This window comes from Coffea arabica, chromosome 2c, assembly GCF_036785885.1.
Source record: "Coffea arabica cultivar ET-39 chromosome 2c, Coffea Arabica ET-39 HiFi, whole genome shotgun sequence".
In the NCBI taxonomy this organism is placed as follows: domain Eukaryota; kingdom Viridiplantae; phylum Streptophyta; class Magnoliopsida; order Gentianales; family Rubiaceae; genus Coffea; species Coffea arabica.
Genome location: NC_092312.1, coordinates 22,916,756 through 22,971,472, shown reverse-complemented (window position 1 = coordinate 22,971,472; position 54,717 = coordinate 22,916,756). Strand labels below are relative to the sequence as shown.

Here is a 54,717-nt window from a genome sequence, read left to right as displayed (position 1 = left end):
AGCTTTGATTGGTGATGCGTGTCTGAATGATAAATCACGCGCATGGGTATTCGGGCTTAATATATCTTTTTTCGATCTAGGGTTACTGTTTTCATATCTTCAGTATCGAAACCTATAAAAATTTTGACCAGAGTTGTTGAGTTGTTGACCTCACTATTGTTGCGAGGCTAAATTTGACCAGAGTCACATTTGAATATTTTATTTGAGCACAGCAAACCAATTATTTTCCAGTAAAGTGTGAAATTTAAGCAAATCGAATTTGCAGTAAGATGTAACTCAAATATATTCAGTAAAAATTATGAAATAACATGATTTTATGCGCTTTTCCTTTCAGGCTTTAAATGCATTACCATCAAATCCACTATGCTTTATCGATGTGGAGGACCACAGTCTAAAAAGACTAAAATAAAACACTAACGATTGTATTAAATTGCACATTATTATTTTTTTTAAAATTTTGTCAGTTAGATTCTCTTAACATCATCCCTTATTTTGATAAAAGAATTTTGATAAAAGAATATATTCCTTTGTATTGTACAAGATATTGTAATTTTTTTTATGGCTTATTTATTTTTCTTGTCTCGCCTGTGCGGCACCATGTCAGTCAGATTGTGAAGCAGACAAAGAATTGCGCAAAAGAACAAAAAATAAATAGTGATATAATAATAATAAAACATGTGCTAAAAAGATTCTGGTAAACAAAAAGACATAATACTTTGTAAAAGTCAGAGAAGCCAAGGCCTTTCCTTTGTTCTTTAACAGTGCACAGTCTGATTTTGACATTTACACTCTGTGGTGCGTTTTAAGTTTAAAGGGTTAAAATCACTAAACCTCCTAATGTTTGGTACCACTTACACTTTTTCTTCTAACGTAATTTTTGTTGCACTTTCACCCTTTGTCTAACTGTTTAGCAAAAACTATTAGTCAAAATAACAATTGGTAAAGAAATACTTGAAAAAATGATCCGATTTTTTTTGGTTTCTACGTAATGTCCTTAAAAATAGGATCCAACCACTTATAAAAGTCACACGTCCTTCAAATTTATTGTAGAGTTTAAAATAAAACCATCTCATAAGTATGAAAAAAATCAAAAAATAATTACCAAAAAAGAATAGAACGGTTAAAATTGAAACTTTAGATATTTTTTTGATGGTAAGAGTTGAGGGGTTTGAACGCCTTGGTGGGGAATCGGCAGTTTTTGCCGTATCTGGTTGCTCGAGGGTGCCCGCGTTGACACACCTAGCTTATAGTGATGACATCATTATATTTTGCAATGGGAGTGCACGCTCGCTGACATGGGTGATGGATGTACTAGATAAATACCAGAGGACTTCAGGGCAACTGGTGAACGCTTCTAAGAGCTGTTTTTTGGTGGGCAAGAAAGTGTCTCTTGCACGTGGCAGGGTGATCTCGCGAGTTACGGAATTCTCCGCCAAGGATTTGCCAGTCACCTACTTGGGTTGCCCTTTGTATGTTGGGAGACGGGTGAAAGGGTTGTTCAATGGCTTACTGGATAAAGTCTCACAGCGATTGACGGCTTGGCGAGATCGGTGGTTATCTATGAGTGCTCGGGCTCTACTCATTAAGCATGTGTTGACCTCAATCCCGGTTCATCTCTTGGCAGTACTGGTGCCTCCGAGGGGGGTAATTGCTGATTTGGAGCGGATGTTAGCTAGGTTCTTTTGGGGGAGTCAGAATTCGGTCTTAAAAAGCATTGGTCGGCATGGTCGAAGTTATGCCAACCTGTGGAGGAAGGAGGGGTAGGCTTCCGGTCTCTACAAGCGATCAGTGATGCTTTTTCCTGTAAGCTTTGGTGGTTGTTTAGGGGTGGACAGTCACTCTAGGCTAAGTTTATGCGGGGCAGGTATGTCAGTGGTTTACATCCTAATTAGGTGGTTTTTTCGCCTAAGTTCTCTGGTAGTTGTGTTCGGATGTTTGGGGTTCGGCGTTCCATAGAGATGTGTTTGCAGTGGGACTTGTCTGGGAGGGGAGTCTTCGTTCTGGTGGGATAATTGGAGTGGGCTTGGTCCGCTGGCATGGAGATTCCCAGAGTTAGCGTCTGATGCGAAGATTAATGTGTTTTGGAGGGAGAACCAATGGGATCTCTTGGCCATGGCAGCCCTTCCTTCGGAGATTACAGCGGCGGCGGTTGAATCCTTCTTTTGCTTTGGTACAGGTCCGGACAGTCCTGTTTGGACGTTAGAACCCTCGGGAGCTTTCTCCATAAAGTCGGCCTATCGGTTAGTTCGGACAACTGGAGTCCGGGTGTGGACCTTAGCCTACATCTGGCACTCTGCAATTCTGTCAAAATTGTCTTTCTTCATGTGGCAATTGCTGCAGAGGCGACTGCCCGTGGATGCAGTGTTGACGAAGTTTCAGGTTCATGGCCCTTCTAAGTGCCATTGCTGCTCGCAGTCTCAGTCGGAAACATTGCAACATGTTTTCTCTACTAGTGACTTGGCGAATGCACTTTGGAGTTTTTTTGAACGGTCGCTCGGCATTTCTTCATCCCCGATTGTTAATGATAGGTCACGGTGCTTTAGATGGTGGGGTACCCCTGTCAGAGGAAGGGCACTGTGATGGCTATACAGAACGCTGCCCTTACTTATTATATGGGCTCTATGGTGGGCCAGGAACACGGCTTGTTTTGAGGGTCAGAGTACCTCTGCTGGACAGGTTCGGGGATGGGTCATTCATGAGATGCAGTTGCTGGTCGAGGTGCATTTCCCAGCCATGTAGCGATGATCTCTTCCATGACGGAGCTCCTTGACTCTATGTCGACAGTGCGAAGACCACTAACTTCTACTTTGATGCGTTGGGTGTGTCTGGGGGATGGTTTTATAAGTTAAATACGGATGGCTGTGCCACATCTCATGGGGGGAGCGGCGGTAGGGTGATTAGGGACTCTTGCGGTAGGTTTATTCTGGCGTTTGCTAATTATTTTGGTCCTGTAAATGCCTTGCAAGCGGAGACGCACGCTCTTCTACTAGGTCTTCAGTTGGGGCACCAAAGGGGGATATCGCACTTAATTGTTGAGTCTGATTGCCTTGTATTGATCTGTTGTTTACGGAGGGTGTGAGGTGTTCTCGCTGTCATTCAACCTGTCGTTCAAGCTATTCCGGGAATTGCCCCTGAGGGTTATTGGTTCTCTCACTGTTATAGGGAGGGGAACTCTGTGGCGGACTCCCTAGCATTTTATGCCAACGCGCGTGGCTTCTTTGAGGTGTTCTCTACGGTAGCTCATCTACCGGGCCATACTAGAGGGTTACTAGCTCTAGACATGTAGAATTTTTGTGTAACTTCCGCTTTTCATTCCGAAGGTAAGGTGGTGGCCCTCCTCTGTGCTTTTTGTCCTCAGATTTTACCTCAATTTTAATAAAGTCTCATTTCAATTAAAAAAGAAAAAAGAGGTTACTTAATAGAGTGGGCAAAGTGCAACAAATATAATGTTAGGGGGAAAAGTGCAAATGACATCAAACTTTTGGGAGCTTATTGCCTTTAACCCTAATTGTACAACTTTCAACATTTACGTTATCAGCCATTGAAATCAGCAACCAAAACAGATCCACAGACAGAATGGCACAAGGCCCCAAGATCCTGAACTGTTCTTCCCAGCCGCTTGTGGAACTATCGGATTCCGACAAGTATTCAGGGACTAGAGGCTCATGTGAAGGGTGAGACGGAGTTTTATACATGAATGCCAAGCAAAAGAGCGCAGCAAAGGAAATTTGTCCTGCCGGCCTGCAATTTACCACCTATAGTAGTCTATTGTAACTATAACAAATGGATAGATAGTTAGGACAAGTTGACTAAATATTGTCCGGTGTACTATCCATGAAGGAAATTGCTTATGCCTATTAAGCCATCTTAGAATTGTCAGCCCAACAAATATTATTGTGCTGTATATGTTTGTCTATCTAAGAGACTGTTGGCAGCAAACCCGAATCCTGAATCCACTAACTCGGTACTCAACCACACGGTGTTGTAGGCTTGAGACTAGCTAGTTACTTCTCATCATTCGATATTTAAATAGATCATAGGGTTGCCACTTCTGCAAAACATCTTGATATGGTGCTTTAATTAGCTGAATTCCCTCTCATCCGTCAGCCTGAACAGGGTGGACGATTTTCAGGGTTGAGGATCTTTGACACGAAGAACCCAAGTACAATATCCAACTGTTCAAGATCGAGAGAGGGTTGACAAGGTAATTAAAAGAACACCAATCAATGATTTTATCTGGATGGAGTCGAGCAATTTTCGAATCTGTGTAATAAGACTACATCAGTTGATAATGTGGTGCAAGTATTGCAGAACGTCAAATTCTTACTCTAATAGATAGATGGATTCCAAGAGAAATTTCCAAAATGATGATGAAATTTAAAAAATTTCTGCAAAGGAGGCATTTTGAGTATAGAATTCTGTCCAAGGGGTCTTCGCATTCAACAAATGTGAACTTCTGAGCTCGCATTTGTTGAATGCGAAATCACCTAAAATTTTTGACCCACAAAATCCAAAAAAAAAAAAGAGAGAGAAGAGCCCGACCTCGCATTTGACAAATGCGAGGTCACATTTCTCAGTTTCTGCACTACTAGTTATGCTTACTTTTCTGCACTACCGGTTATGCTATTGTAATCTTTTCTGTGCTACTAGGTCATTTTTTGAACTAGTTTTTCCCGGTGTCTGAAGCAATATTTTAAAAAGCTACTACTTAGCTAGCTACACTAACTTTCACTGGTCATTTTCTTTTTTCTAGCTTTCTGCTGTTGAAACAGCAGATGCAATTCCTAGTGATGCAGCAGGGCTGATGCATTTCCAGTAGACAACGGAAGGAACAATAACAAATTAGAGAAACACACAGTTATGACAGCAAATCATGAACAACACCTATCTCAAGCACGTCGACGTTTTCAAGCTTTCCAGCGACTACTTTTCCGGAGATGGAGTGAGTTTTTGCAGCTATTGGGAAAAAATCTGGAACTTCTTCAAATGTTTGAAAGCTGATGCTAAAATGCTATGTTTGTAGCGGTTTGACTCTTGGTATTGGCCTCAATTTCGTCTTCGTTTTGGTGTTCCCAAATCGAAATTGCGTTAGGGATTTAGAATGTTAGAGCTACTCTGTTTTGAACATTCACCGACTATTTGGGAAGATAGCTCACAAAGCTCGCATTGAGCTTTGTGGTTTTTTTTTTCTGGCCAAAGACATTTCTGAAAGCACTAACCTCTGTCAAATGCGAAGTCCTTGAACTCGCATTTCACAAATGCGAAGATTCTAGTCTTAGAATTAGCTTCAAAAATAACCCCTCTTGCAGAACAATTTTTTTTTTTTCATAATAACCTAAGAATTTACTCTGGATTCCAAACCTTTCGTTTACCCGTAGAGGAAAGCCCACGGTTTGTTTTTCATTTGGAGAGAGGAGCCGCCTTCATTTTTGTAGATGGGGGAAACAAAAGACAAAGTAAAAGATTAGAAAATCGGTCCAAATATGATCCAAACCCCACTCTGCAAACTCCCCATAATCCCAATCCTGGCAAAGGATATCCATTAACTAATATGGCAACATTCAGGTTCAGCTTTTGCTGCATCAAGTTTGCGAATTCTCAGCCATGGCGCTATTACCTTTTTCTTCCCCCTTTGTCAGCTACCTAGCATTGGCGAACACATATGATGCACATTGAGTCAGTATTTCATTTTTTGTCTTAATTTCCGGTATAATTAGTAATTTTATTCTTCTGGCTTCCCCTATAACCATAGGGCTGTCTGTATAATGCTCAATTTTGGTTACCGGGAGAATTTCCTTTCGAACTAAAAATTCTTCATATTAGCACGAGTAAACAGTGGAAAGAGATTAGCAAGGTTGGAATTTTTTTAATCCCCAGGAATTATACCCCAGCCGAATGGAAATCGCTAATAGATTATGGATAAAAACCTACAAAAAAAAAAAAAAAAAAAGAGGAAAGACTGAATCTTTACATGCCGCCCCCAACCCCATCACACATGAGTGAATTTCTGGATATTATACAAAAAGGAAAAAACGAATGGTTTGGCTAATGGACACTTGATAAAAGAGGGATTTCAAGTGTTAATTAACTTTTTGAAAATTTGTATATATAGTATAGATAGTAGTTTATATAGACTTGTGAACGGATCAAGATAGGAAGCTAACCAACTGACTTAAACCAGAAAAATTTCCCACCTTAGTTAGGGTAAATTACTAATAACTCCCCTATAGTTTCATCTATTATCACATAACCCCCATAACGTTTCATAATATTCATTTCACCCCTTATGGTTTCATGTAAACTGAAAATTTAATTGAAAATAGTTTATGTAACATCGTTATTTAAAATACTAGTACTGCCCTTACTCAGATGTTAAACCAAATAACAACTTAACCATCTTGTATAAAATCATAGGGGGATTATGTGGATAGATGCAAAAATCACATCGGGGTAAAGTAGATATTTATGCAAATCATAGGGAGTTAAGTGAATATTATGAATTCATCACACACACTTTTAGAGTACATGTGGTCTAATTGATGTAACTGATTATGCATTTCATCTATTTTCATTTTGCACAAAATTGTAAGGGGTTATGTGACTATTTTAAAACTACATGAGGGTTATGTGGCTATTTTGAAACCTTCCTAAAGTAATCTGACATTAAATAAAATCACAAGAAGATTATATGAAATTTACCCTAGTAGTTATTAAATCTGATTGGGTCATCAATCTAGCAAGAGGACTGATTGAGTGCAATTTAACTGTGGGTCGACAGGTTAGTTGACCTAATGAATTACATAATAGACTAAAAAAAATTGTACTTATATTATTGAACATACTATAAAACAACTAAAATGATCCACTAAACACAAACACATACACCAAAAACACAGACACACACACACACACAAAGCCCTGTGACCTAGCAGTTGCTACTAACCTTTACTTTGTAAGTTTTAGACCACTAGTGAAGCCATGAGTAGCCTATTTGAATCTCATCAACGCAATATTTTTAAAAACTCAGCCAAGTTTCAGCTTTTATCGATCAAACCAAAGAGCCGTCAATTAATTTTACCGCCTGGAACTAAGGAGATAATGGTTGCGCCAAGCCAAAATAGTCAATGAGTTCTTAAATATTCTCCAAAATCTCTACCTTAACCACCTACATACAATTTTTTTGTTTTCTCTTTACATTTTGCTTACTCCTTTCTTTCCTTAACTAGTACTTGCAATCAATAGAATTCCTAATCTTTTTCAAAGGATAATCATTGCCATACTTTAATCAACCAAATAAATGAATTCAATTGTGACATTGATAACATAGATGATGTCATTTCAAGGAATATTGAAGAAACAGTGAGAAAGCAGCACTGGAAAAATACCGTCTTTACAACAAATTCTTCTTCTGAGGTAATCGTACTTGACAAAAAAGGGGATACAATCAAAATATGATACCTCAGGGGAAAAAAACCAAAAAAAAAAAAAAAAGGAACCATCTAAGTTTTCTGATGTACTCCACAGTACCCAGTAAAGCATCTACTCAAATCATCATGGAGGAAACCACAAATTTCCCCTTCTTTGAGACATCTATTTCTGTTGAACAACATAAAACAGAAGGCTCCAACGAACGCTTTCTTGGGTTCACTCTCACTGGCTGTAGTGTATTAGAACCAAACAAATTGGGAAAATTCAGCCTAGCTTTTGCGCCACGCATTTCAAAAGCAGCTTGGTCGTAAGCCAACGCTGCATCCTCGGGCGTCTCGTATGTCCCAAGCCAAATTTTTGATCCTTTCTTCTTGGGGTCTCTTATTTCTGCCGCAAACTTGCCCCATGCCCGCCTCCTAACGCCTCGATACCGTGTCCAATCTACCGCAGCTTGTCTTCCACGCGCGGTACTGGCTTTTGGTTGACCTCCTCGTACAGCTGATCCAACTCCTGCTGTTTCTGATGAGTTGTTACTCGTACTAGTATTTGAAATCATTTCTATCCCACTTCCGCATGAATGGAAGCTGCCAAAACTGGTGCTGGGATTGCAAATGAGTGGATCGTAACAATTAATTTCAGATATAATATCTTGGAAATCAGGATCATTTAGCAGATGGTTTTCAAAGAATGAAAGGAGGGCTAGGTCAGAATCCATACGGGTTGCTTCGTATATCATATTTCTTAGCAAAGATCTTCTGTGGGTTTTGTGGGTTTTCAGTTGATATTACTTTGGATGGTGACGCAAATGGTGCCAGTGATAAATATACAGGGATTGCTGCAAAATTCAAACTTACTTTAATGATCAATTACGTTTTGAAAAATTGGATATTAATTTTCTATATCTTGTATTAGTTAATGGCTTAATTGCTTATGTTTCTTTTCCAGTACACGACATTGTTTTTTCTGCTTTAGAGACTTCTAAGAAGGTCAAATTAATCACGTGTTTGTAAAATATAATTTACTGCCATTATTTCTTTTGTTTTGAATCAAGCTTTTACACTATTTTATATTGGATGCTACAATTCAACTAGCTTCTTCGAAAGAGATGATAACACAGCTAGCAATGGTAACAACAATGCAAACGCTTGATATATTACTGATGGAAACCAGCAGATGACCAACACAGACTTTGTTCAATAGGTTAAAATATTGTGCTATCCTTAATGGCCTGTCCCCTGTATGGTTTTATCTATATTTTTTAGTCCTCTATTATAATACCTTTTCTTTGAAGGACAGCATCTCCATATATATGCCCTCTGTTGGACAGATCAACATTTGTTTTCTTTTTCTTTTTTTTTTTTTGGAAAGAAAAGTTTGGGTAAGGTTCGACTCTGATCACTACCATATATCAAGATATTTACTCTTGGGAATCACCTACTAATGCAAGCATTTACATCGATTAGCCAGAATTCGACGCATGATCGTTTGAACAATAATAATTCATCCTAATCAATTGAACTAATTTATGCTAGGAATAAATCTACATGTGTCAAACTACTATTGTAATAATGCTTAGGTCATGCAAGTAGCAATTATTTCCCTTCCTTAGGTCATGCTTAGGTTATGCAACTAATTGGTCAGTTAAGTTTCATTATAAAATTACTACGACCGCTTAGCTCCAATTATGGAAATATCAAGAATAACGGATGGAGATTGACTAATTACAGTCGAAAGAAATGCATGTGGATATGAACGTAATAATTTTCTGGAATTTGTATTTCACTGCTTATTGTTGCAATATATTGAAATTAGAAAATAAAAATTAGCGGATCCTGAGAAAATGAAACTATTCATACCTATAGTTAGTCTACGTACTTTTCTTTCCTTTTGAATTAGTAACTTTTGCATTATCAAAATTTACAAGCTAAATAAATTTTTGTCCCCAAAACTAATCAAAGGATTGGTCCATGGTACGAGGAATTAAAAGTGCAATTAGACAATTATTTGTGTTACAGACGTGTTATTGGGGTTAATATAAATTTCCAGTTGGATGCTGCCTTCCGTGGTCGAATTATTATCTGCTGATAGTATATATGAAGAGATAATAGATGTCCAAGAAGTTAAATTTTCCAAAACCGCTCGACAATCCTCTGATGTACTTCTCTATCTCATTAGGACATCAATTGTTCCTGAGGGAACTTTACAAGGAAATAGTAACAAAAACAATTTGAAAACTTAGATTATTTTGATTAGCAGATAAAGACGAAAAGGATACGTCCCAAATAGTAGGCAGATGGCATATATGAATGTGGAACATACAAAAACTTCCATGTGCAAATACGACCACGCCCCTATTGTCATCAACTATTGGAGAAAAACAAAAGGGTAACGTACGGCTACTACCCTAAATAAAGCAAAAGCGAGTTGGAAGTCTCTGAAACTTCCCCAGTAGTGATGTTCAACATTGGCCAAGGAAACTAAATAAGTTTGATCATCGAGAAGTCAATGGCGCTGAAATTTGCACTTCTTTTGAGGTGTTGACGATGATGGAATAATTGAAGGCTCTAAAACACGCCTTCTTGGATTCACTCTCGCCGGCTCCACATTATTAGAGCCGATTAGGTGCGGAAAATTAACCCTAGCTCGTGCACCACGCATTTTGAAAGCAGCTTGGTCAAAAGCCAATGCTGCATCTTCAGGTGTTTCATACGTCCCAAGCCAAATTCTTGACCCTTTCTTCTTGGGATCTCTTATTTCAGCTGCATACGTCCCCCACGGCCGCCTCCTGACGCCCCGGTATCGTCTCCAGTCCTTGGACACATTTTCCGCAGGTGCAGCAACTTCTGCTGCTGTGATATTCTGTTCCACCTCGTCTTGACCCAACAGTCCAAACTTGAACGGGATATCTTCTGATGCACTATTCATTTCGCAATTATTTAAGGCTACTTCTCCCGAATCTCGGGAGCCGCCATGACTCGGGCTAGAGTTGAAAACCTCTGCATCATTAAAAGAATACAATTCTGGAAAAATGTCTGAGAGATCGGTGTCATTGAGAAGATGGTGCTCTATTGAAGCTAGAAGGGCTAGCTCAGAATCGGGGGTTGTAGTTCCAAACATTTCTGAACTCTATTATTTGTGGGTTTTCTGTAGCTTCTGAATTTTCTTTGATCTACAGCGATTGATGAAGAATCTGATGTCCAATATATATACGTGTATATGTTTGGGCCCGGCCGCATGCGAGAATAAACATGTCGAGCACGTCGGATGAATGGCCTATTTGTTTATTTATTCTCTAAAGTACCATAAGATAATCCATTGTGTGGTCAATTTCTTGAATGTTTTCTTATATATTACGTATTATTTTCCAGCTAGAAAGATTTCTTTTTTTTTTTTTCAGTCTTAATCTTAGGGCACTTCTAGGAAGCTTTGATTAGTGATGCGTGTCTGAATAATAAATCACATGTGCATTCGGGGCTTAATATATCTTTTTTGAACGGTGGAGTACTACTTTCATGTCTTCATTCAGTAACCTTTCTAGTTTGGTTCCAGAAATAAAGTTCCTAGAAGGTGGACTAATTTGGGATGAATGATGCAGACAACGATCATGGCAAGATTCAAGAACACAAGTACAGAAGGAAAGAACCCACACAGAAAGTGGAGGGCACCGTTATTTTATTTAAAATTTTTTTTTTGGTGGTGGCAGAATGCGTAATGAAGAATGAAATTTATGAAATGATACAGAACTAATTAACTACTGTCAAATTCCTGAGTGCTCGATTACTTGCCTGCTATACGTGAATTGAAGAGGAAATTTGCAATGTAAATAACTTTTGTTCCGAAATCAATAGGGCCTTAAATTCATCTGTTCAATGGGAAAACCTCTTTTCTTCTAGTACTACGAAATACAAGGTACAAAGTATATGGTTTGCCTGAGCAACAAACTTTTCTTTTCCTCTCTACATCTTCTCTTATCAAACTTCTCTCTATTTTTTTTCCCTCTTCTCAAAGGCATACCTCTTAAAGAGGGAGATCATGGTCCCTCACCGTGATCTCCCTCCCATGAATTTCATTTTATTTTATTTTTCTAATAAAATTTCTCCTAAATTTTCTTAGTGTGTTTTTTTAATTTTTTCTGGAAATTTCTAATAAGACTCAAATGTTCTTCTTCTAGGGGATCCAATGGAGATTTTTGTGTTTTTCTAAATTTTGTTATTAGGTTTGAATTTGTTTCAGATCTGGTCGTCAGATCTAAACTTTTTGAAATTTTGGATCTATTTCGACAGATCTCATCATTATTATTGGAGATTAAAGCCGTTTATTAATAAATCTAACGATTGTGACATGCATGTAAAAAAGCCATAGCGATTTATCAATTTTAAAACTTTTTTGTATTTTTCAAATCTATTATATTTGTTGAATTATAAATTTATAATTTGGAGTGCATGTTTAATTTCCCATTAAAACAATAATGTAAATCAAATTATACTATAATAGTAATAGAATTAGAAATCAAATTGTATTGGATGATATTTGTTAATGAAATCTGCTTTTTATATAAAAAAGAAAGGGTACAAAATATTTGTTTTGACCACTGCCATGTTTTGGTGTTGGGGAACGGGTTGTCGGGTTGATTTACCACTGTTAACAACAAAGGTCAATGTTTTCGCGTGAGGTCAATTTGAATAACTAACCAGCATGTTGACCTCACTATCGGTGTGAGGCTAATTTTGACCAGAGTCAGATTTGAATATTTTATTTGGGCAAACCAAATTATATCTCCAAAAATTGAATTTTCAGTAAGACGTAACTCGAATAAATTAGACTCAAAAGCTAAGTAGAAATAACATGATTTTATACGCTTCTCCTTTCAGGTTTTAAATACATTACCATTAATTAAATCCTATATGCTTATCTATGTGGAGGATCATAGTCTAAAATAAACTGTCGGTCTCTTAGTTCTTTGAAACAACAATGATTGTATTGAATTGCACTTTTTTTTAAAAAAAAAATATATATTTTTTTTTGTCAGTTAGGTTCTCTTAACATCATCCCTTATTTTGACGAAAGAATATATTCCTTTGTCTTGTGTAAAATATTGTAAAATTTTTATGGCTTATTTATTTTTCTTGTCACCCCTGTCAAGCAGACAAAGAATCGCACAAAAGAACAAAAAATAAATGGTGAAATAATCGTTACACATGTGCTAAATTCATCCAAAGAGATTCTAGTAAACAGGAAGGAAAAAAAAAAAAACTTTGTAAAAGTAAGAGATGCCTTGGCCTTTCTTGGTTCTTTTACCGAGTTACAGAATTGTAGTATGAACGCAACATAAACAAATGCAAAATATCGATTTGAATTCCAAATATTTGTTCTGAATATTTCAACCCACGTGCAGGTGTACTGTCTCAGCACTGTAGCTAGCTCAAATTTCTTAGATGCATTTGTAATTTACAATTTTTTTTAAAATTAAAACAGTGCTAATTCAGGGTTGAGGCTGAAAATCTGCTAGACAGTTCAGCAATATTAATTGTTCGGGCAATTCCCACTTCAGTACTCCTTGCTATGGATTAGCTTTTAAGTAACTGAAGTCAATATAAGTAGGTTCAATTAATAAGAGAACGGATTATTTCTTTAAAGAAAAAGGTCGCACATTCGATTTCTGTTATCGATATGAGAATTGTGCTGGTGAATAATTTATAAGTATAGTACGAGCCATCTATAATTCTAAGAACGTGTCTTAATCTGTAGTCGTGATTGAAGGCAAAACTATCTAAATATTACACCAACCACTGACATCAGTAACCAAAACATAAGGACAAAATGGCATGCACAAGGGCTAAGGGTTCGTGTTAAGGGTAAGCCGGAAATCTATATGTGAATGCCAATTACGCTAAAGTCGCAAAGAAAATTCATGCCTGCAGCCTGCAACGTTACTCCTATACAAGTCTTAACATATTGGTATATAATTAGTACAAGATGACTAATTATTGTCTAATATATACATGAATGAAGTTGCTTATTCCAATTAAGCCATCTAATTAGGATTCTTAATTAACCAAACAAATATTATTGTGCTATATATGTTTGTTTATTAGAGACACCTTTGGTCGAGCTTGAGACTAGCTAATTAGTGCTCATCATTCAATATTAATGACGGAATCGGTTAAAAAGATTGTCAAGGATAAGATCAGCACAAATCAGCTTGTTATGAGTTTTGTTTAAGTAGATCAAAGGGTTGCCACTTCTGCTACAAATCTTGATAAGGTGCTTTGATTAGCTGAACTCCCTTTCACCTGTCGGCCTAGCTAAACCGGTCAATGACAATTTTCACAGTTGAGGAATCTTTGACAAGAAGAACCAAGTGCCATATCAAACTATGGAGGACCGAGAGGAGGTTGATAAGGCAATTAAAAGATCACCAATCAATCAATTTTTGAATTGAATAATAAGCCTACATCAACCGACAATGATGGTGCAAGTAGAGTCTGTTAAGTCCGATCCAATATCTCTAGTCTCCTTCATGCACTCTACTGTAACTCGATACAGGATCTCGAATGGACAATAATTTTTATACGAGAAGAAATTAAAGGCAATGCAACTGATACATGAACATGAAGATGAAGCGGATTTATCTGGGGCACGCAGTCGCTTCCAATATTTGCAAATATTTCACTTTTGGTTAAGATTTAGACCTGGAATTTCATACATGGCTAGCTTATAGAATTGGTTCGCCCGTAACAAAAACTTGAGTAGCTTATAGAATTTCGGTGATTTAGAAAGGAGACATAAATACTTAATTAAATGTCTAGCTTCTTCTTCAATAGGCAGCTAATGTTTGCATCAGCAAATAAAAAGTTGATGTAGCTCCACGCTTTCTCCTGCAGTGAAGAAGTGAAACTAAGTGCTAACTATATGCCAATTTATTACTATGATTTATTCTTCTGTATATGCTAACTTGCTATATGGAGCCATTGTCAAGTTTCCTCTTCTTCGGTGAGGAAGAAGTGGAAGTCTCTGATGGGCGGCTCCTCGGGCTCACCCTTTGAGGTGTCGAATACATGTTAGAGCCAACCAAGTGTGGAAAATTAAGCAGAGCCCTGGCGCCCCGTATTTCAAAAGCTGCCAGGTCATAAGCCATTGCAGCATCCTCAGCTGTCTCGTATGTTCCGAGCCAAATTCTTGACCCTTTCTTCTTGGGGTTCCTTATCTCCGCGGCGAACTTCCCCCACGGCCTCCGCCTTACACCTCTATACCTCGGCCACTCTACTGATGCGGGCTTTCCACGCGGCAGCTCGAACTCCATTCTCTGCTCCACCTGATCAATTTTGACCAAGTTATCGGTTGTGGTAGAGGGTGGATTATCGAATATTTCTCCGCAACTTTGTGCTAGAAGAGAGGCTTCACAGCTAGAGTTGGGATTATAGCCGTAAATTGTTCCATCAAAAAAGCTGGATGCTGGAAAAATATCAGAAAATAGAGAATCATCCAAAAGTTGCTGATGTACGGAGTCAAGTAGGGCAAGATCAGAATTTGAGATGGTTTCTGGGTGCATGATTTTTAGGTTGAAGATGATTTCTGAGATGGGTTCTGCTCCCTGTTGTCAACTAATCAAAGAGCTGTGGAGGTTGGAAGCTTTGTACATTGGCGTTCTTATATACGGGAAAATTAAGCATGCAAAAGAGAGTTCTTTATCTATTCAACCACGTTTTGGATATGGCTTTATTATTTAATCCAAAGCAGTTATTTACTAACTTTTGTGGAATTTCCAGTGAAGGTTCGGTAGCTATTTAACAGCCCGAGAATAATTCTTCATAAAAATTTAATAGTTTTTTATTCCAAAGATCATGAGTTAGTTTTGATAGAATGAGAGTTTTTAATTAATTGAGTAATTCCTTCTTTTTTAGTGCATTAAGGATGATATGGATATTTGGTTTGGTTAGAATATTGGAGTTCAAGTACAATTAAACAGCATAAATGGCCATTATATCATATCATGGATTAATCTTTCCTATATTGACAGTATATGTATCAGCATTTGATGAATGATAATTATATAAAATTTAAATTTAAAATTCAACTTTTACATATATATCATGAATCTAACAGTGATAGTGTATACACTGTCGGCGTATGTAAGATTTACTCATGTATCATTATGCTAGATGTTTTTTACCGGTAAATTTTTTTTTTTTTTTTTTTAGCAGGCATGGGTTCTAGGATTTGTATATTCTCAGAATACTTACTACAAGCTCATCAAATGTATGAAATTTTGCCTTATGCACTCCAATCTCTGCGGTGGCTAACTATTTAGGTGGAAACTGGAAATAGCTAGAATTGTAACTGAGGGTCAAATATGAGTGAAAACACAATCAGAATTGGTTGATTTAGAAATTCTTAAAGAGTTGATACGATTAATAGTTTAATGAACACATTGATGCTGATGCTGCTAATAATAGCATGATACTATTTGCGGAATAACAAAATTGTCTATAGTACATTCCTTTTATTTAGTATTTCTTCTTTTCCAGTATGACTAGGGATTTTCTGGATAGCATTATTGGCCAAGTCCACTGTAGCTGTACGGTATTGATCAGGTTGTGAAAGGAATATCACCACATTGGGAGCAATAACAATACAAAATATCGTCCCCAAAATTCAACAACCAGTACTGTTACTTGGGATCTATGTTTAAAAAGATTTAGATGTCTAGTATTGAGATCTAGGGAAGGCCTCCCCAAAGATTTTGAATTTTAGTATTGTCACGTTAAATATGAACACACACACACACAGTCACACACGTGTATTATATGTATATATATATATATATATATCATTTTTTACAGGAAAAATCAATGAGCTGTGTTTGGATAATAAATTATTTGAGATAATTTTGTGAAAAAATACAATAGCACTATTTTGATGTGATATATGTGAGATAAAAAGGTGATTAAAAAATGTATTGATGATGCAAGTAAATCAGTGAGTGTAAATAAGGTGGAAACAATATATAATCCAAATACACTCAATATTATTTTGTAAAAATTTATTTGATTACATCATCAACATATTTTTTAACCATCTTTTTATCTCACGTACATAACATAAAAGAAGTGCTATAGTATTTTTTTTTTCAAAAAATTATCTCTAATAATTTACTATCCAAACTGTAGAATCCAAAAATCTATATAGGAGATAAATTTGACAGAACCAATATCATAGGAAGGTAATTCACACACATAAAAATATGTTTGGGAGAAGACGAATAGTACCAATAATAATTTATTAATGACATCAGAAGAATAAGACTCTCAATTCTTCACTCTTCTCAACTAAATACAATAATATAACTCCCTATTTATAGACTAGATGATTTAATAAATAAGTCTTACAACTATAAAATTTTTTTAATAAGATACCAATGTCTAAACAATCAAACTGCTATAACTTGACTCCAATAAAATTACTAAAACCCTAACTTAACTAAAACACTACTAAACAATAATATAAAAATTTTTAATTTGAAGCCTTGATTAAATATGCTGACACAAACACACTCCTAGCAATAAAATATATTTGGTAAAATGATGAATGATGAGAAATTATTCCGAATCCCTGTGTTTCGCATGTAAGGTCAACAAGAATGAGACATATTGATTAACAAAGTATAATTAAGTAGAAAGAAAAAAAGATAAAGAACAAAAGTCTCCATGGTTACAATTTTATATGCAGAACCAAATCTTGTGAGAGATTTGAAAACGTTTTCAAAGGGAAGAAACATAGGACCTTCGTGGCACTCTTTTACAACAGGCATGAATGCCCTTGGTCCTATGATTGTATAGACTAGTCAAATAAAACAAAGGAAAAAGATGTCGCAAGGATGAATAGTATAGACTAGTATGAAAGAATTTGTATCTTATGCTTGGAAACCATTGGCTCGAATTCTTAATTGGAGGAAAGGTTATTTCATGAATGATCTTCCTTTCACTTTCATTATGGACACCTACTAATGAAGAATGTACCACGGTCAATGTTTTCACCCCAACTCTTAGGTGTCATGACAAGAATCAAGAACACATGCATGGAGAGAAGTCTCTTTTGCATGGCCAAGAGCAAGAGCCAGACTTGATACCTGTTGGCCGATGATTTCTGAGGTCATAACACTTGCAAACAGTAAATTCTATGTCATGAATGGGTTATTCTATGGGGTGCATTAATACATCTAAATCACACTCAGTCTATTATGATTTATAGAGGTGCATATACTAATAATTATTATTTCTTTTGTATTTATATTATTTTTCTAATGAAATTTATATAAAAAAAATTTAACACTTGAGTTACATAGTTATAGTTTAACGAGTATCCAATAAAGACCTATCATGAATTACTTTCATGTTTTGAATTCATTCTCTTTCCAAAATAAAGTTTTCGGGTTCATCCTTCTCATAAAATGTGTATATCACAATACAGCGACATCAAATTTTAATTAATTGAGAGAAGAGCATTATCCGGGGACACTAAGACTGGTTTGAAGCAAAAAAAAAAAAAAAAAAAAAAATTTTTTTTGATTCCAAATACTAGTTATTGGTTGGTGGATCTCCTGCACATTTTGTTCATGTTTTCCCCTATTATTTTCTGTTTTTCTTACAAGATCCCTAATAATTCCTTAATTATATCCTTTGAATGGTTAGAACTTATATGTGCAAACACGGGACTTTGGTTGACCAAGAGTCAACTTCAAAATGGCCATTACACCAAATAATGGCTCTGCGGTTTTGCTAAACATTTTTTTTTATTTCTAGATATTCTTTTTGTATTTTTTGTTGTTAGTGCTGGATCAATAATTGCTTAGTCATTCATAACTTGTTTCTAATGTATGGAAATAGGGTTGAAAAATAAACCAAATTACTCAATACTCAAATCGAGTTCGGCTGTGAAACAGTTTATCCAAGTTTGATTCGCCAGTTAATCAAACTAAACTTGAACAGTAATTTATGTTTGATAAAATTTCAAACTCAACTTGAGATCGGCTTAATTAGCATATAAATGAAATTTATATATAAAAAGTTCAAACTACTTGACCTCGACTTAGTTTGACTCGAATCGAGTTTATTCGAGAAATAAACGAGTTAAATTTGAACAAAATTTCAAATTTATCAAAATAACCAAACAAATTTAAATATTAAAGTGTTGGACTTCTTTTGACTCATTTATACCCCTACGGGTGAACTGCTTATTAAGTTCTACGGCTTTCGACATAAGTGAGTTAAGTACCACTCCTCTATAACAAGTGTTTTAATTTAGTGAAGGATTACATGCAATAAATCTTCTTGAAGAAACAACGAGTTATAGGCTATTCAGGGTAGACCTTAATTTTTGGATATTTTTCTTTTTTCTTTTTTTTTTTTAAATTGTACTTTTCTCTTTCAACAAATTTAAGGTGTTATTTAGCTTCAGGATTTAAGTGGATAGGATTTCTGATTGTTTATGTCACCAAGAAACCAACTCAAACACAAAATGCATCATCAAGCCTGCAAGCGCAAGAATCGACAAAATGAAGGGAAATAGAATCGAGAAAACTTCTCCAGAAAATAGCAAAAACTTAATGACAGGTGAAGAAGAAAGAAACATCCAAAATAATATAACAAACCTTACCTATGCTATGCTATCAGTACTAAGTAACAGTCTCGAGCCCAACTGTAAAAAGCTTCATTGTCAAGTGAAAACACACAAGATATCAGACAAACAAAATTTATCGAAGTAAAATTCCAGTATCATCATCAATAGCTTTTAAAAAAAAAAATGAAGGGCTACATTGTTGTAGTTTTAGCCTTGGTTCAGCTGATGATTGAGCCAGGGCAGGCAATCAAGTGCCAGAAGTGGATGGATATTTGACCAGGTGCGTTCCCTATCTTAATGCAGGTGGCGAGCCAGGGCCAGCATGTTGCAGTGGTGTCAAAAGCTTGATAGCGGCTGTGAAAACGCCAGCAGACAAAAGGGACGCATGCAATTGCGTTAAAGAAGCTGCAAATCACTTCCCCAGTCTCAAGGATGATGCTGCCCAAGCCCTTCCTAGAAAATGTGGTGTTACCCTCGATATCCCTATCTCCAAAAGTGTCAATTGCGACAAGTAAGTAACTTTATTGTAGAAATGATTAAATTAGATTAATTAGTGCTAAATCTTATGGATTCTGCTAATACTAATGCTTGCATAATGCTTATACTGACAGCTTAAGCTAAGATCACTGGAGGAGTCCACATTGAGCAAGAATAAAGAGAGGGAGAGTTTGTGGAATGGGACATCTGGTTCCCATTCTCCTTTTTTTTTTTTTTTGGGTCAAAACATCTGGTTCCAATTCTCGGGCAACATATAGTAGTACAATAAGTTTTTGTTTCTTTGTACGAATAAAATAAGCCGTATCCAGATTCTTAATCATATTGCTTCTGAATTTTCTCTGATTTAGTGACTTACGAAGAAGTTGGGCATGTCCACATGTGAAAATACACAGGCACGTTGGTCGAGTGGCCTATTTGTCTATTACATATATAGTATCGTTCAACATTGAAGATTGTTCCTTGCTTTCACTCCTAGGAAGCTTTGACTGGTCATGCCCGTCTGAACTATGAATCACATGCGTGTACGGGATTAATAGGTTTTTTTTTTTTTTCCTTTAAACAAAAGGGGTACTGTTTATATGTCTTTGGCACAGAAACCTATAACATTTCTTATTTCAATTCCAGAAATAGGAATCCTAGAAAGTGGACTGATTTGGGATAGGTAACGTGGAGAATGATCATGGCAACGGCAGAACTACTAGAGTAAAGAACCCCCCAGAGAGCAGGAAAATCTCGCCACTGGCCATTTGGTACAGTAGTCATCACCATCACCATAATTGTGATGCTGGAGGTTAGGGATTAACCTACCTCCCACAATTTGGCCATAATATGTGGCTGATTTTAGTTGATCATTCCCCTGTCTCTTCTCTTAGATTAGGCTAGAATAGGTTATACAACATCTATCGTTGTCGAAAAAAAAAAAAAAGAGTAGGAAAATCTCTTTTTTGAATAGTTTGTCTGTGTATTTGTCTTGGTCGGTGGCAGTTCAGTTTCTTTAAGTTTTTTTTTGAATCTCTTTAAGTCTTCCTCTCTTTTTAGTATAGAGTAGAAATATGTGTAAAATAAAATTTATTGTATATAAAAAAAAGAGTAGGAAATACCAGTATGGGAGGGAACCCACGATTTGACTTGAACTATAGCTTATATAACAAAGACAATATTTATGAAATCATAAATGTCATAAACAGTTATACTTTTAACACGGCACCATTAATTGAGAAATGAATTCACTATGTTATATTAATTAATATATATTTTTCATTTTATCGTTATGAAAGTTTCACAATTTTGAATTTAATTCAGAAAGATTTTGCCCATGCTTCCCAGGAAAGGTATGCATTTGCTACTAAAGTCATTGGGAGTTCAGCAGGTAAAGGAATATTTCTCAAAGATGCTCTAATTTCGACAATAAGATGAGACAAATTATCCAGGCATACGATTGATTTTTTTTTTTCACCACATTTCACAATAATATGACATCATCGGGACAAACATTTGAATTTTGAGAAAAGACAAAATTGTATGAATTTAATCTGTGTTCTCTATATCATAACTTAAATGGATTTTATTTTTTTTAATTTGGTTTGAAATATTTTTATTGCTCTAGCAATAATAGAGATTCTCATAATAATGAAAAGGGCAAAAAAAAAAACTAAGAAAGCATCAAATTCACGTGAATATCACGTGTTTTATTACTAGTAGTAATAAAGAACTACTGAAATTTAATATTAACAATCTTGTAATATACTAATTTGTTCCAGATTGCTAAAAAAAAAAAAAAAAAAAAATTGTTCCGGCTAGCTAGAATCTAGATGGAGGCATTGGCAAGTTTCCTCTTCTTCGGAGAGGAAGAAGTGGAAGGCTCTGGTGAACGTCTCTTCGGGCTCACCGTTTGAGGAGTCGAACACATGTTAGAGCCAATCAAGTGTGGAAAATTGAGCACAGCCCGGGCACCCCTTATTTCAAAAGCTGCCCGGTCGTAAGCCATGGCAGCTTCCTCAGGTGTCCCGTATGTTCCGAGCCAAATTCTTGACCCTTTCTTCCTGGGGTCCCTTATCTCCGCCGCGAACTTCCCCCACGGCCTCCGCCTTACGCCTCTATACCTTGTCCACTCAGCCGATGCGTTCTTCCCACGCGCCGCCGCTGACCCGTTTCTGTCCTCTTCCTGCTCGTCAATGTTGACCAAGCCGTCGGTGGTGGTTCGGTGCGAATTATCCATGTTTGGCAGTGTTTGACCGCAACTTTCTGCCAAAGGACAGTTGTTGAAGCTAGTGTTTGACTTAAAATCGTCAATAGTTGCATCATGAGAAAAGCTAGGAAAAATATCAGAAAATAGAGAATCATTCAAAAGCTGCTGGTGTATGGAATCAAGTAGGGCAAGATCAGTGTTTGACATGGCTTCTGAGTGCATGAATTTCCAGTTGAAGTTGAAAACAGAGATGATTTCTGAGATGGGTTCTGGTTCTTTTGGTCAGCTGATCAAAGAGTTATTGGAAGTTAAAAGCTTTGTACATCGTTCTTATATATATACAAGAGAAATTAGGCATGCAGGAAAGTTCGTTATTCTATTCGTGAATCACGTTCCGGAAATGGCTTTATTAATTCAATTCAAAGACGTTAATGTATTACTATTTGTGGAACCTGTAGCGAAGGTTCACTAGCCATTTAAGACCCAACAGGATAGCTTAACATATAACTTTATACTCATTTTTTCTGATTCAAAGAATCACTTTGAGGTTTCTCACTCAAGATGAGCATGACATCATAGTGATGATGAATTGGTTTTGCAAGAATGATTTTTTTTTTTTTTTAAATAATCGTGAGCACTTCCTTCCTTTCTGTCGATTGAGGGTATGGAATTTTGGTTTGGTTGGGACAATGGACTTCAAGTATAATTAAACAGCTTGAACAGACATTATACTATCCATTTTTTTTTTTTTTTTTACAATCCCTCTCACCTTACCATCAGACTTATAATTAACCCTTCTCGGACATTATATTACACTCATCTGTCTCATTGTTCGCTAAGGTAGAAATGCAATTAGAGATCGAGTAGAGAGTCAAGCAAACACAATCAGAATTACTGGATTTAGAATTCTTAAACAATTGATACCATCCCTAGTTTATTGAACAACTGTACTGCTAATTTTGGTGATAGTACTATTTGCTAACTAATTAACAACATTGTCTATGACACATTTTTTTCCCTTTAGCATTTTTTTTTTATGAGTTTAGCTAATGGATGTCCGCTGGGTACTCATTAAAAAGTCTAAAAAATTGAAATTAATTCAGAAAATTTTTTCAAAAAATTGTCAAAGAGTAAGGGAGATATTCAATGTAAATCAGTGCATATATATGTGCATCTACGTGATTAGTTAGGTATACTAATGAGTGCTTTTCTAGTTTAACACTACATTTACAGGTCAATATTAGCGGCCAATTCTACGGTTCTCAGGTTGATTGATTTTTTTTTTATTGCTCTCCATGTTTTAACTCATTCTTGATTAAATCCCCAAGAGAAAGCAACGATATCTAAGAAGACGTCACCTAAATAAGTACAAAGTGAGAAAATAGATTAAGTTACTCCTGCAAGTTTATAAAAGAAAATAGGCTTTTGCCACTGAATCTTCAAATTCTTGGCCTGTTTATTTAAGCAGTGTAGGCCTAACTTGCAACCAAACCCGCACCTTTTGTTTCATCAAGTGGTCAACTCACGTTTTGCACAAGGGGTTGATTTGTTGAGAGGATCTTTAGAGTTACCAATACTTAGTAACATGAAAAAGGATGAGAGATAAACCTTCTTCTTCCTCGTGGTGGCATGCAAAGTCAACTAGCATGTTAGCCAACAGAGGATTTGTTTGGATTGTGAATTATTAGAGATATTTTTACTGTAGCACTTTTTGTGATGTGATGTATGTGAGATAAAAAGATAATTGGAAAGATAAAAAGCTGTATTGAAAATTGTAATGATGACGTAAGCAAATATATTTTGACAAATAAACCGCAATCCAAACAAACTTAGAGAATAATTAAGTAAAAGAATGCAAAGGACAAAGGCCACAATGCTAGCATATTTTCTGAAAGATTTGACAACGTTTTGAAAAGGAAGAAGCATAGGGCCTTCGTCGCACTTTTTTTATATGATGATGATGATGATGATGATGATATAAACTATTTACAAACAGAAGACGCAAAGGCAGCTACCACTAACCATTGGTCCAAATTCTTAATTAAAGGAAAAATTAATTCACGACTCGTCTTAAGAATGCAGCACGTTCAATTATTCTAACCCGAACCTGTGAGCGACATGACAAGAACAGCAGCGCAGAGAGAATACCCAGAGTTCCCTTTTGGATAACTGGCCCAAGAGGAAGAGCTAAAGTTTGATGCTCGTTAGCCTATGATTTTCCGACGGTTTAATTCCACTTTATACCCTTTAACTATACTTAAATTTTCACTTTAGTCCTTAAACTTAAAAATGAGACACTCTAATCACTAAATCATAAAATTTATTTCACTTAAGTAACATCATTAAAGAAATGAGACAGATTTTATTATTAAGTGGGTATACTTTAGGGACTAAATTGGGGCAAATTTTATACTTTAAGAAATCAAATGGACAAATTCTATATTTTAGGGACTTAAGTATAATAAACTTTATACTTTAGGGACTAAAGTACTCCATTTTAAAGTTTAGATACCAAAGTGAGAACTAACCCTTTGACCCATAAAACTTGCTTAACATAAACTTTCTATCATGAATTTCTTCAATTCCAAGTTTTGAATCCTTCTAATAAAAACATGTACACCATAGTTCACCCAAACTAAAGTTGAATTAATTAATCAAGAGATGAGTATGCAGGTACTAATTTTGGTTTAAAATAAATAAAAATAAGGTTTCAAATACCAGTTATGATATGCCTTTGCTCACATCAGCCCACATTCAATACCTTCTCATTTAGGGGTGGCAATGGGGCGGGGGATTCTTATCAAATAACTCCCCCTACCCCCGCCCCAACCCCTGCCCCTTGCCCCCTACCCCCGCCCCATTTCCCCCGTGGCCCTCCACGGGGGAAGAAATTAACTTATCATAAATGTTTACTTATAATAATACAATTGTAAACAATGTTCAATAAGATTAAAAAGTTGTCAAGATGGAAATAAAACACAACAAGTCAAGTTACATTCAATGCGGAGGAAGGGAACCGATCGAAATAAAAATGGGTTTGGAGCAAAATAGGTTGGAATTGGATAGTTTAGTCTTTTGGGGGGGGGGGGCGTTGGAAACAAATCAACAATAGTCCAAAAAATTTCTTCAATTGTTGCGGCGGCGGCTATTTATTTATTTATTGTATCCAGGGGACAGGGCAGGGGATGGGGCAGGTGTATATTGCCCCACCTCGGTCCCGTTTTAAGGCGGGGGGAAATATTTTGCCCCTGCCCCGCCCCATCCCCCTTCTCATTTCTACCCCTACAGTGCGGGCACCCGCCTCCATTGCCATCCTTATTCTCGTTGATTTTGAGCATTCCCCTAGACAGTTAATTCAATTCTTTTCCCAAGCACCCAAAAATTATCAACATTTTCTCCTAATATTTCCTTAGGTAATTGTTTTGAGTGGTTCTATATATCAAATACTTGTGTGGACTTAGTCAAAGGGGCTACATGTAACGTTGTGGTCACCAAGCAACTAAATCATCATAGTGATACCATATGGATATAGGCTCATATCATATGAGGTCAAATTAATTACTTGAAAACTTGATGGTGTTAGGATTCAAGTGCGAAACAAACAACTATTGAGATATTAAGTACACAATAATTTAATAATACACAAGCCACAAGTATGAAAGATAAACGACACATAATATTTAATGTGTTTCGGCTCCACCATTGAACTTACGCCCACGGAAAGAAACCCATTCTTTATTATAAGAGAAAAATGCTATATAAGAAGACAACTTGAACCCAAATCTAATCTTTGTATATCATATTTCATCTTCCAATAACTCTCTCTTACATCCCATGTATAAGGCTACATGTTGTCTTTGTGTGCCCTTGTGTGTCCTTTGTGTAGTATGTCAACTCATCTATTTATAGGGAATAAACCCAAATAACAAAAAGAAATCAGTGCTAATTCTTAGATTTATACAAAATTGGAAATAACTTTTAAATCCTAAATAAAATAGAAAATTCTTTGACTACTATTTCAAGTAACTAAAATCAATTAGGAAACTCGTTACTTCCACACAAAACAAAAAATCTACCTAAAAGAAATTAAACCAATTTCCTAACAAATCTCTACCTAGACGAATATTTCTTTTAACAATCATTTACCTTCAACTACCAAATAATATGATACAGAACTACACACCCGAATTAATACAATCCTGACACCAAATTGATTCAATCGACAAATGAACATGTATAGTTATCCCGATTCCAATTTTCAGTTGACTCGTGAGAAGGTGTCTCAATTCACCATATTCTTTTACAGGATTTCTTCTCACCACCACTTGCAATCTGAGATCCCCTTTAATGAGCTTTAAGCCTAATCATTGAGGTAACCAAGTGATAAAATCACCATATTTCTTTCCATCTTCAGAATTATCTCGCCACGTGTGATTTTCAAGATTCCACCCAAAAAGAAAAACTTGTAACTGTTAGGGTCTTCTGATGTATGGAAATTAGATCTCTTTTTTTTTTTGGAACACATGCCACACCACTCAGAGAATATAATCAAAATCTAAAATTCACCGGGATGAAGTATTGGAGGTGTGAGAAAGTCTTTACCGATTCACCGTCAAGTATTTTCATGTTTTTTGACTTCCCATTCTTCACCATCAATACTTTTTGCCAAACCATTGAAATAAGGATACCACTCATTAAATTGTTCAATTGGTAACAGCCACAATCCACTTGATCTCAGTAGTCAACCAGGATCCAACCATAAACAACCAAACTCTTGATCCAACCATTCAGTTTGTTGGGATCCAAATATTTGTGAGCAACCCAATTTCGCAACCAAATTCTGATACCATTTGTTAGGATTTAAGTGTGGAACAAACAACTATTGATATATCAAGTACACAATAATTTAATGATAAACAATAAACAAGTCACAAGCATGAAAAATAAACGACATACAGTATTTAACGTGATTCGACTCCACCATTGAGCTTACGTCTATGGAGAGAAACTCATTCTTTATTATGAGAGAAATATGCTATACAAGAATACAATTTGAATCCAAGTCTAACTCTTGTATACCATCTCCTATCTCTCATCTTCCAAGAACTCTCTCACACACCCCATGTATAAGGTTACATGTTGCTTTTTGTGTGCCCTTGTGTGTTCCTTATATTGTATGTCAACTCACCTATTTATAAGAAATATTATTTGACCAAAATCTAAATAACAACAGAAAATGAGTACTAATTCCTAAACTTATACAGAATAGGACATAAATTCTAAATGTTAAACAAAATAAGAAATCCCTTGACTACTATTTTAAGTAACTAAAACTAATTAAAAAATTAGTTACTTCCATACAAAACAAGAAACTTACCTAAAATAAATTAAGTCAATTTCCTGACTGATGGATCTAAGGTCTGCAAGTGGTGTCATAAATCTCATCTATGTAAATATTTTCCTGCGAAAAAAATGTGCTTTAATTGACAAAGGGTCAACTCTAAATTGGCTCCGTTATTTCTCTGTTTAGTGAAATTAAACAGTAAATGCTAATAATGGCTCTGTTATTTCTTTGTACTGACACTTTTTTTGACAATTTTTTTTTACCTTTTTTCTTTTAATGCTGGCTCGATAATGGCTTACTCATTTGCAAGCAATCTCTGCAAAGAGCTGAAGTTCTGTCAGCTTTTCTCATGAACGATTTATACTGAAGCCCCTTTCTCCTATTGAACTGTTTTAATTGAATGAAGAATTATTTATGGGACGAACCTTATTACAGGAACATCGAGGTATACGTAACGATTCAGGGTAGATGTTAAAGTGTGACTTTTTTTTTATTTTTTGGAAACTTTTCTTTTCTTTTCTTTTTCAACAAAATTAAGGTACTGTTACTCAGCTCCCGAGTTAAGTGGATAGGATTTCTGATTGCTTTTGTCACGAGAAACAAACTTAAACACCGAAGATGCATCATAAAGCCTGCAAATGCTAGAATTGGAAAAATGGAGAGAGTTAGGATCAAGAAAACTTTTCCAAGAAATAGAAGAACTGAATGACATATGATAAGAAAGAAACATCCAAAATAATATAACAAACCTTACCCATGCAATCAGAAGTGACAGTCTTGAGGCACCTATAAAAGGCCTCAATACTAATACACAAAATCCTATAGAAGCAACAATTTATCAAAAGTATCAAATCCCAGTATAATCATCAATAGCTTGAAAAAAAAAATGAAGGGCTATATTGTATCAGCACTTGTAGTTTTAGCCTTGGTTCAGCTGATGATTGAGCCAGGGCAGGCAATCAAGTGCCCAGAAGTGGATGGATATTTGACCAAGTGCGTTCCCTATCTTAATGCAGGAGGCGAGCCAGAAGCAGCATGTTGCAATGGTGTCAAAAGCTTGGTCGCAGCTCTGAAAACACCCGCAGACAAAAGGGACGCATGCAATTGTGTTAAAGATGCCGCAAATCAACTCTCAAGGATGATGCAGCCTGAGCCCTTGCAGCTGGCAAATGCGGTGTTACCTTGGATATCCCCATCTCCAAAAACGTCAATTGCGACAAGTGAGACAAATTAAAAACCGAATTAGATTGTTACTACTAGTACGTACTCTTGTTAGGCAGCATAAATTGGCTGCTACGTAAACTAGTTTTACTGACAAATTGGATGGTTTCACTGCGATTTCTTCTTTGCAGCGTTAGCTAAGATGGAGGTGATCATGCATCAAGGAAGAATAGACACTAGCGCAGGGCATTTCAGGCTTGTGCTGTTCGATCATTTGCTGTTTCATTTTAGTTGTGGGATGTTAATTACGTGGAAATTTCTAGCTTTATTCTTACTAAACTTTGCACTCCAAAAGGATGAAAGGCTTGTTTCTTTCAGCTTTGCATGCCAAAAGTTCCACCACAAAAAAAAAAAAAGGAGAGAAAGAGGAATAAATGCTCTATGGAGCTTCTTATTTGGTATTGCTTTAATGTGTACTTCTTCTTTCATTTTTTTCCCCCACAAACATAATATCAGGGTGACAAAATGAGTCTTTATGCAACACCTAGTGTCTGAATTCATAGCTGAACTACAACTAGGTCAAGAACCGTAGCTCACAAAATGGAATTAGTGTATCACTCGATCTGAAATGCCAACGTGAGAAAGATCTATTAATCTTCCATTTTGGTTTATTATCAAGGAAAAGAATGCTAACACACATGTTCATGTCTTTGGAAACAGTTCAAGCATCCATTACTCATTACTCATTCACCTTGCAGAGATATATTGACAGATCAAACTCTTTGTTTTTTGGCATTTCCAACTCTAAATTTTTTTTTTTTTTTACCATGACTATAAAGTGGTTAAATCAGACACAAAAAATAGCGCAACATTATAAAATCAAGAATAGCTTAACCCAGAAATCAAGAAACAAGCAAGTGTACTACTATCTTGTCAAAAAAAAAAAAGAAAAAAAAAAGGAGAAAAGCACTAGTATCTTTAATTACAAATTTCTCACTTTAGTTTTTGGACGTTCAAGTTTTCCTTTTTTCTAGAGAATCCAAATTCCAAAGTACCCCTAAGTGAGCACTTATGTTTAGCTTTTGGGCCGTTATATTATGGGCTTATCTTAACAAATTAGACCGTATGCATGGATCGACCCGTGTGAGGATCCAACTCACATCATGGGTCCGATCTTACGAAATCAACTCACTTTCCAGTTTCCACTTTAGCTCCCTCCAGAAACCTTACCTCTTTTCACTCCCCAGTTGGCGCATCAGTCAAATCTTCTGTTTAACTACTCCAGTTCAATAAGGTCGGTTGGATTTTCCTCTGTCTTTTTATTTTGGGTTATTGCATATGCTTTATTGTAGAATTTCAGGGTTGTCAAATAAGTGATGTTAAACCATTTTGTAATAATTTTGATCTAGTGCATGTTGATTTTGTTGCATTATGTGTTTCTGATCAGAAATTAGTGATTAATGGTAAGGATTAAATCTCTGGAAGCCAATGTTATTGCTTGACAATTGAGGTGGTTTTTAGTTCTTATTCTTTCTTGAAACTGAGCTGAAAAGTGGAAATGTTAATAGTGGTTTAACAGCGTTTGAATTTTCCCTACATTATGATAATATTGTTGGCAGTTAATTTGGATGGATCGGTGGACTGGAATTCTGAAGGTGCCGTTGCATCCGAATAGCAGCAGTTTCTATAGAGTTGCTGCGTCTCTGTGCATCTTTTCTTCCACTAAGACTCTTGCTGTGAGTTTTTGTTTCGCAATCATTTTGGTGAAAATCCCTATTAAGGGTAGTGTAAGTTTTGTATTAATGAATAAACAGGGCTTAATTTTTGCATAATTTCTATGAAAATGTGCCTACATGATGTACAATCGATTGATGCCTTTCATAGAAGTCATGCCAAAGTTTTGCCCTTATCTGCCATAAAACCTTCACCTCCATGATGGGTAACTTTTCACTGATCACAGGTTTGATTTCTTTGAGCTGTATTTTCGGTTATGTTACATAGTTCTTTAATGCGAATTCTCCTTAGGTGTAAGATTTATTATAATCTGTAAGTATAGGGATTAATTATTTGCAAATCCGAGCGATATTTCAAATTGTAAAAGCTTTGATAATTGAAGGCAGTTTTGAGAAAGCAAATGTATAGTATACGTGCTTTTGGAGATCAAGGTTGAAGAAATATTGAAGGTAACAAACAGAATTTGTGGTATAAGCAGGTGCCTTCTGCGAATGCCATCTTCTTCAATGGGGATCAAGTTGAAGGCACAGGAAATTTTGTGATCGAGAGGTTATCTGATGTCCAGAAAATTGCTGAAATTTTGGTTTCAAAATTTGGGTCTACCATCAATGCTTGGGTTATTGAGGCCAACACTTTTAATGGTCCTTTTGCTGTGTACAAGGATTTTATTCCGACTGTCAACCTTGATGGCGAACCACAATCTTACAATGCAACAGGACTTCCTGCTTCATCATCAATTGTCTTGCTGTTGTCTAATTGTTTAAAAGAGGTAAAACTTGGTGCTTTAATTATGATTTATTCTTCCCTCTGTTGTTCTCGTATATTTAGTGATCATATTACTCTATGCTCATTCTCAATGGTTACAACTCACAGAGCTGTAATTTTGAGCTGTAAAACATTTCTTGGAAAATATTGTTATGTCTCATTTCAATTATTTCTTCACAGAGGACACGAGATTTAGATGCATCCAAGCAATGTCCTTTTATTCTGTCACCTTCAAAACATTTGTTTTTAGGCTTGTCTAGAATGCACAAATAATTAGACCATTGGGTGTGAATGGTCTAGCATATCCTCTTCTTTGTATTGCTTGCTTGATGGTTAACATGCTGTTTACGTTAAATCTTTGGTCGGAACATGATGGCACTTTGTTGATTTCTTTTAAGTGGAATATAGGTCAATACGTATGTCTTTAAGATGAAATCATGATTCAGGAGTCTGGAAGCTATAGATTACCTAGCTGTGGAGCTTTCTTGGTTAGCAGCAAAAGGCGATTTGATTTGGAGCATAATTTGGCTGATATAACACAAGTTCAAAGAATAGGAGGTATTGTTTGAGGTCTGCAGCAGAAGAACTATGAAACAAAAGAGACTTTATATTAGCGAAAAACAAACAGGCAATAACTGATGAATCATTGGGTATACTAGGTGGATGAACAGAAAATGCTAGATTTTAATTGAGCAATAAGATCTTCATTCAGAGCAGTTCCTCTTCCAAAGAAGCAAATAAAATCTACTCTTGATTTGGGTGTGTCTTCTTCAGCTGAATGAGCAGTCTGGGATTCTCTTCTTAATGACGCAGAAAAATTGAACAAGAAGGTGCTCAAATAAAAAGAGCCAATGGAAAAATCAAACTACTCTTATCATTTATCTTGCTTCCATGCTACCCCCAGGGATAGACCAGAGGGATTATGCTGCCACATCAGAACATAAGTTCCAAGGCTATGTTTGATTCGTCAACTGAAGATATTCTATTCTTACATTCAAATCCATTTATCTGCATAACCATGTTTGAATTGGTAGCATCAACATTGCCAATAAAGTTGTGGTTTATGAAATTGTTGATGATTGTCTGGAAGTGTACTTGAGGAGAGAGGGTAGGTAAAATTGTGATTGGGCAAAGCTTGCCAAATCTGCAAGAATACTTTATGCTATAGAACTTGCTATAATTTCATATTTGCTCCAAGTTTGTGATCTTCAGATTATTTCTGTGGTTCTAGCAGGCAAAAAGTTCCATGTTAGGGGGACAGCCATATCAGGCTGCACCGTCCGCATCATGTTCCTTTAAACCAAAAACTCTGTTTCTTGGGTTTAGTAAGGGTGGTACTGTACTGAACCAGCTACTTACTGAGCTTGGCTCAATGGAAGTCCAACCAACCAGTAGCGATAGCCGAGCGAAGAAAACTATGATGGATGAAGGAAGTGGTATGTGGGAGGAGCATCAGATCATTCCCACTTCAAAAGAAGAACTCTTAAACAGCATAGCTGAGATTCATTATGTAGATGTTGGCTTGAATTCTGAAGGGGCATATCTTACTAACCAGGATGTGATTGAGGGTATTTCAGATCGTATTACGCGAAGAGCTTTTGGGATGCGGATCATCCTTCATGGAACTCCAAGACAGTGGTCCGATCGTTGGCGAACTTGGATATGCAAAGAAAAAAATGAATTTTTTCGTCTGCTTAAATTAGCAGCTCGGAAGAATATGGGGAAATTAATGCTTCGTGAGAGATTTTATTTTGCTGATAGGCCTCCTAGTTTGCAGATGCATTTTGAAATCATTGAGAATTTGGATGTTAGTTGAGAATTGGTGCTGCGGCAAGTGCAGCTTCCTTAGTGTCCTAATTTGGCGGTGAACTACATTAGAAAAGTACCATGTTGTCTAATGTCTATACGTTGATGTAAATGTGTACGTAATTCATGTAAATTTTTGTTTATGCAACTACAGCCTTCCTTGTGAATCGCAGCTTTTGCTTAAACAAGCTTTCGCTGTACTGGACAAAAGTTAAGCCAATTTTACTCTCTCTCTCTCTCTCTCTCTCTCTCTCTCTCTCTCTCTCTCTCTCTCTCTCTCTCTCGTCTTACTTAATGGAAGTCCACTTTTAGTTATTAATGTTATTATGACAAAAAAACTAACTAATTACACTTTCAGTTTCTAGCACTTTTACCACTTGTCAATAATGTCCATCAAGTTGTGCGAAAAGTACTTTCACCTCCAAGGTGTTGGAGGAAGATTGAACGTGTAGATTATTCTTTCGGTCTCTATCTCTTTTACCACTTCTCTTGAGTTGGACTAATCAAGGGCAATAAATATTAACAGTGGAGTAATTTGTCATGAGGGGAAGCTTTTTGAACCTCGATTTGACGTTTTGCCGAAGATGTTGGAGGACATTTGAACCTGTAGATATGTAACCTCGTAGTTGATATCCTCATTCTTCATTTCCCTTTCACACATGTAAGAATGAGGTAAAGGGGTAAATACAGAGCATTGAATGGAATATGGCCTAACAAGAAAGAGTTATTGCAAACGAGTTCAATCGAATCGAGTTTTAATCTAATCGAACATAGCTCAACTCAATTTTACTATGTTCGAACTCGACAAACTTATAATATAAAGTTTGAGTTCGACCTTAAATTCAAGTCTAATCGAACTCGAATTTAAGTCTACCATAATTCAAAATTTTTTTTTAAAATAAATAAAATAGACAATTTTCTTAATAAATAATAGAAATATTTAGAATATATATGTAATTTCACTATCTCACTCACAAATTAACCAATGGAGCTTCTCTATGCTCAAATCGATGTTAATCGAGTTCGAATCGAACTTTAACCGAATGAACTCGTGAGCGATTTGATTCGTATGCAACTTTAGCCGAAACTAATCTTTTACCTGCTTTCCACATGATTTCCCGTCATTAATAGTCAAGTAATTCAAAACAAATCATCATCCAAGACTTGGCCCGGTACAAATTTGAGAAGCAAATGATGCTGCTTATGCAATTTTAATATTATGGAATTAAAAGCCGTACACTTTTGCAATTGCTATCAACACATAGGAATGTAAAGCCCGGCGTCTTGTTCATTTCGCCGCACAACGACTCTCACTTCCACGCAAATTTAAGGTTTTTAACAGTGCAACGAAGCTGAGACTTTAACTAAAACCAATTATTTGAAGCTGCAACTTTCTTTATTTATTTCTTTTTTTTTTTGTTTTCTTTGAAGAGTTTCTTAATCAATATAACAATCAATAGGCCCGCACCATATGGCACGAAAACAACTGATAAGCTGTTGCAGACCCCGAACTTGCTTTGGCAGCCCGCAGCTAAGACTGTCAATGGGGCTTGGCCAGCCCGAGCTCGGCTCATTCGGCCCGACAGAAAGGTCGATGAGCCCGATCATTTAGTGAGCTGGTCTGACCTTGAACCTAAAAATTAGGCCCGAATTAAATGTGAGCTGAGCTTGGGGCTTATTAGGCTCAAACCCGATATAGGCTTGGCTCTTTAATTACTTATATATATAATATTTATATTTTGATATTATGTATAATTATATATCCAAATATATTTTTACTAAATACTAAATATATAAATAAATTACAAAACACAAAAATACATCTAAAGACTCTTTCATGAGCTTTCTTGAGAGCCAATATTAGTAATGCATAACTAAATCTCTAATTTTTCTTATTGGTTGAGTAAATTTTTGTATTAGCATATTATTGGTTGATTTTTTTTTGGTCTACAAACACAAAAATCATCAAGCATATTTGGATTTAAATCACAAGATTATAAAAAAAAGTTTCAACTTTTAAAGATGTATTGGCTTATGATCGCATGTTTTATTACTATTTTTCATGCATTTTAAATGGATTAAATATAAATATTGCTGAAAAAAATTTTGGTTTATATACTTTTTAAGAACTATTATTTATTCATGTTTAGTTTTAATATTATAGTCTTGTAAATGTTAAATTAGTTTTACAACTTAATAGTTATAGTAATTATATTAAGAAAATTAAGGAGTAATAAGTGAGTTTGGGCTAAGCCCGATTAAGGCTCACAACCCGAATATTATGTGAGCTGAGTATGAGTTTCACATTTACGAACTCGAAACTCATAGCCCGAAACCCGAAAATGTTTCAAATCAAATGAGTTGAGTTTGAACTCATCAAAGCCCGACTCATTAGGCCCGATTGACAGGCCTACCGCAGCCAAGTTAACGATGAGAAATAAAATTGAAGACGGCTTACACATGACAGAACTAGTTCCAGATTTAGTGACTCTGCCCATTTTGTAGTTGGGCACAATCAAAACACAAATTAATGAAAATTTTGCAGTTGGGAACAACTTAGAAAGAAAGTACATTTCAAGCTTTTTTTTCCTGTAATTCTTTCTTTCTTATTTGGGTCAAGCGAAACATGCTTCAGATATGGTTCATCTGTTGTTGAGTACCAAGTCGTACCCAATGTTTTGAAAACCGGACCGGACCGGCCGGTTGAACCGCGAACCGGCCATGGCACCGGTCCGGTTCAATGACATTGTTGACTTTGCTAGAAACCCGGTCAAAGACCGGTTGAACCGTGAAAACCGCCGAACCGGATTGAACCGGCGGTTTTCCGGTTTTCAGCTTTCCTTTTTTTTTTTTTTTTTTTAAGTTTTGCAAAATGCAACAATCAAGATTCGAACCCAAGACCTTTGTAATAAAAGACCAATGTATTAACCGTTGCACCATCATATTTTATTAGTTTTTTTGATAACTTATTTATATAAAGCAAATACTCATATTTCTTTTTTCCATTTTTCTTACAAAATCTCATCCCCTCATGGCTCTTTCTTTTTAATTTTCAACTCTCTCTCTCTCTCTCTCTATCATCTTTTCTTTTGTCACTCCCTTTTTAATCAAACCTCTTTATTTTTAATTTATTAATGTTTTCTTCCATCTTTTAATTTTGTTTTTGTCCATTAAATTGAAAAAAGTTAAAAAAGAATTTTTTTTAACCCAAATTATTTAATGCCACAACCACTCACTTTTATCTTATTTTTTGTTTCTTATCAAGTTTACAATTCTATTTTCGATTTTCTTGATTTCCTTCGAATTCCAAATTTTCTTTTTTAAATTGCAATATCTAAATCTCAAAACGTAAATTAAAATTTAAATTCATAATATCTAAATTCTCAGATACATGAATTTTGTATAATTTCAAAATATTGTGATATTTTGGGGTTGGATTTAGATATAATTGAAATTGAGATGAAATTTATTTGTTTTAACTTATAATTTAAAAAATTTATTTTTAAAAATCCAAGTTATTAAAAAATAGTAAACTTTTCATCATATAAAATATTAAATTAGTCCATTACATGTCTTATTTTGTACATATATATATTTATATAAATTATTTTTTAAAAAATTCATTGAACCGAGGTTGAACCGGTCCGACCGGTTGAACCTCGACCCTTTCACTTCACCGGTTCAATTAACGGTCCGATTTTTAAAACATTGCTTCATCCCTGTCCTCTTGTTTCTCCTTCCCTCTAGACCTTTTCTTGGCTGGACGAGCTTGTTCCTCATCAAGCTCTTGTTTCTCCTTCCTTTTCATCTCTTTTTTGTTAGGGTCAGTTTGATAATATAAAAAAGTGCTGAAATTGAATCTTTTCAAACATTCGGATGTTTTTAGTGTTTGATAAATGAAAATTCATCTGCTAAACTTGTTAAGCAGTGTTAAACCTGTATGTATTTTTTTCAGCACAAGAATCTTAACTGAATGTTTAATTCTGATAAGAATCAATAGAATTACTTCAACTACCTTATCTTATCTACCAAATCTACTCTTGTTTGTTAATTATATTCAAAATTCTTATTTAATTAAACAATCTAATATTCTCTATCTAATGGTTTTCTATTTCTCTTTTCTCTCTTTTTAAAGACTTTTACATATTTTTCATACTTCTCATATAATATATTTCATCTTTTATATTAATATGAATTAAAAATAAATATTATCATTTTCATACTCAACAATTTTAAACTAATTAAATCATAGGTTCTACTTCTTTTTTGAATAAAAACATATAAGGGCAAAATTATCAAATTAAATTTATTAAGCATTCAGTTATAAATATTTATCAAACAGTAGAAATAAGTTTAGTATTAAAATTCAGACATTTATATATTTCTTTTCAGTGGTTAAAATTCAGTAAATTAATTGTTTCAGTATTCAGATTTCAAAATTCAGAGTTCAGAATTCAGATTCAATTTTATCAAATGGAACTTTAGCCTCTTTCTTCTTTTTCTTGGTTGGACTACCATCCGAAAGGTCATACCTCTTATGCACCTCATCAATGAACTCTTGTTTTGACAAAGAGACGCCCCCCCCCCCCAAAAAAAATAACATGCAGAGCTGATGCTGTATCGGTTGTTATTTTATTTGGTGGAAGTAATTATTATTGATATACACAATGGAATTGGTGCATTTTTACAATTATTAGTCTGTTACCAAATTTCAAAATTACAACAGTTATCCAGATGGAAATTAAAAGCAGCAATCTTGCGATCAAACCTACTTAACTGGTGAAAAAAACATCAATCTTGTAAGTAAAACCAAAGGGATTGATGTCAGGATCATCCATGGCCGGCCATTCTTTCAACTTTCAAGCTTTGATTCTAGTCTTAAGAGGAGCTGAAGGAAATGAAAACAACTTTGACGAGAAAGCAGCAGAAATTGCAAAACTGACTGACGTGCAGTGCATTGCTAGAGGAAAGACTTTGGCTGCCGCCAATTTTTGTGATAATTTCCTTTTGTCTTAGACTTTGGTAATTCATCAATGACAGCCTTGTACGGGTAGACACTTTCCTCGTACAACCCATGTTCTTCCATCATTAAAAATGCATTTTCCAGATTGGATGATATGTGTCTCCTTTTTTCCTTCCCTTCATCCCCATCCTCTTGTTTCTCCTTCCCTCTAGACTTTTTCTTGGCTGGACGAGCTTGTTCCTCCTCAAGCTTTTGTTTCTCCTTCCCTTTCATCTTTTTGTTGTTAGCCTCTTTCTTCTTGTTCTTGGGTGGACTACCATCCGAATGGTCATACCTCTTATGCACCTCATTAATGAACTCTTGTTTTGACAAAGAGACGGGTTCCCCCCCCCCCCCCCCCAAAATAACATGTAGAGCTGATGCTTGTATTTGGTGGAAGTAATTATTATTAATATAAATGAGGGAATTAGTGCATTTTTACAATTATTACTCTGTTACCAAATTCCAAAATTATAACAGTTATTCGGATGGAAATTAAAAGCAGCAATCTTGCGATCAAACCTACTTAATTGTGAAAAAAGCATCAATCTTGTAAGTAAAACCAAAGGGATTCATGTCAGAATCATCCATGGCCAGTCATTCTTTCAACTTTCAAGCTTTGATTCTAGTCTTAAGAGGCGCTGAAGGAAATGAAAACAACCTTGAGAGGGAAGTAGGAGAAATTGCAAAACTGACTGACATGCAGTGCATTGCTAGAGGAAAGACTTTGGCTGCCGCCAATTTTTGTGGTAATTTCCTTTTGTCTTAGATCTTATAAATTTGCAAAATCTGAAAGAGGGAATTATGTGATCCTAGTTACCAATCGTAACTAAACAATTTATCTATTCCATGATCTTTAAGAACAACCATAGGATTGGTGTAAATATTATAGACTTCAATCTCATTGAAGCAATTTGCTAGAAACTGGATGCTCATCTCATGAGCGGCGATGCAAAAAAATTAAAAAAACTTTGCCGCTTATCAAACGAGCGGCGATGGTTTGAAGGAATTAAAAAAAAAGGAAACTGAAGTAACCCAAAATAAATGAAAATGAAAATTATTTTTACTTAAAGCCTCACATCGGAGTTGCGGCGACCTCTAATCAAGATCCCTCCATCAAACATCACCAATTTTGTGACGATTTTCAATTTTAGCAATATTCTGAGAAATTCGCCATTTATGCCCTTATGATATTTATAAGACCCTGATAGGTAGAAAATACATATTAGATGAGCAAGTCGTCTCCCACTTTCTTTGGGATCTTAATTGATTTTTTCTTTTCTTCTTTTTTTTTAAAGGGTGATAGTAAGGGAACATTGATAACCAGATACCATCACCATTAATTAACAGATTTATTTTTGTTTTATTGATTTTTTATACTGCGAAAGAAACTCGTCGACAACTTCGCAGTAGATGCTTTTCTTCATAAAATTTCTCCCCTGTATAGGGATGGCAAGTTGGCAACGGGTGCGGGGGCGGGTGCCCGCGAGAGTAAAAATGGGACGGGGGCAAAATATATCCCCCTGTCTTAAAACGGGACGGGGACAGGGCAACATACATCCGTCCCCCGCGTATATTAAAATATATATATATATATACACAACAATCCTAAATTTTTCTTTGAGGTGCAGGTTAGGCCATCCACCGTCGGCTCCTTTTCCTTCCTTTCTTCTTTGTGTGGGACTTGCGTCTATCTTCTTCTATTGGTTTAAAAATATACCTGCAAACCAGTCTGGGTAGTAGATCACGGTTTCTTCCGAATCTGAGTTCAACCCGTCGCCATCATCTCCTCCTACCTTAGTTGCACGGCTGCTGTCCGCACTGCCTGGCAGCACATCGGCACATTGTTTCCACCACCAACGCAAACCGCCGCTCTCGCAACATATTGAGATCGTTGGTGTCTAGCCGCTCCAAGGCAGCGATCTCGCCGGCAAGCTGGTCCTCAGCAATTGGATCAAAAGCAACAGACTTTGAGACACATAAATAGAGGTCACCATTTTTCTTGACGGACTATATCTCACCTCTAGAGTCCAGATCGACCGCAACTGCACGCTTCTGCTCCCAGCCTGGGCACTACCGTCTCTGCTCCAGTAGCCACTGATCTGGCAAGAGAGCCTCCGGCAAGTAAAGGAAGCGTCGCAGACAAGCCTTCCTTTAACTACAAAGTGTCTGAAGGCACTTTGATAGACGAAGTCTTCCACTTCGATTTCTTTCCCCGCGGGGGACACGGGACCGGGAGTGGGGGGCAAGGGGCGGGGAACGGGGGAAGTTATTTGACAACGGGGCGAGGGACCCCATCCCCGCCCCATTGCCATCCCTACCCCTGTAGCTCTGACTTGATACTCACATTAAAACCCATAGCTAGCTAGACAAACACCTGCAAATCGCAACAACTCATCAGTTGCCGACTTTCATAAAACCCCTCAAGGGAAGTTGCCAGAGCCCCCCGGTTTGGGGGGGGGGGGGGGTTGTGGAGACCGATCGAGCTTATCAATTATTTCAGAAGCTGGATTCATTGCATTAGGATTCATTGCTACCTTTTTTTCCCCCTCTTTTGCTCCAATGCCATATTGTAAACGTGTCGGAAGAAAATTGACGGAATTTAAGAAGCGGAGAGGGGATGGGAGGATTGAAACCCAAGACCTATGATTACCGAGCCCTCGACAATCTGAAATTCCGTAGACAAATTAAATGACTTCAGCTTTGTCAACGTCTGGTTTTAGTGAGGATAACAATCTTACAAGTTCAAAACACCTTTGCATATTCAGAAATCGTTTGGTAGGCGTGATTAATTGGTCATCGCTAGCTGATGCGCCATCAGCAAGTTAGGCAAAAATCAGTGGTTAATGCTATTGTAAGAATCACGCCTTTGCTCTACCTTTTCTGCAGGAGCCCGTGGTTTCTTAGAACTAATAAAAATTACAGAATTAGAAACAATAAAGGATTAATAGTAGAAATGCAGATCAAAGAGTGTAGTTCTGGTTAATGGCATCAATTTCTATTCCCTTCAGCTTGACAAAAGACTCCACCTTGCCCTTAAGGGTGTGAAGCTCTCTCAACCTTCAAATTCAAGAAAGATGCTACATCAGACAAAGCACAGAAATTTTGCTTCTCATTGTGGAGGGAGGAGAAACAGAAGTCAGTAAAAATGCTACACACGGGACATATTTGGGCAAGCTCTGAGCAAATCAGAGAGACTGAAAAGGCTACAACTTAAATTTGCATAAATATGTTTTGGTAACATGGCTTACCTTGCAATCTCTGCACGCCTTCTGGCTTCTTCAGCCACGTTATTCATCTCCTGGAATGTGCTATTGCGATCTATTAGCTTCACTGGCTCAGGAGCATGGAGGCCATGCAGTGTCCGTTGCTCCGTGGCCCAAGCAGCCTCACGGGCTTCCTTTCCAAAGTTCTTTTGGGTGGAGAATGCAGTCTGGCCACAAGAAACATAATTGGGCAAACATAAATGTTGATTTATGGAGAAAATAATGAAAATTGAACCTGCAAACTGTTAATAGTATACTCTAGGACTTTTTGCAGAATGCTGTAGGATTTAGCTATACTTACCCTTTTTTCCACCACCAGACCCCAGGCTTTTCCACTGAGTGAATATCTAACCAAGAACTTAAGGGGATCAAGAAGCATGTAGGTGATGATATTGTATAACCAGATGACACCGGTCCAACCCCAGCCAATGCTTCTGATTCCAGCAAAACCCCAGGTTGCAGTGGCAGATATTACAGTTGCAATCTGCAATGCGGACCGCCATTAACTCTATACTAAGAAAGGTACGAAATTTGATCCAACAAATATTTGGTAATCTTAAATATGGGTCACAAATTGATTGTTTCACTTTACTATTTAGAACTCTATTTGTCTCAGAACTCGGTGCGAAGTAGATGTAATGAGGTGACGGTTGTGCTTTAAGTAGAAAAGTTAGAAAAGTATCCTGCATCCATGGTCTTGCGTGAAGAAAACTGGACTATGGAGTTCACTCGCGTAGACTAAAGGAACCAGTTTTTATCTTTTCGTCCATATGCAAATATGCGTTATTCATCTAGAGGATGAATCACTAAAATGCTGCACCTGGAGAGTGCAAGACAAAATGCAGACTGCTTCAATTGCATATGGGAAAGACAAAGGAGGATAAAAGAGGAAAAGAGAATAAAAATTGAACTTGAGCTTGAACTGTATGGGGAAACAGTTAAACCAAGATGGAAGTATCCAGAGTGTAAGTCATACACAATATAGAGAATGTATATTTAGAAGGTAAATTATTGGATGCACCATTTTCATGCTTAGAACAGCTTCATGAATCTCATAGTTTTCTGAACTCAAAAACTAGTATTATGACTGGTTAGTGAACAATGACTTGGTTTTATGTGAATTATTCTATAAGTTTTGAAATAACATTGAGAAAATTGAAGATATAGTGACTAGTGAGTTAGGACTTTTGGACCAAATGACATTCATGACAGAAATGTTTATCTTCATCGCATAAGTACAGAAGACAGGATAATCAAGAATCTTAATCATTCTGCTCGATTATTCTTCTTCACCATTTGGACTGAAAGCAATCTACAGCTTCTTTTGTAAGTCAATAGTTTTCGGTCTGAGTTGCTATTGACATTTTATCTTACGCAAAATAACATGCAAAGAGGTAGAAGAACATGTTACCAGCTGTGCAATAACAAAGGCTGTCACTAGGAGGAAACCAGGTCTCTCTTTGAATGACCAACTCGTCGAGCGAGTCACAAAAATTAGGGCCTGGCTGATGGTGCTAACTTGGAGATAAACTGCTGATGCCACCATTTGATTGAGGCGCTTAGCTACCTCATCGTTTGACATATCGAATTCGTGCTTGTTGAAATTCCTTACGTTAAAAACATTCTGATAAAAAGAAAACCAAGGACAATCAACAAAAAATGGATGAATAGTAAAATGATATAACGGAATAAGCTTACATTAGATAAATGCCAAGTAATCTGAGTTATTAAGTTTCAGAAACATGGATAACATCTAGGGCTCTTAAGCCAGTATGCATAGTCTCTGAAAATTTTATGCAGCCTCCTTAAGTATTATTCAACTGATGTCGAAACATCTTTCAAAATGCAAAGTATTAGCAAATAAGCATTTCTTGTCCCTAATTACCGTGAAAGCAAGAAGGAAACACATACAAGGATGCATTGACACATTATTCTTCTTTTACGTGCAATCTGTAAGCTGCACTAGTAACCCAACAATGACTTTCCAGTTACCTTAAAGAAGCTAGTTTCATATGCCACATAAAAGAATATAACAGTAGTCACGGCCATGTAAGCACCAAGAGCAACCCCTGTGGCAAAAATTTCACTAAGCTTCCAACTGTCTGGAACTGGGGAAGGTTTAACCCTGTCTTTGGAAATTGTCATGATTGTACCTAGACAAATAAATTCCTATGTCAGATAGAAAGAACCTGCAACAAGAAGACTTATGAGATGTTGTCAAATCTTAAACCAAGTACTGATGTATGCTAACCGTCATTCAGGATGGCAATGACAAGAACCATGAAAGGAGGGAAATCAAATTTCCAAATACATGTCAGCAACATGAATCCTAACTGCACAAGCAACCAGGTGCAGTATGAAAAGAAGAAAAGAATGCTTCTATATCTGGAGCATCAAGAATATATTGTTCATAGAAAACTTACCACAATACGAATAGTGATAGACACAGCATATATCTGGAGAAAACAAAGACTATTTTCAGCCAGTTACTTGCACAAAATCTCTGTCTCTACTAAACAATGTGATGTCACTATTACCGTATAGTTTTTCATTCTTTGGAAAATTGCACGGCTTGTTAGGACAGCACTGATGATCACACTTAAGCCAGGTTCTGTCAGAACAATGTCAGAGGCACTTCGAGCAGCATCAGTTGAATCTGCTACTGCAATACCTATGTCAGCTATCTTTAGTGCAGGTGCATCATTTACTCCATCTCCAGTCATTCCACAAATGTGCTTTCGTGCTTGTAGTCTTTTTACAATCTCATATTTATGTTCTACAAAAGGACGCATAAAGCCACAATTGTGATCAAGGCTTTTATGGTAACACATCATATATGGACTTTGAAGGAATTTGAGTTTTAGACTGCAAGATTTACCAGGAAAGACTCCAGCAAAACCATCAGCTTTCTCAATAAGTTCATCTATTGGTAGTGCTGCAACTGCTTCATCTTTGCTGCCTCCAAGCAAAGATGAAGAAGGATACATATTTGTGCCCATTCCAAGTCGTCTTCCTGTTTCCTTAGCTATTGCCAACTGGTCACCAGTTATCATTTTCACACTGACTCCCAGGTCAAGCGCTCTTCTAATTGTTTCTGCACTATCATGTCGGGGTGGATCAAAAAGCGGGAGAAGGCCAATGAATTCCCAGGGGCCACCAGGACCATCTTTGTTGCCTGAAGGCACTTCCTACATGGGAAAGAATTGCATAATTCTGTCAACAAGCAAATAGCAGATGCAAGGAACAATATACAGTTCAAAGAACCTCAAGTACCTGATAAGCAACTCCAAGAGAACGAAGACCACGATCTGCAAATTTGTCAATGATGGAATGTACCTTTTTCTCAATCACTGACTTGTTATATGCTAGATTGAGAATCTATGGAACACAATTTGTAGAATTTCAGATGTTCCACATTTTACATGGTTTAACCTGTACTCTTGTTAAAATATCTGGATAGGTTACCTGCTCTGGTGCACCTTTGCTTACTCTATGCATTTTCCCAGCTTTATCTACGTATGTCAGAGCTGTTCTTTTGTCAGTTGGATTAAACGGGAGAAAGTGAACTTCTTTGATTCCAGCTCGTGCCTTACAAGAATGAAAAATGGAAATATTAGAAGTGAAATATAGGAAAGACTATCAGAAAATCATGATGACTCCAATTTTCCAATTTTTTATTTAAGCAGACAAACTAGTGATGCTCTTGATATAGCTTTAAGTGGAATTAAGGTAGTTTTCCCTCAGCAACATTTCAAAAAAATCCTTATCTGCAGAGTACAGTTCATCTCCTCTTTTTTCAATTATTTTTTGCAGTGACACCTATTTTACACAAATAATGGGAAAGCTTTCTATCAGCTGTTTAAATCTTGAACACACACAAAGCAGTCTTTACAAAGAAAGTGCAGCATTGACATACCTCCTTAGGATCCGATAGCATCGAAACAATTGCTGTATCAATAGCATCTTGATTCTCTATCCTTGATGCTCTTGCAGCCATTAGTACAACTGCATCCTTGTCAACACCTTTAGCGAAAACCTGCATTTGAAAATGGTCCCTTCAAAATGACTAGATGTTGCATGTGTGGTCAATTCAACTTCAAATTTAATCAGTTTTCCCTATCAAGATGACATTGAAATCTGATGCACAGACTTATATTATGAAAGAACGTAAGTTGTTTAATCTTGTGTACACCTTATTCTCCACATGCTGAGACTTTACCAAACTGATGAGATTTGACGTTGAAAGTGTTCTCTACTATGAGAAACGTATGCGAGAGATTAATATGAAGGAACAAAGCATAATGTTGGATTCTTTCCTAATGCAGAGAGAGAGAGAGAAAGCCGAAGCATAACCTCAATCATATTTTTGTCCACTGTCAACTTGTTAAGTGTAAGTGTGCCTGTCTTATCACTGCATAAGACATCCATCCCAGCCATTTCCTCAATTGCCGTCATCCTTTTTGTTATTGCACCCTGCATAAAAAATGTTTACCGGGATAACTTGACTGGTATTCAACTTAGCAAAAGTATATTGGATAAGTATATCTATATCATAATTATATCTTGATCATGATTTCACAACGAAAAAGGAGGCACTGTTTTGCTTGCAAGTTGCAACGAACCTGTTGAGACAATCGATGTGATCCTATTGCCATGGTAACAGAAAGTACAGTGGGCATTGCAATTGGAATACCACCAATGAGAAGTACAAGAAGGTTATCAATACCAGTTCGGTATGATCTCTCTTGAATTGCATATATGACAATGATTTCAATAAGCATTCCAACAGCAATGGAGCAAATGCAGAAGTTTCCAATTGCTGTTAAAACCTGCCAAAAGATTATTTACTATGGCTTTCTCATCGTAAGAAATGGAAACAAGAAATCATATATTCATTCAAATTTCCAACAAATTTTAGGGAATGCAAATGGGGAAGCGTTGTATTCAGAAACATACCTTCTGGAAATGCCCAACATGTGTGGTATTTTCCACAAGATGAGCTGCTTTGCCAAAGAAAGTATGAACTCCAGTAGCTATTACGACTGCGTCAATCTCACCTTGCTTACATGTTGAGCCTGAATAAACCCCATCACCAGGATTCTTGGTTACTGGAAGGGATTCTCCAGTAAGTGCAGACTGTTACAGTGAAAATGTTTAGCAAAGGAGAGGAAACCATTCAGGATAAATGGTCATTCTTCAACATGTTGATGTGAAAAGAAGAAGAAAATTATGATCCAGAAACTTTGATGTAGTATCAGCTATCCAACTCAATTTTCTGGCAACTCATATTACATCCAAACAATCACTATCTGACACCAACTACTTTTGCCCTTTAATGTGAGTAAAGCCCGCACCAGTGAGTTTTTAACTACATTTGTTTAATGTAAGGCATTCCTGTTTATAGTAATAAACTCACAATGTAGTATCATTACTTGGTTGCTTCAAAAGAGGAGTCCATTGAATTGTAATCAATGTTTAGCACACACCTACTGTTAAGTTAACATATCAAGAAATGGTTTAACTGCTAAAGAGGAAGACACTATCAAGCTATATTAACAGACTCTTGTTTCCCACTCACATGGACCAATCCCATGATTTTTTTTGGTTAAATTTAAAAAGGACAAAGATTGATGGAAGGGTTATTTAGAGTATTCTTGTTATATTTCAAATTATTACTATCATTATTATTAGTACTCTTTTTTTTTTTTTTTGTGTAAATCAGTTGGAAACTGAAGATCATTAATCTGATAGTAGTTAGCTTTATCATATAAGAACTCTGGCTGATTCAGGAGAAATACTTTGGGGAATAGAACATGTAAGTGAACTACGTACAGAGCCTGAGGCAAAACACTGAAAAGATCCACAAAACTGTTTTTGTTTTTTTGGAGTCTCTATATGCTTTTGGAAGATGATCTCATTTTTCCCATTTCTTTGCAGCATCTGAGTACCTGATCTATTTTTAGTGGATCCCCTTCTAGAAGACGTGCATCAGCTGGGACAATGTCACCAAGTTTGATACTAATGATATCACCTGGAACCAGCACTGAAGCATCTTCTTCACTCCATTTACCATCACGCAAGACCTGGAAAGTTTTTGAGAAAATTAGAACTAAAGATTTAATGACAGATTACATTTGACAAACAGTTTATGAAGTTCGATACCTTTGCTTTTGGAGCCAACCGCGCCATGAGAGCGGCAGCAGCATTTCCAGCATTATTTTCCTCAATAAAACTGATGGTTGAGTTGATAATGAGCAAAAGCAAGATACCAACAAAGTCTTGAATATCTGGACCCTTGCCCTGTAGAATTTAGTCTTTATTAAACGTCAAGGAGGATAAAGTTCAAAACTTGTCATACACTGTAGTAACTGATCCGGAAAAAGATTTCAACAGGCAGCTAGTGCCCAATAAATCGAAGATTTTCTGGCAGAAATTTCCAAGGCTATAATTTATCCACAATTAATCAAATGCTTGAAGTATCAATTACATTCAATTTAAGGTCTTAATTATCGAAGTAATTAATTGTTTGGGTACGCAGAAGATAGAGCTACAAAAAGATCCTTACCCCTCCATTTGCAAGAGCAATGGACATGATAGCAGCGGCCTCCATGACCCAAGACAGAGGATTCCACATAAAGCCCAAGAATTTCAATGCTTTACTTTCCTGAGTAAGCAAGAGCAGTGGATGTCGAATTCAGGGAACAAAGAAGAAAAAGAATACGAAATAGTAAGTGGAGGAAGGAAGATTTCAACCTTCTTCTCCTCAAGTTTATTGAAACCAAACAAATCCAATCGTTCTTTAACTGCATCTGAGCTCAAACCTTTCCTAGTACACTTCAGATTATCAAATACCTCTTCAAGGGGAATGTTTTCCTGCACATTGAGGCTCCAAAACTCAATATTCTGATGGTAATTTTGTCCATGACAGTCTTTATCATGGATCCGCAATCTCTCTTGTAAAGTGTATATAACATCAGAAGATCTGTTAAGGGCACATTTTTATTCATTACTTCAATCATGGTCATTGTATTTGTGAGGAGCAACTTATTTGGGGATCACATGGAAGACTCCCCACTGTTTATCTCTTGCACTTATCCAAGCACTAATTTCTTTTCTTATTGGGATTAAGTTCATGAGTTGAAATTATTTCACTTTAAATGTGCCTTTCGTTTCTTGATTTATGTATCATTATCGCTTCAGAAATTCAGAATGAATCCAGCAGGATTTTAACATGCAAAAAAATAAAAATAAAAAATAAAATCTTTAACTGACTGATACGCTAACTTAATAAGTAAACACTTTCTGAAATTGTACTGTACACGTACAAGATCAACAGCTTCCTTGATGACTGCATCAAGGGCAACTGACTTCTCATACATCATCTATTTCCTTCTTTCAAATCCCAATCACCAGCTTCTTGTAAAGATTCTGCATTTCCACAAAACACATGTTGAACATACAAACACCTTCCACAGGTAGGAAAAATTCCTAGAACTAACATAAGCCTGAGAATTTGCAATATTTCTCTTCTGTTTCAAAATTTTAAATGCAAATCAAGAAGGATAATAACTACTGCCATTTTCATCCATATGCATTAAAAAAAGGAAATATATCATGTAAATTAAGTGTATATGTGTGGTTCTGGAATGAATGTTAAATATAACTCATCCTCGCCAACCATGGTTCTGTCAAGAGGTAAGGGACTCTCAGCAATTCCGAGAGATTAAAAGTTTGATTCTTCTCACCAGAAACTAATATTCTTGATATATCTAATTCATGTGGATAGTCATAGCCACTGTCTCAAGAAAGGTAAGGTTCAACACGACATAGATGAAATCAGAGTTTCTCCACACACGGGGTGATTGGACAAGAATGCAATGTTGCCACAGAAAATTCTGTGTAATCTAACCTACTTTACCCATTATCAGTAAAATCAGTAAGAGATGAAGAACGATACACATTTTTATACCTGTAAATTGAAGAGTGCTTTCAATTTCACATTCAGCTAGATTGCTGCTATAATATTGCTGGAGCAATTAGCACCTAGCAGCTTTGCCTCAACCTTTAGTTGTGGCAATAGTCTAAGGGCCTGGTGTAAGTTTCAAGGATGTACCAAATTCATCAAAATATATACTCAACATGCAAACAAAATTATGAGAAGTTCCAGCGTTACTTGAATTTGAATATCCTTAAAAGGGAAAAAAAAAGTGCAAGAATCAGGAACCGGGCACGCACTAGCCTTAAACCAAGAAAAAGACAGCAAGGCGGATACAGAAAATGTACGTTGCGGTGCATGGGGTGGGAACTATGTAGGAAATGTGAAAGCTCCACATGGAAAGAGGTGGAAGTTCGAATTTTAGCCGGCAGGAGACACTTCGGCAAACTCACCAATCTGCTGGCGAGATGAGTAAAAGTCTGGGAGATTTTATTTAACGTATGATTGTTTTGCCGCTTTGACGGCATTTCTTGGGAAATCTCGCAAGTACAAGTGCAACATTCTTGTACTTGACCAAAATTTTGCAAATTTGGTGATTTTGTCAATATCCTAAAGTCACTTTTGTGGTGACGTGAGGTTTGACACTGGGCAAGCCAGGTCTCTTGCAGGTTAAGATTCAAAGCTTATTTGATAAACTTGTAATTGGAACTCTCGAATTCCATCCTTTGCATTCTTGCAAATTAAATTTATATTGGCCAGATGCAACAAAGAGTTTTATACTTTGCATAAGAACTCAATCCCAACCATTTCAGTAGATATCTTACAACTAAAAACCTTTTTTTTTTTTTTTTGTTCGATCCATTTTCTTCACCGTCGCGAACCCCAATTAAATTTAATAAGAAATTTTGGTGTGGTAGCTAAAGTTAAAAGTTCAAGAACTAGATGTTTTGAGTTCAAATGCTCTATCCCTTATTTCACTTCTTAAAATTCCATCCCTTCCTTACTTTAAAAAAAAAGAAATCCAAACTGCATCAAATGCTATTTGTATCCTAGTAGGTATGAAATGATCAAGGCGTGATAAAAGATTCGTAAACTAGTAGATATGTAGTGATTAGGTAGCATGATAAAAGATCTTGCAGTTTTGAAGAACAAGGAACTAAATAGCTAATCATTAGATCGAATCAGCAGCTAGCTAGAAGAGAGTTTTTAGAATCTTTTTCAATAATCAGGTTCAGGATTAGAATTAAAATTGAATACCAAAGAAAAATTTTGAGCATTTTATAAACTTACACCACAGCTGCTTTCGAGTTTTTGTGATAATATATACTACATTTTACACATAATCACGTACTGAATATTTGTTGTGTTACATTACATAAGGATACCTTACGTACGTAAACTTTATTCAGTTTCTTAGTCGAGTGAAGCTGCCTGCCTACACATTAACCTCTATACTTTATGGTATACGTTTCTCTCTTTATTAGCTACGTAGAATAGAAAATAATTTGCAATATTTTTTTTTGTAATAACAAGTTCGTCCAAATGATTAAAATTTAGACTCGGTCCACTTAAAGTCTTTATTCTTGTCTCGTACTATGGTGGGATTTTGTCATTGATGCTTTCGCACTCGATCGTTCTTTTTTCTTTAGAATGGTAGTGTGACAAGACAAAGATCTCACAAAAGAATGCACAAAATTGACTTGTATAATTCCAACAAACAAAGAGATAAGGTGAACCAGCACAAGACACAGACAACTCAAGATAGTGCTACTACCGTATGCTCAGACCAATTAAAAGGCCGAAATTGAGAGATAACCAAATGCATATCACTAATTAAAAATGCTTCTCTTTCACCAACCAACTAGTTTCTGTCTAATTTTTTTTTTTTTTTTTTATATATAAATGATTGTGAAACTCTGCAAGAACTTCTGGGCATTTGTTTCACTTTGACAAATGGCCCTAATCTATCAGAGTCCATATACTCAATAGTCAATCTCTAATCTTCGAATGGCGGTTTCAGGAGACTTGTTCAATTGGTGGTCAAGAGTAAACACTACACATTCAACTGAAAATCACCAAATTCATCCGACCAAAGTTCAACTTCTGTTGTGCTGTCGGATTAACGTTTTAGATGTTTCTAATTTGTATTATAGTACTATCGTCACAAGTTTGACTACGTACGCCTGCCTTCGAGGAAGAAAAATCATGAGTTCTTCCTGAATTGTTTCCGGACAGAAGATCAATCATAGGATTTAGATGGTGGTACATTGAAGGGACGAAAAAAAGGAGACGCATATCATCCAATCTGGAAAATGCATTTTTAATGATGGAAGAATATGGGTTGTACGAGGAAAGTGTCTACCCGTACAATGCTGTCATGGATGAATCATTTGTTACACCTGCAGCTGCCATGACTTGTGTGAGTTACTTGATCTAGTGTTTTTATTATTCTACAATTTTTTTGTTAGATTAGAGAATAGACTTCTCATTACACAATGCCATTATGACAGGTGGAAACATCATGAGTCTAGCAACTGGACCTTGCCAAACTCATGGCACAGCTCAGCTGCGAAGCTAGAAAAAATTTTCAGTAGGGGCAAAAATAATTCTAAAATTTTTTACATACTCTTTTTCTAGTTTTTTAAGGAAAAAAATATTCACCAACAAGTACAAATGATACATATATTTCATGAAAAATATAAAAAGACAAACTCAAAATTATTAATGTAATAATAATTTTATTTTAAAAAGCAAACTAAACTATTTACAATTGCTCATGACGAGTTTTCGTATTTTGATAACAGTTTATAACCTTTTCATTTTGAATCTCACGAAGTATATTTTTCTCAATATAAGTAACTAAACAATCATTCATTCAAGTGTCTTCCATTCTATTTCGTAACCGATTCTTCACTATATTTATAATTGAAAAAACCCTTTCTACGGTAGCTGTAACAAATAACAAGAAGTAAAATCAAAAGCAATTTTGAGAGCAAATAAACTAGTAAATACACAAAACTCCGGGGGCCACACTTGAAATTATATCAAATTTTTATAAGTATTATAGAAATTGCCCAGTGTAAATACGCCGCTAGCGCAGCCGATCCAACACTAGCCAAACTCCTTAGCACTTTGGCACTTCAGTCCACCATCAAGTAGAGAATTTTCACCAGTCCAACTCTTAGAAAAATTCACTTACCTATGAGTAACCCAATCTCGCAACCTGAAACTCCGATACCAATTTGATAGGGGGAAACATCTCGTGAGAACCCACCAAAGAGCCAAATATGTAAGTAAGGAATCCAACTCTGATCCAAAAACTTAAACTATTACGTTTCAGGTCTTTCTCCATCTCTTGAACTAATGTGGGACATAATCTTTTACTCACAAGCCTAACATATTAGTTGTTGCTAAAAATGTATGTATTTCACCGGGCGCAGAAGTTTTTTACTTTGGACTCTATTATTGGAAAATACAAGAATCTTGCCAAGGTTGAGGCTGAGGTTCTTGAAGCTCTTGAGCACCAGCCGGTCGCTGGTGTCATGGAATCATACAGAAGTCTGAGAAAGTTCGAAGGCAAAGTTTGTGAAAATTTTGTAAATATCTACCGTGTGTACATATTATACACTAGATAACCTATCATGGTTTCTGGCTTTACTGCATTCAAAATATTCCCACTCTAAACTTTCTCAAGACATGGAGAAGGGCAAGAGAGGTGACAATGCACAAACTAATGCTTCTCACTGAATTTCTTCGGCAGGCAGTCTTTTTCTCAACAACGAACCTCAGAACTTCCAAAGAACTTGCAGATAACAAGAACCAAAAGCTGCAATTACGTAGTTATCCCTTTTACTGTTAGCTAAGTACTATTTCTGCAAGGAATACAAGATAACCTGCTGTCATGCTTCTCTCTTTTATCTTTATTTGTTTATTTATTTTGGCAGGGGAGAGGGATGGCTCTGGGAGGAGAGTAGCAGGGGAATATCAGAGGAAAGAGGTGCATGGACGATAATCAAACAGAGCCACCAACTATGAATCAAGGGATAAGTTCAATATGCACCTAAGTATCATCTTACCAACTACCTAACAAACACAAGCAAATTGTAATTACCACGAGTAAAGAGAATGCTTTACAGAAGAAAATAATAACTGTAGAGTAATTTTAGGACTTCAAATTGCAGCAAAACTGCAAATTTACCTCAGCATCAGATCGTGCAAATGCTATCAGGGGTGCCACACCACCTTCTCGTCCAATAGCAATGCTGATACACAAGCAACAAATGACACTTCAAATAGGAAGTAGCACAGGAAAAAAAAAAAAAAAGGAGGCATGAAAGCACTACAAATTAGGAGCATTAGATAAAACTCCTCCGTCTTTGCAATATTTCGCGGGACCTGTTTCTTATTATGCCCTACCATAATGACAGGTTGACAGGTTGACAGGTTGTCGAAGCCTGTGCAATAATAAATACCTGCTCAAACTAAAAGTAGTTTCTGTAGATAGTGGTGAGTAGGGTCGAATCCACAGGGACTGGGAGTAATTATTTCTTTTCAAGCTCACAGTGACAAGGGGAGTGTTTTTATGCAGAAGGTGACAATCAAAGAAATTCAACTAAAATAAAAAGCTACTAAAAATTAAATAACAAATTACTAAAATCAAATGAGTGATAATTAAGGATCTAGCCAAGGAATAACTTCAGCAAAGGTGCACCTAATTGATCATCGATAAGCAAAGGCAATTCCAATTATTTACTAATAAATAGGTTATAACTGCCAAACAAGCGATGACAGTCAACCCCTCCTTACTGTGTCGGTGATCAAGGTACGCCCGTTAATCACTGCTCTAATTGAGAAATAATCCTAGGTACGCCCGTAGAATTTAATTCCTCAATTGCCTTACGTATTAGAGGAGCCCTATTCTAACCAAATAACGCACTACCAGGGTTATTTTAGATTAGCCCGCGTATTCCCCTGACACAAACCCAATCATGCCAGTTATCACTATTTTGAGACAATTAAACAATTACGGATTTAACACCTCAATTGACAATAGATTATTAAATTAACTAATTATCCGGATCCAAGACAATCAATTAATTAAACAACCATAAGTACTGCAATCAGGGAATATGCAAATACCAATAAATAAGAGAAAAAGATAAAATTAAATCGATCTCACAAGTTTTAGGCAATCCAAAGCATCCATTGTCCCTTGACTAGAGAAAGAAAATTAGTTCATAATTGATGAACTAAATCCGCCAGAAATTGTTGCAAAAGCTGCGGCCATCAATTGGGAAGCTGGGCGAATTCAATTCGTCTATTCAATAAAGAAAGAAAGCTACAAGAGTCCACTGAGTGTGTTCGCTTTTGCCCGACATTCGGAGAAGAGAAATTGAATAGGCAGAATCAAAGACATAAGCTAAGCTCCTCAGCAATCTTCCCTGCGTAAGAAAAAGCTAACTAACAAAGACTAAGAAGAAAAGTCAACAACTGCGGCTAAGCTACAAGACGAAAAGCTCTCCAAAGAGAAATCAAAAGCTAAGCTTCCGTAGTGCTAGTCCTATGCTATTTCTATATTTCCTATCTCCTCTGCGGCGGCTCTCCTTCCGGAGAGGAAGAAGCCGACCCCTCCTTCAGCCCTTCGTTGCTCCTTTTAATGCTTTTGTCTTCGGCAATTACTAAAATGGGCATAAGCTTGCCTTTGCCAACAATGCCCCTGGGGTGAGCTCTGTGCCTTAGACTCCTTTTTTGTCAAATTAGCACTTGTTATCATATTTTCGTTCTACTCCCTGGAATATATGCAAAACACTAAAAATGAGTAGAATCCAGCAATTAATCCACATCGGGTCAGGTAATAGAGAAAATTAATAATAAAATAAATGATAAAATTACACCCTATCAAAGTAGCACAGGGAAAAAAAAAAAAAAAAGGAGGCATGAAAGCACTACAAATTAGGAGCATTAGATAAA

At 36.3% G+C, this 54,717-nt stretch overlaps 6 protein-coding genes across 10 annotated transcripts; 1 reads left to right on the top strand and 5 right to left on the bottom strand.

Annotated features, from left to right (window-relative positions):
- Positions 1 to 7,543: 7,543 nt before the first annotated feature.
- On the bottom strand, positions 7,544 to 8,143 carry LOC113724078 (ethylene-responsive transcription factor 2-like). The gene has a single exon (XM_027247020.1). The coding sequence runs from the start codon at positions 8,141 to 8,143 to the stop codon at positions 7,544 to 7,546; it is 600 nt and encodes a 199-aa protein (XP_027102821.1).
- A 1,787-nt stretch (positions 8,144 to 9,930) lies between these two features.
- LOC113724077 (ethylene-responsive transcription factor 13-like) lies at positions 9,931 to 10,545 on the bottom strand. The gene has a single exon (XM_027247019.1). It carries the CDS (start codon positions 10,543 to 10,545, stop codon positions 9,931 to 9,933), a length of 615 nt encoding a protein of 204 aa, XP_027102820.1.
- A 3,841-nt stretch (positions 10,546 to 14,386) lies between these two features.
- LOC113724075 (ethylene-responsive transcription factor 1A-like) lies at positions 14,387 to 15,012 on the bottom strand. The gene has a single exon (XM_027247018.2). The coding sequence runs from the start codon at positions 14,978 to 14,980 to the stop codon at positions 14,387 to 14,389; it is 594 nt and encodes a 197-aa protein (XP_027102819.1). The 5' UTR covers positions 14,981 to 15,012.
- A 6,340-nt stretch (positions 15,013 to 21,352) lies between these two features.
- Positions 21,353 to 21,940, bottom strand: LOC113723576 (ethylene-responsive transcription factor 1A-like). Its single transcript, XM_027246614.2, has one exon. The coding sequence runs from the start codon at positions 21,938 to 21,940 to the stop codon at positions 21,353 to 21,355; it is 588 nt and encodes a 195-aa protein (XP_027102415.2).
- A 7,436-nt stretch (positions 21,941 to 29,376) lies between these two features.
- LOC113726871 (uncharacterized) lies at positions 29,377 to 32,763 on the top strand. Of its 2 annotated transcripts, none has more exons than XM_027250782.2 (4): positions 29,377 to 29,532; positions 29,858 to 29,974; positions 30,451 to 30,741; positions 31,972 to 32,763. In XM_027250782.2, exons 2-4 carry the CDS (start codon positions 29,867 to 29,869, stop codon positions 32,551 to 32,553), a joined length of 981 nt encoding a protein of 326 aa, XP_027106583.1. In that variant the 5' UTR covers positions 29,377 to 29,532; positions 29,858 to 29,866; the 3' UTR covers positions 32,554 to 32,763. The 2 variants fall into 2 exon arrangements, with proteins under 2 accessions (XP_027106583.1, XP_027106582.1); XM_027250781.2 differs by having other exon boundaries at positions 31,969 to 32,763.
- A 6,169-nt stretch (positions 32,764 to 38,932) lies between these two features.
- LOC113726869 (plasma membrane ATPase 1) lies at positions 38,933 to 54,385 on the bottom strand. 4 transcript variants are annotated; one of them, XM_027250779.2, is made up of 22 exons: positions 53,927 to 54,385; positions 52,946 to 53,009; positions 48,137 to 48,239; positions 47,565 to 47,684; positions 47,377 to 47,475; positions 46,974 to 47,111; positions 46,760 to 46,894; positions 45,768 to 45,947; positions 45,434 to 45,640; positions 45,165 to 45,284; positions 44,728 to 44,847; positions 44,277 to 44,399; positions 44,085 to 44,189; positions 43,690 to 43,999; positions 43,349 to 43,587; positions 43,235 to 43,267; positions 43,063 to 43,144; positions 42,804 to 42,964; positions 42,223 to 42,435; positions 41,113 to 41,295; positions 40,797 to 40,978; positions 38,933 to 40,605 (listed from the first exon to the last, which is right to left on the bottom strand). In XM_027250779.2, exons 3-22 carry the CDS (start codon positions 48,191 to 48,193, stop codon positions 40,509 to 40,511), a joined length of 2,904 nt encoding a protein of 967 aa, XP_027106580.1. In that variant the 5' UTR covers positions 48,194 to 48,239; positions 52,946 to 53,009; positions 53,927 to 54,385; the 3' UTR covers positions 38,933 to 40,508. The 4 variants fall into 4 exon arrangements, with proteins under 4 accessions (XP_027106580.1, XP_027106579.1, XP_071931465.1 ...); XM_027250778.2 differs by having other exon boundaries at positions 43,349 to 43,999; XM_072075364.1 differs by lacking the exon at positions 53,927 to 54,385 and having other exon boundaries at positions 43,349 to 43,999; positions 52,946 to 53,850.
- Between the last annotated feature and the right edge of the window lie 332 nt (positions 54,386 to 54,717).

Excerpts from the sequence above, each read along its gene's own strand:
- LOC113724077 (XM_027247019.1), bottom strand. The coding sequence starts at position 10,545 with ATGTTTGGAACTACAACCCCCGATTCTGAGCTAGCCCTTCTAGCTTCA.
- LOC113724078 (XM_027247020.1), bottom strand. The coding sequence starts at position 8,143 with ATGGATTCTGACCTAGCCCTCCTTTCATTCTTTGAAAACCATCTGCTA.
- LOC113724075 (XM_027247018.2), bottom strand. The coding sequence starts at position 14,980 with ATGCACCCAGAAACCATCTCAAATTCTGATCTTGCCCTACTTGACTCC.
- LOC113726869 (XM_027250778.2), bottom strand. The coding sequence starts at position 48,193 with ATGATGTATGAGAAGTCAGTTGCCCTTGATGCAGTCATCAAGGAAGCT. Across the intron at positions 47,685-48,136 it reads TCAAGGAAGCTGTTGATCTT|GAAAACATTCCCCTTGAAGA; the intron begins GTACGTGTACAG and ends CTCAATGTGCAG. Across the intron at positions 43,145-43,234 it reads CTATCACTATTCGTATTGTG|TTAGGATTCATGTTGCTGAC; the intron begins GTAAGTTTTCTA and ends TTGCTTGTGCAG.
- LOC113723576 (XM_027246614.2), bottom strand. The coding sequence starts at position 21,940 with ATGTCAAACACTGATCTTGCCCTACTTGATTCCATACACCAGCAGCTT.
- LOC113726871 (XM_027250781.2), top strand. The coding sequence starts at position 29,867 with ATGGATCGGTGGACTGGAATTCTGAAGGTGCCGTTGCATCCGAATAGC. Across the intron at positions 29,975-30,450 it reads CTTCCACTAAGACTCTTGCT|GTGCCTTCTGCGAATGCCAT; the intron begins GTGAGTTTTTGT and ends TGGTATAAGCAG. Across the intron at positions 30,742-31,968 it reads TGTCTAATTGTTTAAAAGAG|CAGGCAAAAAGTTCCATGTT; the intron begins GTAAAACTTGGT and ends CTGTGGTTCTAG.